General features: G+C 32.6%; 2 protein-coding genes and 1 long non-coding RNA gene across 4 annotated transcripts; all 3 read left to right on the top strand.

The window, feature by feature from the left end:
- The first annotated feature begins 33,991 nt into the window (after window positions 1-33,991).
- On the top strand, window positions 33,992-39,820 carry LOC150037389 (binding partner of ACD11 1-like). 2 transcript variants are annotated; one of them, XM_090311599.1, is made up of 8 exons: window positions 33,992-34,129; window positions 34,237-34,346; window positions 35,149-35,224; window positions 36,177-36,248; window positions 36,327-36,392; window positions 37,154-37,494; window positions 38,417-38,540; window positions 39,546-39,820. In XM_090311599.1, exons 1-8 carry the CDS (start codon window positions 34,124-34,126, stop codon window positions 39,564-39,566), a joined length of 816 nt encoding a protein of 271 aa, XP_090167725.1. In that variant the 5' UTR covers window positions 33,992-34,123; the 3' UTR covers window positions 39,567-39,820. The 2 variants fall into 2 exon arrangements, with proteins under 2 accessions (XP_090167725.1, XP_090167724.1); XM_090311598.1 differs by having other exon boundaries at window positions 35,149-35,275.
- A 5,235-nt stretch (window positions 39,821-45,055) lies between these two features.
- LOC150037388 (uncharacterized) lies at window positions 45,056-45,706 on the top strand. The gene is made up of 2 exons (XR_016528707.1): window positions 45,056-45,186; window positions 45,269-45,706. It is a non-coding gene; the product is annotated as an uncharacterized LOC150037388 (long non-coding RNA).
- Window positions 45,707-50,649: 4,943 nt separating this feature from the next.
- Window positions 50,650-56,893, top strand: LOC150037387 (multiple C2 domain and transmembrane region protein 16-like). The gene is made up of 3 exons (XM_090311535.1): window positions 50,650-51,319; window positions 52,818-54,346; window positions 55,672-56,893. Exons 1-3 carry the CDS (start codon window positions 50,779-50,781, stop codon window positions 56,746-56,748), a joined length of 3,147 nt encoding a protein of 1,048 aa, XP_090167661.1. The 5' UTR covers window positions 50,650-50,778; the 3' UTR covers window positions 56,749-56,893.
- The last annotated feature ends 15,196 nt before the right edge of the window (window positions 56,894-72,089 follow it).

Here is a 72,089-nt window from a genome sequence, read left to right as displayed (position 1 = left end):
AACCCATTCATCTTTGTCAACATTCTCCATTGCTTTCTTAAAAGACAACGGATCCTCGACCCCATCATTCGTAATGACATTTTGGGCTTCAGTCAAACCCATGTAGCGATCCGGTGGATTCATAACCCTCCTACTACGTCGAGGCAGTTTTAACTCTTGAGCTGGTTGACTAGACGTTCCGACCTCAACGACTCTTGTTGATCTGTCGACCTGTTCAACAACTCTTTTTGAACCCTCAGCAGTCTCAGTCTCACTAGAGATCTCACGTAAAATGAGCTTACTTCATGGCTTATGATCCCTTATGTTTGTGGAAGCAAACACTTTGTTCTCACTCGGATCATTGAAGTATCTTTCTCTCGTTTCCTAGGGGTAGCCTACAAAGAGACAAACTTTCGAACGCGGTTCCAACTTCTTTGGGTTAGTTGCTAGCACATGTTCCGGACAACCATAAATCCTGAAGTGGCGTAAACTACCTTTACGGCCTCTCCATAACTCAAAAGGTGTTTCAAAAACACTTTTCGAAGGAACGTTGTTCAGGATATAACATGCAGTCTACACTGCATAACCCCAAAACAAGTTTGGAAGATGAGCATAACTCATCATAGATCGAACCATGTCCAACAAGGTTCTGTTTCTCCTTTCTGATACACCATTCTACTGAGGTGTACCAGGGGTCGAGAGTTGGGGCGCAATCCCATGTTCTATCATATAGTTCTGGAATTAGAGGTCCATATACTCTCCACCACGATTAGATCGTAGTGTTTTTATATTCTTACCTAACAAGTTTTCAACTTCCGCCTTATACTCCTTGAACTTGTCAACGGCTTCAGACTTACATTGCATTAGGAAGAGATACCCAAACCTTGAATAATCATCTATGAAAGAGATGAAATATTTAAACCCACCTCAAGCTCTAACATTCATCAGACCACAAAGGTCTGAATGTACAAGCTTCAAGGCTTCCTTGGCTCTGTGACCTTTTCCAGTAAAAGATCATTTGGTCATCTTGCCTTTGAGGCATGATTCACATACCGACAAGGGATTTTCTTCTAAACTTTTTAGAAGTCCACTTTGCACCAACTTCTCAATCCTATTGAGGTTGATGTGACCTAACCTTAGATGCCAAAGATGGGCATTTTTCTTTGGAAAAACCTTTGGTCTTTTAGTTGTTGTTGCCATACTGAACATTTTAGTGTTAAACAAGGCTTTTATGACTAATGACCTTAGTACGTATAAGTTATTTTCCATTGAACCATAACCAATCTCTATTCCATTCTTGAAAATAAATATTTTATTCTTAGAAAAGGAGGCGGTGTAGCCTTGTTCAATGGGACAAGAAACCGAGATTAAGTTCCTCTTAATATGAGGAACTACAAAAACATTATGCAGTAATAGATAATGTTTCTTGTCAACAAATAACTTTAGCCTACCTACAGCAACAACTAAAACAACCTCACCAGTACCGACTTAAAGGGTTACCTCTCCCTGTGGCAATGTTTGCCAAGAACTGAATCCTTGGTAAGAGGAACTGACATGATTGGTAGCACCTGAATCTAGGATCTAGGCAGAATCATCATTCTCTACCAGACATATCTCCAAAACCAATAAATCATATTTACTTTCTTGTCTCCTCTTTTGGAGAGTAGTGGGATCGAGGTCGTTTGTCACGAAATTCGTTTCATACGATTCTTTCCACAGTAAATAGTCGGTCATTTTTAAAAGCTTTAAACATAAATACTAACGAGTTGCTAAAAAGAAAAACACATTGACCTACGTTAGGTTTTAAGCAAATACCTGTTGTAAAACAAAAAAAATCCAATAAGGTTTTAGCAAAACTAACATGAACCCCGTGTGACATCTAGTTTTGCAAAGACGCTTCAAAGGTTTACGACAAAAGCCGCCGAAGGGAGGTCAGTTATCCCTCCTCTGAATTGAGAATTTCTCAACCAGTCATTAATGCCAGAACAACTCTTGTTCCTATAACAACAAACGATCATTGATTTGGCCAAGAGATCATTAACTTACTTAACAATCTCCCGTAAGTGTGACCCGCCATTTTAAGCCCTAGAGGTCCGTCCCAAAAGGCCAATCCGAAGGGAAAAAATCTGATTGGGCTAAAACCTAAAACGAGCCTATCCATTTCTGGAGTTCACCTTGATATTGACCAACTGCACAAAACCCATCCGAAGGGGGACGCTCCAAAGGCAACACTAGGGCGTACAGAATGATCTCACAATGTGAACCAATGACAGAGACCATAGGACGTGTTGACACACACCCTTCACCCGCTTACTATAAAAACTCTCTCCGTTCACCTTGATGTTGACTCATGCAAATACCATCCAAAGGGGGATGCATCCTGGGCACCACGAGGCCAAACATGAATCTCACAGTGTGAACATACAGGGAGAAATGTGAGTGGAATCATTGACATATCTGGTACGCCTCTTCCTCCCACTGAGCATTTTATAACCTAGGGTTTAGCTTACTTAGAAAAAACACGGCTAAGGATATTAACTAAATGACTTTTAGGTTTTCCCAAGAGTATCTTTTACCTTGGATAGTTAAACAACTTTTGATCATCATCTATTAAATGCTTTAACGGAGTCTTTGACCAAACCGTCGCATATTTGTTGAAAATCTATCTAATTCACCTTTCCAGGTAGGTTCCAGGTAGGGGTGTTACATTTCCGTCAACTTAAGAACCTCAGCGTAGCCAGAACCCGCCTTAGACAAAAGGTCCTTTATAGATAGGTTTACAATAAATTTAATCCTTTATTCCAACCAATTTAATCCTATTAAACCGATTTTAAAAGATTAATCTAGGTTACTAAACTCTTTAGAACCACTTGAACTTAGGTCTATCTCAATCCAATTTTAAAACTCTTTTAAAAAACTTGAGTTCACCCTAAGTCCGCATGCAACTCTGAATTATTGATTTTAGGTCTAATTTCCTTTATAACATTTATAAACGGAAACAACCACCACAATACGAGGCTAACACATGCAAGGCATTCATAATGCTTATAAATAGCCTAAGTGTCATGCTCAATGCATTGTCCATTCATTGGTACTTCTTTTATATCACAACTATACAAAACCGCAATAAAACAAGCAAAACATGCTTCCATCACCATTAGACTATAACATTTATAATAAAAGGATGATGCATGATAGTGCTCATTGCATGCAAAATATAACTCTTATATTTCATGATGCATGCTCATGCTTTCAAGTAATTTCTTCATGCTAGATTATAACATTTATAATACATGATGCATGAATAATTGCACAACCTAAGGTGGGTTTTAACTATATGACAAACACTTTGACATATAAGTACCATACATCACATGTATAAGCAATAAAAGTTGATGAACCGGGTGAAATTGCCTTAAAACACAAAAAGAAAGCTAACTATTACAAAGACAAGGAGTCTCCGATTCAAACAGGCGAGCCGGGTCTTGAACCGCTCGGGCAAAGCATTGCTTCTCCAACCAACCATCATGTACTAAGCACCCCGCGATCGTCTACATGATAAAACAAACTTTTTGCTCTATCGCTTACCAACACTCCCAGAGCTAAACAATCGTTTAACATTTACTATACGATCGTCTAGAAAAATCCAAACGATCGTTTAGTTATTACTACACGATCGTGTACCTTTACTAAGCGATAAAGCCTAAAGTACATGATCGCTTAGTGCACCTTACACTATGCCCGCCTTCCGCGATCGTCTAAGTGACTATGATGCTGCGAAGCACCATTGCCTAAGCGATCGCTTAGCTAGCGCCTCCGTACCGCATACGCGCGATCGCATAGGTAGTAACTAAGCGATAAAGCTTGCTAACTACGCGATCGTCTAGCGCGCGCCTTCGACTAAACGACGAGCATTAAATGCTCCCACTACGATCGTCTACCTCCAACGCCTACGCGATCGCGTAACCAATGCCACGCAATATGGTAAATGATTTACCTCATCGCTTAGCATTAGCTAAACGATCTATTAGAAAATACTACACGATCATCTAGAAAAAAATCTAAACGATCACTTAGTTAAATCCTAACGATCATTTACCTGAGGCTACATGATCCGACCAATACTTGGTCTTCTTCTACATTGAGAACTGCATCGCCATACGCCGAAGCTTCACATGAATAACTCGACGAACTCAAATTTTTTGAATTACAGGCTCAATTGCGATGTTAATTTCGCCCAAAAACATAGGGGCCCTTACAATTAACATTTTGTAATACCGAAAGCTTAAACAAAAAGGAAATTTAAACTAGAAACGTTCATTATATTCATCCATAAATGCAGAAAATGGTTAACCACAAATGCAGAAACCCACCGCGGCTGAAAAATGTGTTCAATTCAGATATGTAATTTGGAATATCAGAGAACCTAGCTCTGATACCAATTGAAGGAAATAAAATCCGAGATTTTCATGAGCAATGGAACAAGATTATTACAAATCACAATCATGAATGAACATTACATTTATAGTCATTCCAAACAAGCGGTTATACAAATCATACAGAAATTACAGCATGAAAAATACAAATGCACAAAGAGCAAACTATATGAACAATCGAAGAATCGTTTCCACACTCCGTTGCACATTTTCGCTCGAACAACAACGACCACGAACGCTCAATCTACATAACCGTAACACCGCACGAACACTTCACACTCGTCTTCAACGATCTCCTCGGCCACAAACTCCTCCGCAACACAAACGGCCTCCACAGCACCACGAACGGCCTCTTGAAAACCTCAACGACGTCGAGTTGAGTCTGACACCACCAACAAGACGACCTTGGTATTCTCAGTGTGAAAATCCAGAGGGTGGGCTTTGTTCAGACTTGGTATGAGGTAGACAAAGGAGGAAACACCGATCGCATAAACGACTGGGCAAGTGGGAGATGGCTGAGACTTATCGCATAGATCGATGCCCAATCATTTAGATAAAGCTAAACGATCGTCTAGCAAAAGCTATGCGATCGTTTAACTCATCATTTAGCTTGGTCTGTCGCCGACAGACTCTACACGATCATTTATTTTGGGCAAGCGATCGTCTAGAAAAACTATGCGATCGTTTAGTAAATACTGCACGATCGTTTAGCTCACCACTGCACGATTGTTTAGGTCGTCCAATCGTCGTTTAGTAAATCTATATTTACTTGACGACTCTGTGAGTTTCTTTTGCACGAGAGAGAAAAGTCAAAAAACTTTTTAGCGTTTGTAAAACTCCTTTTTGAAAATAGGAAAACCATTTTCCTTTTAAACTCACGGTTACCATGAATCCAATAACCACCCACTCACTTGGTTATTTAGAAGAAAAAGAATTAATTATCCAATAATTAATATTATTATAAATATAAATGATAACCAACTTATCATACTATATTTATAACCTATAGTTTTAATATTTCATCTTATGAAACATATAAACCATAGTTCTTTTTCTATTCCATGGTACTTAATGTAAATCTCATTTACATCAATCCTTCACTAGATATATCTCATACATAAAACCGATCATATCATATATAATAAAAATACCTCTTGTCAATTTGAACATTTCAAATCAACACCATGAATTGATCCTCAATTGAATCCATTGAGTTACCAGGGGGACCTCATGGACCTGTAGCTCGAAGCTCCAACAGTACGTGAATAACTGACTAAACTTTTTAGTCACGAGATCCACCCTCCGTTAATTGCCAGACACTCTACTAAAAACCGATAGCTGAACTCTCCTTACCACAGATATATTATGTGTCCATCTTAACCAATGAGCAGTGCGACAACCCTTCACAAATTGCTCGTACGTATAGCTGGGCCAATAACCGTTATGCCCCTGTAGTTACATCTGTCTCCTTAAGTACCACTGATCTCTCTAATGAACATAAGTCATGGTCCTACTATGACTGAGTCTTCTCTTCCAAAGAGAAGTTGTGTCCACTATGTTCAAGCCCCGTAATCATCCCTTGAGGGAGCAATCTCTCTACTTATCCCTGCTTCGGGAAATGAGTGAATTCCATCTTGTGGATTGAGTTCCCAGCTCTCAGATCAGACAAGTCTCCAAAAAGGTAGGCATGTTAAGTTAGCAATCTAGCCACTCTCACCCATACTAATCAAAGAACCACCCTCAAAGGCAGGAGTTCCCAAAACACTCAGGATTGAGGTTGTGTCACCTATGGTCATTTAGGTGAGATGTAAGTCTCTAGTATCAAATGTGTTATATATAGAGTCTAGTCATCTCATGGTCCAGGTCTTATACAAACTCTTTGTATAGGACACCCCAACTCGTATGTCTCCACATGAATGGTCAGGATTTACCATCTGTAGTAGTTTACAACACTTACAAACCTCTGCCAAGCAGGCCGTATTTGTAGTGTCACCAGGATCAGGTATCCCACCTTAATCCATATACTACTGACCTATTTAGGTTATCACTTAAGGCATGTTCCACTTGTATATCACATATACATGCTTAAGTTCACATAAGATAACCAAGGAGCTTTGTTTATTGGATATGAGTAAATGCCAGAATTAAATAACACTTATTTTATTCATTGAATAATGTGTATCTTTACAAAACAACGAGACTCCGGGAGAATTAGGACACCAATCCCAACAATTTGTAACATCTACAAAGCGGGTCATACTCGTTGTGTTACCAGGATAAGGTATCCAACCTTATCCATATACTACAGACCATTTAGGTTATCACTTAAACACGATCCACCTGTATGTCTCCAAATACATGTTTAAGTTACAATGATAACCTTGGATATTAGTTTATTGATTTGTGATTAATGCAGCTAAAATATCACATATTCCATAGACAAAATGAATAAAATAACAAATATTTTTAATAACATATATGTTTGTTCATACAAAGTTTACAAACTATAGAACCTTGCGAGATTTAGGGCATCAACCCCAAAACCTTGAACTCAGCAAAAAACTTGAAGAACCTCTCCAAGAACTTCTTGAACCAAAACAAACACTACCATAGGGAGCCTTCGGTATTCTCAGGGTGAAAGTGCGGGAATGGTGGGCTCTGACTATTTTGGTTTGGAGGGATTGTTTGAGTTTGGAGGAGGAAGAAGATTGAGAACACAAAACCCTTCAGTTCTTCAATCTGTAAGAAAAGCAGTCGTGTAGTGTTGTCTCTCGAGGAAGAAAATAAAAGTATTTTCTTTTATGCCATTTGCCACAAAAAACCACTTAACCTCCCACTAAGATGGTTGGAGAGAAATTAAGAATTATTATCCAAAATAATAAATTTATATAAATAATTATGATAACTAACTTATTATATCTTATTTATATTAAACTATATATTATATCAAATATAACACATAACCTATAGTTTTAGTACTGTATCATATACAATATAAACTACAGTTCATTTTCTCTATTTTATGACACTTAATATAAATTATATTTGTATTAAATTTAACAACTATGAATCACATTCATAGAAAATATATTTGAATCTCATTCAAATATTTATTTCCTCTAAATAAACTATATTGTATCAAATACATTATAACAATTATATCATATATAATTAAATTCCCTCTTATTAATTTGAACAATTCAAATTAACCTAAAAATCGATTCTCAACTAAATCCTTTTGAGCTACCAAGGGAACCTTATGGACCTGTAGCTTGAAACTCCAACGCTATGTGGATAATTAATTAAACTCTTTAATTACATTATCCACTATCCGTTAACTATCGGGCACTCCACTAAAGATCGACAACTGCACTCTTCGCACTACAGATATATTTCTATGTCCATTGGATATAACCAATCAACAGTACGATGACCCTTCACAAATTGCTCGTAAGTACAGCTGGGCCAAATTACCATTTTGTCCTTGTAGTTACATCTAACTCTTTAAGTACCACTGATCCCTCTAATGAACAATAGATCATAATCCCACTATGACTAAACCCCTTTCGGGCTAGAAGAAGGTGTGGCGCCACATTGTTCAAGACCGGAATTGGCCCTTAAGGAGCAATTTATCTACTTACCCCTGCTTCGGTGAAGGAGTGAATTCCATCTTATGTAGCTATGTTCCCAACTCCCTAATCAAACGAATCCTAAAATGAATGATCAGGATCATATCATTTGTAGCACTTTACAACATTTGTAACACCTATAAAGCAGGCCATACTCGTAGTATCACCAGGATAAGGTACCCAACCTTATCCATATACTACAGACCATTTAGGTTATCACTTAAACATGCTCCACCTGTATGTCCCCATATACATGTTTAAGTTACAACAATAACCTTGGATGTTAGTTTATTGGTTTGTAGTTGATGCAACTAAAATATCACATATTTTATAGACAAAGTGAATAAAAATATCATATATTATTAATCACATAAGAGTTTGTTCATACAAGGTTTACAAACTATAAAATCCTACGAGATTTAAGGCATCAACCCCAACAACTTCAATCTACAGGTCCATGAGGTTCCCTCTGTAACTCAACATGGATTAATGAGAATCGATGTTGGATTAATTTGAATTGTTCAAATTAATTGAGAGAATTAATTATATGTGATATAATTAATTTCACTTGATTATATGTGATATAATTAATATAATGTATTTGATACATTATTTGAGAGGAAATAAATATTTGAATTCGATTCAGATATTAATTATGTGAATTGGATTCATATAAATAAGTTTAATATAAATAGGATTTAAATTAAATATCATGCATTGACAAGAGAATGAAAACTATAGGTTATATTGTATTTGATACAATATTAAACTATTAGTTATGTGTTATATTAGATATAACAAATAGTTTAATATATATTATATGATAAAGTAGTTATCATATATTTATATATTAAATTATTTTAATTTATTTTGAAAATGGTTTTGGAAGGAAGTTGTAACTGCCTTCCCCCCATTTCTCTCCATTTCAGTGCACGCGTGGATGTGGTGCTCAATAGACTTACACAATTCCAAAAAGAGATTGAAGTTTTCTCTGGAAAAACAGTTTTTCCTCTTAATCACTTCCTCTCTTATAAAAACCTAAGAGCCCACAACTCCTCAGTGATTCTCATCCCATTAGAGAATACAGGAGGCTCTTTTCGTGGTGGTATTTGGATTGAGTTTGTTTGTGAAAGATCCGGAGAAAGAAAATACGTGAAGAAGGGTTCTTCAAGGCTAAGTTTTCTCTCACTCTAATTCTCTCATTTCCTTTTTTGTTTACATGTTGTAAATTTATGATTATGCATAACATTTGTATCCTGTAATTTGATTTTGTGAAAATAAATTTTGGACTGATCTCCACGCTTCTGCTTAAGGACATTCGAAGGTTCTATCAATCGCACCGTTGATTGGTGACATCCAATGGACACAAAATTATATATGTAGTATGAAGAGTGCAACTATCAGTCTTTAATGGAATGACTGACAGCTAATGAAAGTCGATTAATTTAATCAAAGAGTTTGATTAATTAATCGAGTATCATTGGAGCTTCAAACTATAGGTCCATAAAGTCCCCTCGTTAGCTCAATTGGGATAAAAATGAGAATCGAATTAATTTGAATTGTTCAAATTAATAAAGAGAATTATTTATATAAAATTATATAAGATATAATTTGAGAGAAAATATCAGACTTAATATGAATTTGGTTCATATTAAATAATTGAGAGAATTTGTTTTTATAATATTAAAAGTATATATATAAATTAAATAAAAATTAGTTTTATTTAAATACATGTATATTTTTTACTTACGTGTAATAGGTTGTTAGTTAAAGTACGTATTAATTAAATGAAAATTAGTTTTATTTAATTATATGTATTTTTAATTACATAAACCTTTCATTTTTTTTTCAAATAACTTACAAACCTTTCATTTTCTTCAATAAATTCTCTCCTTATTATTTGGAAGATGAAAAGAAAGGTTTTTTCATCTTCTACTTGTACTATTACAAATACTCCAAAATGTGTTGGAGTTGTAAGGTGTTGAAAATATTGAAGTTGTTGAAGGTTTTGGAAAAATATTTTTTCTCTAAAAAAAAAAATCGTCCCCTCTCCAAATTATTCAAAGAAGCCCATAAACTCTCTATGGTTCTCTACCCGAGAATACCGAGGTCTCCACATGGTGGTGTCTGTTGGTTTTAAACACTTGTTGCTGTGTTTTTTATTGTTCGTGTTCGAAGTTTTTGGAGAGGAAATCATGAAGAGACTAGTCTTCAAAGGGTATGTTTTTCGAGTCTTTTCTTCTTCTTAATTCCTAATCCTATATATATATTATATATATATATATATATATATATATATATGCTTAATTGATCACATGTATTATGTTTTCGTCACATATATTCTTCGCTTATTATGTAAAATTAAAATTAGGACGCGATCTTTTCCGCAATGGGTACTCGTGTATCCTTTCAGTCGGAATCTGAAATTGGTCACTAGAGTTGTCATCGAGGGTGGTTTTCGGAGTCAGGAGTTGGTTCCTAGAGTTTGGAAGCAATACTCGCTGATAATGACCGATGAGTGGAGCCATTGAAAACATTGGAAGAAGGGAGAGTTGGGGTGAGTGGGTGAAATATACCAACTCAACTCCACCAATATTTAAAGTTGATGGGCCAAATATTGAGTTGGTATATTATGCCAACTCAACCCAACTCATGTTGGTGAGTCAAACACCCCATAAGGATTATTTCTTGATTATTGAAATATATTTTTAGAAGCTTTAATGTGTTGAGTTGGTTACTAGTGGGTGATTATTTAGTCGATGAGTTATAATAGCTTGCGGGTTATAGTAGTTCGTGTTTGGAGTGTATACTATTTTAGTCTGGATAATAATAGTCTAGTTATTATAGTTAGTGATTATTTAGCCGTTCGTGTTAATGTTTATGGGTCTGTTGGATTGTTATGTTTTTGTAGGCCCGAATTTGTGGATTGTTGAGAAGTTTCTATATCTATCTTTGAGTATATCTCTGTATATAATATTATTTCAACTTGGTATCAGAGCCCAAAATTAGGATCTGACATCATGGTTAGTGCCCAATAGCCATCGTGGTTCATCCAGATCCATTAGAAGCGTCGAATCCCTCAGTCTATTCGCACATCGGTCACATCTCTTCCGTCCGATTACACGTCAGTCACATCTTCTCCATTCGTTCATGCATCGATTGTATTTTCTCCGTTCTCCACCACCACCAGATCTAAAGTGTCGATCTTCGAGCATTTCCGTTCTCTAGTCGAGCGTCAGCCATGCGTGCGTATTTGGGATCGTGAGGATTCAGCTCAAGATCTAAAGCGTCTCTTCAGATTTTCTTCTGATCCATTCGTGGTTGTCAGCACCAGATCTATTCAGATCTATTTGTTCTTCTGACTGTCGAAGGTCCCTTCGAAGCACCAACTGAAGAGCCCATCGCTCGTTGAAACACCCATTCATCGAAGCATCCATCTGTAGAGATTCAAACCGAGTCGAGCCATCCATTCAACTGAACCAAACTGCACTGCATTGAGCCGAATCGTATCTCCCAGCTAAGTCTAGTCGAGTCGAGCCACATCTCCCAACCAAGCCAAGTCGGGTCATATATTCCAATCGAATCGAGTTGTATTGAGTCAAGTCATATCTTCTAGCTGAGCCGTCTCTATTTAAACGAGCCATATCTCCTAGCCGTGTTGTCTGTTTATCTTTCTTTATCATGGGAAAAATGATATTTTTCATCCTATTAGCACTATGCTTGATGGCACCAACTACATAATTTGGGCTTATCAAATGAAGAGTTTCTTGATTGGCCGCATGTTATGACAGATTGTTATAGGGGATATTGTTCAACCTGTCAAAAGTGCCAGTGAAGAAGATAGCAAATTTATTAAAAGATTGGAGGAGTGGGATAGCAAAAATCACCAGATCATCACCTGACTAGTAACACTTCCATCCCAACTATTCATACCCTATTTGATGCGTTAAGTACTGTTAAAGAAGTGTGATATTTTCTGCCTACACGGTTCCAAACTATTGGTCTAGCTACTACTATCAATTGCACAAAACTCTGGTAAACATCAACCAGGAGGCTAGGCAATCTGTGAATGAGTATATGGTCATTCTTCAGCTCATTTGAACTCAGTTAGACCAGGATAAAATTAGTTTGGATCATCTGTGACCCATCAAGGTTCTAATGGGGCTCCAATCAGAATATGAATATGCTTGTGTTGCCTTGTTACATCGCAGTCCTTTACCATCTCTTGATGCTGCAATCCAAGAAATTCTCTTTGAGGAAAGAAGACTTGGGTTGGTCTCCTCGATATCATCTGATGTTGCTCTCGCCACTGCTCACTCCTGCTCTTCCGTTGAGTCATTTTTCTGTAAAAATTGTAAATCACTCGACCATAAGTTTGCTAATTGGCCTACCATTTAGTGTAGGTATTGCCACAAGCATGGGCATATTTTAGATAGTTGTCCTACCAGGCCACCTTGTCCTCCAAGTTATAACACCAAGTCGAAGAATTCTTCTAAGCCTGGCTTTCCATCTGTTGTAAATGCTGCAATGTCTTTTGATGTGACATCTTCCACCCCTCCGAGTCTCTAAATCAGTGATCTTAAGGATTTTCTCAAATATGTGTTATCCTTCAATTCTCTTGCTCTTGTTGTCAAGCCAGGACATTCTGGCTCTTTGATTCGGCTTGTTGCAGTCATATGACTTCAAATATTATTCTGTTGTCTTCCTTCACTCCTATCAAATCTCTTCCTCCTGTTCATTTCGTTGATGGTAATCATATGGTAATTTCTCGTATTGGTATTGTTAATACACTAACCATAACTCTTTCTGATATTTACCATGTCCCTAACCTAACGTTTAATTTGGCTTCTATTGGTCAATTGTGACCTAGAACTCACTATATTCTTTTCCCTCATGGTTGTAAGGTTCAGGATCTGTGGATGAGTTAGGCGGTTGGTACGGGTCGCAAGGTGAGACGATTATTTGAGCTCATATTCTTTCATCCACTCATTCTCCCACCTCCATCTGCTGTTGTCGCCAATACCAGTACTGTTGGGGTTGATGCCCTAAATCTCATAGGTTCTGTAGTTTGTAATTCTAATATACAAATATTTTATTAATTTAATAAAATATGAGATGTTTTATTTGACATTTAGTAGCATTAATCCACAAACCAATAAACTAACATCCAAGGTTATCTTCTATAGTTTAAACATGTATGTAGAGACATACAGGTGGATCACGTTTGAGTGATAACCTAAATGATCTGTAGTAGATGGATAAGGTTAGGTACCTTATCCTAGTGACACTACGAATACGACTCGTTTTGTAGATATTATAATTGTTGTAAAGTGCTACAAATGATCTGATCCTGATCATTCATGTGGAGACATGTGAGCAGGGGTATTCTATACAAAGGGTTTCGTATAAGACCGGACCACGAAGTGACTAATCTCATTATATAACATCGTTTATAATAGAGACTTACATTTTACCAGGATGAACACAGGTGACATGACTTGAATTCCGAGTGAGTTGTGAACCCCTACCTATGAAGGCGGTTCTTTGATTTGTAAGAGTGAGAGTGGTCAGATCGCCGACTCAATAAACCTATCATTTTGAGAATTCGTTTGATTAGGGAGCTGGGAACACGGCTACACATGATGAAATTCACTCATTCCCTAACGTCTGGGTAAGTAGATAAATTTCTCCTTTAAGGGCTGATTCTGGGATTTGAACAATGTGGCGCCACACCCTCTCTTGGCTTGCGAGGGGTTTGGTTATAGTTGGACTATGACTTATTGTTCATTAGAGGGATGAGTGGTACTTAAAGAGTTAGATGTAACTATAGGGGCAAAACGATAATTTTGGCCTAATTGTACTTACGAGCAATTAGTGAAGGGTCGTCGCACTGTTGACTGGTTATATCCAATGGACATAGAAATATATCTGTAGTGCAAAGAGTGCAGCATCGGTCTTTAGTTGAGTGACCGACAATCAATGGATGTTGAATAATTTAATTAAAAGAGTTTAATTAATTATTCAAGTACCATTGGAGCTTTAATCTTCAGATCTATTAGATCCTCTCAGTAGCTCAACAGGGATTAATGAGAATCAATTTTGAATTAATTTGAATTGTTCAAATTAATTGAGGGAATTAATTATATGTGATCTAATTAAATTATTAATATGTGTGATATAATTAATATAATGTATTTGATGCATTATAATATAGAGTTTATTTAAGAGGAAATAAATATTTGAATATGATTCAGATATCAATTATGTGGATGAGATTCATAAAATTAAATTTAGTATAAACGTGATTTATATTAAATATTATGCATGTATGAGAGAAATAAAAACTATAGGTTATATTGTATTTGATACAATATAAAAGCTATAGGTTATGTTTTATATACGATATAACATATGGTTAATATATATATTATATGATAAGTTAGTTACGATATATATATATATATATTATTAATTAAAAAATAAATTTTGAATTTAATTTGAGGGAACTCTCTCCCCTCTTTTTCTCTCGTTGAAAAATCATGTGATGATGGGAGAATCTTTTGGACGTCTTCTTCTTCATAGAGAAGATAGTAGGTGCATTAGGTTTTTCCCTGAGAAATTTCTCTCTAAAAAACTTCTTCAATCCCTCTTCCCAAAATCACAGAGCCTACACCTTCTGTGATTCTCAACCCCTACAGAGAATTCAGAGTTCTCACTTATGGTGGTGGCCATTTTGGATCGTGACTGTTTGTAATCGAAGATAAGGCTCTCGTGATGAAGTTTTTGGTTTCTTCAAGGGTATGTTATTCCTAACCCTTCTTCTTCCTCTAATTTATTGCATGCTGTAAATTCTTCATTAACACATAATTGTATGTACTGTAATTTATTTTTCTATGAAAATAAAAACTGGAACGATCCCCACTTCACTACGGAACTTCACAGTTTCTTCAATTGGTATTAGGATCTATTGGCGGGTTACATTTTGTATTTTTTCATATGATGAAAGGATGTGAATGGTTTCAATTTTTGGATGTTTCGGGATTGAACACTCTTAGATTTATTGCTTTAATTTTACAAATTAGTTTGTAAGGGCCTTTTGTTTTTGGGCATTAATTACGATAGAGTCTTTAATTCTTTAGTCTTTAGTCGTTTGTGGGTTTTTCGGTGGATTTCTGGAGAAAATGAGGCCAAATTTAGAGAAGGATCGACAAATTTCGCAACTGTACAGTAGTGTTGCAACGCTACGCTGTGAACGGCTAGCGAAAGAATTTTCTAGAGCGTTGCAATGCTAAGTCATAGCGTTGCAACACTCCGAGACGAAATTTTTTTCCTAGTTCGTGTGCGGTTTGGTTCGAGTTGTAGTTGGTTGGCCTCAGGTTTGCTTGATTCGAGCGGTTCGTGGCCGATTCGGGTGTTGGACGGTCCAGTTCGTGTGGTTCAAGATCCAGTTTGCTTGTTTTGAACTGGTTAAGCTATTATTATGTAATAGTTAGTTTTTTTTAATTAATTAAATTAATATAAGTGTTATATTAATTTAATTAATTTTTTTGGAGTCCAATCTCAATCCAATAATTGTTTCCAATTATGCATTTGGTCTATGATTTAATTTTATTTATATATGTCATAATGTATGTCATATAGTAAAATCCCACAATAGATTATGCATTATTCATGCATCATTTATATTATAAATGTTATAATATATAGTTGCATGATTTATTTTATAGTATGTTCATGCATCATATAATATAAGTATTATAATATATGTTTACATGCATTAATAACATAGCCATGCATCATTATATTATAAGTGTTGTAATATATAGTTTGAATGTATGAATGAATATATGTTATTAATTATTTCATTACTTTAGTATATAAGTGTTATGTATATTAAATAATGAAATGGAGCATGCTCATACAATTATATACTTTAGCATATAAGTGTTATGTATATTAAATAATGAAATGAAATTACATGAAGCATATCACTACTTTACGTTATTTTATAATTGTTATAATTTACCTAAATATACTTTAATTGTAGGAGTATATCAGCATGCAGCAGAAGCAACAAGAATCAATAAGCATTCTGATTCATTAATTTTGGATATAAATGAAGCATGCTCATACAATAATAAGAGGGTTTCAAGTAATACCTTTGTAGAACCTTTTAAATCACGAATTCAATTGCAAATCTTCTCCAATTCTTGTTGTGAACCACCTTAAGTTCTTTTCTACTATTCTCTTGGAGCTTTAGATTGAGTTGTGGGACTCAAAATAAACTTGAATAAAGGGAATTTGGATAAGAACTCACTGCTGCATCCACTTGAAGAATACTTTCTTCAACTCAAATTTTTCTATAAAAATTCAACTGATGCATGCCTCAATTCCACTTCTATCTTCTCTATTTATTGCAGCACATTCATGCAAAGAAGCATATTCATGCAAAGAAGAAGGCTGCATGAAGTGCAGCTCATGCTTGGAAGATTAAATCAAGAAATGGTGGGAAAATGAGTGAGCTACTTGTTTGTTAGTGGAGAAATCCCATATTTCAATTTTGTGTTTTTCCAATTTTAATTTTGTTTTATAAATTAATTTCCAAAATCAATTTAGCTTTCAAAACTAGAACTTTATTAATTTTACAAAATTAATTTTCTAATAAAATTAATAATAAATAAATAATTTAATAATTTAATAAATTCTAATTAATTTAATATCAAATATTAAATTAATTTTACACAAATTCCACCTTCATGAATTTAATATTTAAATCATAATTAAATATTAATTAAATTCTCCAATTCCATTTAATTCTAAAATTAAATGTGTAATTACATCTTATATAATTACTAATTCCTCTAATTCTAATTTGAACGTTTCAAATTAACTTATCACGCTACTCTAAAGCTAATCCATTTACAAGCTAGTAGAGAGACCTTGTAAACCTACAGATCATGGGCTCCAACAATCCGAGATTAATTGGCTAAACTCTTTACACCGAATTAACCCTCATTCGTTAACTAATGGGTCACTCCACTAAAACCTATAATTCCACTCCCCTCACCGTAGATATATTATGCCCACTCAATATAACCATGATTAGTAAGTTAACCCTTCACAGGTTATTCGTAATAACAGTTGGGTTAAATGACTATTTTATCCCCGAGATTACCTCTTGTTCTTTAAGTCCCACTGATCCTCTAATTAACAATTGGTTTGTAATCCAATCAACAAAACGAGTCCTTCTCGGGCCCATGAGAGAGTGGGGCTCCTTGTTCAAGACCCGAAGTTAGCACTTAAGGGAATAACCTCTCTACTATCCCTGAAAGCAGGTAGGAGTGAATTCCATCATACACCCTATGTTCCCAGCTATCTACCCAGTCTTCTCTGACATGGTGGTTTATTGAGTCGGCGCTGTTGAGTCAACCCTCACCTATGTAAATCTAAGGATAATCCCGAATAAATAGGAGTTCATAGTTAGCTCAGGATTAAGGTCAAGTTACCTAGGTCATCGGTTTGAAATAGTTAGTCTTAAACAGTAAATAGCGTTATAAAGTAAGAGTGACAAATTTCGTGGTCTAATCTTGTACAAACTCATTGCATAGGACGCCCCAACTTCTCATGTCATAACATGTACGAATTAGGATCACATCGTTTGTAGCACTTTACAACTCTTTGTAACAACTACAGAGTGGGCTGCATCTAATAGTGTTACCAGAATAAGGCACCCAACCTCATTCATATACTATAGATCATTTTGACTATTTACTCGAACCCGATCCACTTTTATGTCTCCACATAAAGTTCAAGTACTCATGTAATAGTCATGGATCTTTTTAGTTTATTGGATTTCTTTCTAAAACGAAATAAGCAATACATATATTCAATAACAACTTATTGAATTTTTAGAATAAGTTTTATTATTTATAAACCATGAGTTTTATGACATAAAACCCAACAAACTCTCACTTGGACTAAAACTCTAGTGGTAGCTTATATATTTGAATATATAAAACTGAGTTTTTGAGTTTTATAGATAAATACAATAAACTAAGACATCTTATTAAACTATATGGGGAATGCATCTTATTCTTAATAAGACTAGGAAGACATACTTTCCTCCCACTACATCGAGGTACTCTCAACTCTTTGAGTAAGATGCATCTGGCCTGTTTAAACAACTCTTGTTTAGAGTGTTAATTCCATAACTCTTTATTAATTTATGCAAGTTTTATGGAAATTAACATGATTGGAAATTGCTATGAGATAGAACAAATATAATTTTCAAAAATGAACATTTCATTTACAACAAAAATATATACAACTTGTTCTTTACATGATAACAAAAGCAGATAAGATTATCATTAGACAGTAACATCTCCCACTGGTCGTGTTGAGCAAGCAATCTTCAGGAACTAGTTTGTCTATTTTGCTTTCTCTGCTCTCTTATCAACAAGGTACTGAAGGCAGTTTCTTTTCCAGTGCCCTTCCTCGTTACAGTGGAAACACTTTCCTTTGTCTACAACGTTAGCCTTGCCTTTTTTCTAGCGGTTTTCTTCTTCCCTTTCCCTTTGCTCTTCTTAACAGGAATACTCTTACTCTGTGAAGATGAAGTAACATCAGGCTTTTTGGAGGATGTTCCTCTCTTCTAAGCGGTAGTAATGTGTACTTCCGATTCCAGACCTTTAGCTCTCATCATTGTCCAGTAGGCCTGTAGCTCATTCAGAAGAGTAGTCAAAGTGTATTCAATTTTATTCATTAACGCGTTCGTGCATGATTGTAGAAAACTCTTCGGAAGAGATTCTAAAATAAAACCAACTTGACTTCTATCGTCAACGACAACGCCATTTTCTTCTGCCATATTGAAGTAGACCATCATGTCCAAGACATGTTCACGAACAAAGGCCCTATCTTTCATGCGACGGTGTAAACGTACTTAATAGCATCATGCCTTAGGGAGAAGGACGGTTGCTCGAACATCCCTCATAGAGATTCCATAATCTCTTTGGTAGTACCTATATCCTCATGTTTCTTTGCCAAAATATCAGATATGCTGGCGAGGATATAGGCATAGGTTTTATCATTTTCCTTGATCCATCTATTGTACGCATCCCGAATAGTTCAGTTTGCATTAGAGCTTGGAATGTGAGGACAATCCTCTATTAAGACGAACCGTAAATTGTCTATCACCAGTATAGTATTCATATTCGATTTTCAAGTTGTATAATTATCCCCTATTAATTTATCAGATGGCAACAATTGTACTAGTGAACTTGTCATTATGAAAATATAAACAAATTTTATAAGTGAATTTCTTTTAAACCCATTCAAGTTTTAGCAAAGTAATAATATACCCAAGATTATTTTTGCAATGATACTGTAGCAAGACATTCTTGACAAAACACTACCTCTAGAATAACTCATATTCTGATAGTCATTTAGATACCGTTTTTTGGTAAAAAAATTACTAACTCTTTAGTAATTCTGTAAATGTAACCCTATGTTTTTAGACCTCAGAAGTTCGATCCCAATGATGCTCCTGAAGTTGGAAAGTCAAAGTTGAAACCGACTTTAGAAATCCTATCCATTTCTAGAGTTTAAGTTGTTTTGAATCCTATGTTAAAACCCTCGGAGAGGATAGCCATTGTTAAACGACTAGCAAGGCCGACTTAAAGATGACAGGCAGGTGCGACATAGGAATCTCACGGTTCAAACCAACAAAAGAGACCGTAGGATATGTTGACATATGTCCTTCACCCACTTACTATGAACTAACTCCCCTACTCACTTTGGTCTTGATCTATGACGAACACTTTCCGAATGGAGGTCACTTCCAGGGTGACACGAAATGCTGCACGGATCTCATGGTGGGAATTATATAGGGATGTGAGAATTGAAATCAATATATCATATATTTTATTTTCCAGTGAACAACTTTCCCTCATTCACCATGATTAATTCACACAAACACTTTCTGAATGGAGGTCACTTCTAGGGTGACACGAAGTGCTGCATGAACCTTTCGGTGTGAACATCTTGAGAACGTGAAAATTTTAAAATTAAAAATTACATTTGATGTTCACTTCCCTCGTTCACAAAAATCTCGATTCATATAAACACTTTCCGAATGGAGGTCACTTCCAGGGTGACACGAAGTGCCACATAAATTTCAATCGTGAACTTTTGGGGACATGAGAACAAGAAATAATCATATCATATATGTTTATTAATCTCCCACTGAAGCGTTCTAACAGATCATATACATTATTTGATTTTCACTAAAGTGTTCTAATAGCATATCATATATGTTATTAAACTCTCAGTGAAGTGTTTAATACTTAAACTAGGTATACGTTTCTTTAGGCTTGTTCCGACTAATTAAACAATCTAAGTCTAGGTGTTTATCCAAGTATAACGTTTATATTTGGATTTAACCTATGATGCTAGGTGATAAACCAATTTTAAAACCTCACATCACTCATATATTGCTCATAAAACCGGTTAACAATGCTCAATTATTCGGCCATAATCCCCAGGTAGGAGGTGTTCCATAGACGGACAACTTAAATACCTCCAACCTTCGACAGGATTATATACCAGTTGAGTTTGTAACCCGAGTTTTACAAGTTTAACGACCTATTTTAACTATTAAAACGAGTGGTTAACCTATGTGAGCATGCAACTGTTCTTTGTTATGGATTTTAAATGGCTAACCCAATTTTATAAAGATTTACAAAATTTTAGACATGCTAAACATCCACAACATACATCAAAGGCATTCAATATTTAAATAATATTTATATTAAATAAAAGAAATCCTAAACATGCATACTATATATTATAACATTTTATAACATACTTTTAATACATGTAACATGCTTCCTATGGTGGGATTTTAAATCTACATGGCATACTTTATGCACATACAAGATTTATTTAGTTATAACATACATCACATGCATAAATAATTAAACACATACTGGTTTTGGCATAAACAAGCAAACAAAGGCCTAAGAGTTATAAAAACAGTAAGAAACAGCTCCAAACCACTTCCAGACCACTCGAATCGCCCCAAGTTGAACCCAAAAAGCTTGAATTGAACTAGAAATGCCTAGACCGGGCCAGCCAAAAACCATTTGAGGTTGAACCGGATAGGAAATAAAGAAAAACCGATCAAACCGGCTGATCTCACTTGCTGAACCGGTTCAATCTCGTAACTGGCTGCTCGTTGCATGCTTCTCGCTCGTCCGGTTGGTTCAATCTCTCTGCTCTATTGAAATCTCGCTCCAACTCGATCTCTCACTGAAAATCGGTTCAAGAATCTCGTTCAAACTCGATCTCTCGCTCAAAATTCCATTAGAATCTCGCTTGAACTAGAAATCTCACTCAAACTCGATTGAAAATCTCGCTTGAACTCAAAATCTTGCTCGAAATGAAATCTTGTTTGATCACCAAATCTCGTTGGAATGAATATCTCGCTCTCGTTAGAATTATGGACAGAAGCTCATGATCTGGAAATCTGCAGCTTGGCCTTCTTCACTTCTTTCTTTGATTACAACTTAATTTCAACTCTAATGACTCCAAATAAATTATAGATTCTTGAGCACACATATAAGCTTATCAAACAAGAGCCAATTAAAAATTTAATAAATGAATCAAAGAGAATTTAATGTTAAAACTCAAAAAACCATATCAGTGCACCATTTTCATATATCTCATGTAAAAAACACACACCACACCAAAATTAAACCAAATTGAATGCTTAAATGATGATCTGATATTGGGAGTATATCAGCATGCAGTGGAAGCAACAAGGATCAATGAGCATTCTAATTCATTAATTTTGGCTATAAATGAAACATGCTCATATAATAATAAGAGGGTTTCAAGTAATACCTTTGTAGAACCTTTTGAATCACAAATTCAGCTGCAAATCTTCTCGAAATCTCGTTGTGAACCACCACAAGATCTTCCTTATTCTCTTGGAGCTTTAGATTGAGTTGTGGGACTCAAAATAAGCTTAAATGAAGGAAATTTAGAGAAGAACTCACTGCTGCATCCACTTGAAGAACACTTTCTTCAACTTAAATTTTTTTGTAAAAATTCAACTGATGCATGCCTCAATTCCACTTCCATCTTCTCTATTTATTGCAGGATGTTCATGCAAAGAAGAAGGTTGCATGAGGTGAAGCTCATGCTTGGAAGATTGAATCAAGAAATGGTAGGAAAATGAGTGAGTTACTTGTTTGTTAGTGGAGAAATCCCGTGTTTCAAATTTGTGTTTTTCTAATTTTAATTTTGTTTTGTAAATTAATTCCCAAAATAAATTTAGTTTTCAAAATTAAAACTTTATTAATTTTACAAAATTAATTTCATAAATTAATTTTCTAATAAAATTAATTAAACAATTTAATTAATTAATTAATTAAACAATTTAATTAATTCTAAATAATTTAATATCAAATATTAAATTAATTTTACACAAATTCCATCTTCATGAATTTAATATTTAAATCATATTTAAATATTAATTAAATTTTCCAATTCTGTTTAATTCTAAAATTAAACGCGTAATTATATCTTATATAATTACTAATTCTCATAATTTTAAAGCTAATCCATTTACGAGCTAGTAGGGGGACCTTGTGGACCTATAGATCATGGGCTCCAACGATCCGAGATTAATTGGCTAAACTCTTTACACTGAATTAACCCCCATTCATTAACTAATGGGTCACTCCACTAAAGCTCATATTTGCATTTCCCTCACTATAGATATATTATATCCACTCAATATAACTATGATTAGTAAGTTAACCCTTCACAAGTTGTTTGTAATAACAACTAGGTCAAATGTCTGTTTTACCCCCGAGATTACCTCTTGTTTCTTAAGTCCCACTGATCCTCTAATAAACAATTGATTTGTGATCCAATCAACAAAACAAGTCCATCTCGAGCCCATGAGAAAGTGGGGCTCCTTGTTCAAGACCTGGAGTCAGCACTTAAGGGAACAATCTCTCAACTCTCCCTGAAAGCGGGTAGGAGTGAATTCTATCTTACACTCTATGTCCCTAACTATCTATCCGATCTTTATTGGGATTGGTATCCTAATTCTCCCGATGGTCTCATAGTTTGTAAACATTTTGTACACATTGTTATTAATAAAATAAATGTTATTTTATTTGCATTTACTCATATATAATAAACTAAGATCCGCGGTTATTTTATGTAATTTAAGCATGTATGTGAGACATACAAGTGGATCATGCCTTAAGTAATAACCTAAATCGTCTGTATTATAAGGATAAAGGAGGGATACCTTATCCTGATGACACTACGGATACGACCCGCTTTATAGATGTTACAAGTGTTGTAAAGTGCTACAAATGGTCTGATCCTGACCATCATGTGGAGACATGCGAGCGAGGGTGTCCTATACAAAGAGTTTGTATAAGATCAGACCATAATATGATTAGTTTGTTTATATAACGCCATTGATAACTGAGACTTACATTTCACTAAAATGACCATAGGTGACATGACCTTAATCCTGAGTGAGTTGGGAACTTCTGCCTATAAGGGCGGTCCTTTGATTAGAACGGGTGAGAGTGGTCGGAATGCCAACTTAACAAGCCTACTTTTTTGGGGATTCGTCTAATTGGGGAGCTGGGAACTCAGCTACACAAGATGGAATTCACTCCTTCCCTGAAGTAGAGATAAGTAGATAAATTACTCCCTTAAGGGTTGATTCCAGGTCTTGAACATAGTAGCCACACCTTCTCTTTGGAAGAGAGGACTCAGTCATAGTAAGACTATAACTTATTTTTCATTAGGGGAATCGGTGGTACTTAAGGAGTTAGATATAACTATAGGGGCAAAACAGTAAATTGGCCCAGTTGTACTTAGAGCGATTTGTGAAGGGTCATCGTACTATTGATTGGTCATATGGACACATAAATATATCTGTAGTATGAAAAGCGCAATTGTCGGTCTTTATTGGAGTGACCAACAGTTAACAGATGGTGGATCTCGTGACTAAAGAGTTTAGTAAGTTATTCACGTACTGTTGGTGCTTCAAGCTACAAGTCCATGAGGTCCCCTTGGTGGCTCAATGGGTTCAAGTTTAGAATCAGATTTTGGGTTAGTTTAAAGTGTTCAAATTAAAAAGAGAAAATTCAATTATATGTGATATGATTGATATGATGTATTAGTTACATTAATTGGAAGAATTAATATAAATATGATTTATATTAAGTACCATAAAATAGAAAAGAACTATGGTTTATATGTTTCATATGATGAAATATTAAAACTATAGGTTATAAATATAATATGATAAGTTGGTTATCATATTTATTTATAATATATTAATTATATGATAATTAATTCTTTTTCTCTAATAATCGTTTTGAGTGGGAAGTCATTGGAAGTTTTATGGTAACTGTGAGATAAAAGGAAATTTGTTTTCCAAAATTAGTAGTTGATTTACTTGGAAGAATCTCACGAAAAAGGCTATCTAGTAAAAAGAGTTTTTACTAAGCGAAATCGTTGACAGCATACACGATTGAGCTAAGAGTTGACTACACGATAGTTACTTGTTGATCGTTGCTACACGATCGAGTAGCAAAGTCTATACGATAGGCTTCATCTTCTAAACGATCGAGTATATCGTCTATATGATAGACAGTCTTCATATCTCCCATTTACTCGATTGTATATCTCCTGTCTTCCTCAAGCCAATATTATATAGAGCCCACAACTTCTGGATTCTCACACTGAGAATACCAAGGCAACACTTGTGGTGGTGTTCTAACTCGGTTCAAGGATCGAGTTGGACTCGATTAGGGTTTGAGGTGCATTCAGACGTTCGAGGAGGTCGTGTTTTGTTCGTTGTATTCAAGTGCTGTTTGGACGCATTGGACACTCATCGAGAGATACTTGAAGAATAGTTCCTCCAAGGTACGCATACTCTATCCCTTGTATCTTCTTGTAACATGATGTAATTTCAGTTTATGCATAATCTACTCGTTTTCGTTTAATACTGTAATTGTTGTATTCATTCTGAATGGGATTTGGAACTATCCACTTCCGCTGCTCATGGAGATCTCTGTTTAGATTTCCTTTAGTCTTACCCGTAAAATGGAGGTTTATTGAACCGACACTGTTGAGCCAACCCTCACCTATGCAAGTCTAAGGATAATCCCGAATAAACAGGAGTTCATATTTAGCTCAGGATTAAGGTCAAGTTACCTAGGTCATCGCTTTGAAATAGTCAATCTTAAACAGTAAACAACATTATAAAGTAAGAGTGACTAATTCCATGGTTCGATCTTGTACAAATTCATTGCATAACACGTCCCCATTCCTCATATCATAACATGTACGAATTAGGATCACATCATCTGTAGCACTTTGCAACTCTTTGTAACAAGTACAGAGTAGGCCACATCCAATAGTGTTACCAGAATAAGACACTCAACCTCATTTATATACTATAGATCATTTTGACTATTTACTCGAACCTAATCTACTTTTATGTCTCCACATAAAGTTCAAGTACTCATGTAATAGTCATGGATCTGTTTAGTTTATTGGATTTCTTTCTAAAACGAAATAAGCAATACATATATTCAATAACAACTTATTGAATTTTTAGAATAAGTTTTATTGTTTATAAACCACGAGTTTTATGACATAAAACCCAACAAACTCTCACTTGGACTAAAACTCTAGTGGTAGCTTATATATTTGAATATATAAAACTGAGTTTCTGAGTTTTATAGATAAATACAATAAACTAAGACATCACAAACCCATGGTTTATCATACGGTATCCCATACCCGATTTTCTCCCACTTGCCTTAGATTATTAATCTGATATTCCTAGTCTTACTAGGTGATTCTCAAACACTTTAGCCGAGAGAATCTTTGTGAACATGTTAGTGTACAATAGACTTCTTATTAAACTATATGGGGAATGCATCTTATTCTCAATAATGACTAGGAAGGCATACTTTCCTCCCACTACATCGAGGTACTCTCAACTCTTTGAGTAAGATGCATCTGGCCTGTCTAAACAACTATTGTTTAGAGTGTTCATTCCATAACTCTTTATTAATTTATGCAAGTTTTATGGAAATTAACATGATTGGAAATTGCTATGAGATAGAACAAATATAATTTTCGAAAATGAACATTTCATTTACAACAAAAATATATACAACTTGTTCTTTACATGATAACAAAAGCAGATAAGATTATCATTAGACAGCAACATCTCCCACTGGTCGTGTTGAGCAAGCAATCTTTAGGAACTAGTTTGTCTATTTTGCTTTCTCTGCTCTCTTATCAGCAAGGTACTGAGGGCAGTTCCTTTTCTAGTGTCCTTCCTCGTTACAGTGGAAACACTTTCATTTGTCTACAACGTTAGCCTTTCCTTTTTTCCAGCGGTTTTCTTCTTCCCTTTCTCTTTCCCTTTGCTCTTCTTAACAGGAATACTCTTACTCTGTGAAGAGGAAGCAACATCAGGCTTTTTGGAGGATGTTCCTCTCTTCTAAGCAGTAGTAACGTGTACTTTCGGTTCCAGACCTTTAGCTCTCATCATTGTCCAGTAGGCCTGTAGCTCATTCAGAAGAGTAGTCAAACTATATTCAATTTTATTCATTAACGCGTTCGTGCAGAACTGTAGAAAACTCTTCAAAAGAGATTCTAGAATAAAATCGACTTGACTTCTCTCGTCAACAACAACACCATTTACTTTCGCTACATTGTAGTGGACCATCATGTCTAGGACATGTTCACAAATAGAGGTCCCCTCTTTCATGCGGCAGTTGTTCTATATGGATGCGACAAAGGAAGTGGGAAATAAGGTGGAGGATGTTTTGATAAAATTGTTCCATAAATATAATTTGTCAATTGTTAATCATAGTTCATCTTCATGTCCAAGTATGAATCAATCTTCAATTTCTGCTTCAGAGGTTTTTCATTTTGATTTTGAAGACATGGAAGAAGATGATATCCAAAGTGTGGATATATCAGTTGATATTTAATTATTGGAGCCTCGTATTAAACGTGTAGAGAACGTTGATATCTTAGATCGGTGGAAATGAAATTCTTCTAAATATATGATTCTTAGAAAAATTGCACGAGATCTTTTAATAATTATGATATCCACAATTGTTTCTAAGTCCGCATTTAGTACTAGTTGGAGAGTAATTGATCCTTTTCACTCCACGTTAGCTCCAACCACAGTCGAAGCACTTGTATGTGCACAAAATTGGTTATGTTCAAAAGCAATTACCATTGATCTTCAAAGATATTTGGAGGATAATGTACTTGTCGAAGAAGGTTCGTATCTTTAAACATTCTTTCTAGACTTCAAATATATTATTTATATAACATTTATATCATATAAATATATTATTTATGTTAACTAGTTTATCATTTCCTTTAGACTTCAAAGCAGGTTTAGAGGCGAAAAACAAGAAGAAGAACAATAATAAGAAGAATGAGAAGGAGAAGAATGGAAAGAAGGTGGCTTGAGCAAGTTTGCTTTTATGTGACTTAAAACTTCAAAGTTTGTTTTTGTTGAAAAACTTTTATGTAATAGTTGAAGAACTTTTATGTTATTGTTCGTAGAGCAAGAAGTTTTATGTTTGTATTACTTATATTTGGACCTTGAAATGTCTAAGTTCATTGTTGTTGTTGAACTAGTAGCGTAACTTAAAACTTCGAAAGTTTTCGTTTGGACTTTGGAACTTTGATGTTATTGTTTATAGAACAAGAAGTTTTTGTTTGTAGTACTTATATTTGGACTTTGAATTATTAAGTTTATTGTTGTTGAACTAGTAGTGTAACTTAAAATTTCGAAGGTTCCTGTTTGGACTTTGAAACTTTTATGTTATTATTTGTAGAACAGGAAATTTTATGTTTGCAGTATTTGGACTATGGAATTTTTAGCTTTGCTGTTGTTGTTATGTTGAATTAGTAGTATTCTATTGGTAGAAGTCTAATAGACTAGCATTACCTAATATTTGTTAATTGTAATTGTTATTATTTAACTTTAAACTTATTAATTTTTGTCGTGTCTTGGAATTTCAAAATTGGTTTTCAAAACATAAAAAATATATTTTGAATACAAGAAATAATATAAATTTATTGTTTGATTGGATTTAAAATTTAAAATTATATTTAGAAAAGGTTGTAAGCAAAAAGAGAAAAATTAGCAGGAAATTACAAACTATATAAATTTATAAAATAGGGGAAAAAAGAGAAAGAACACCAAAATCGCAAAACCGAATCAAACCGCACCGCATATATGCGGTTCGATTAGGTTTTAAATAATAAATTTATAAAATTTGCTATTCAGTTTGGCTTGATCTCCAAACCAAATCGAATCGAACCATGAACACCCCTACAACCAATACTATGATATTAAAATTTTGTATACACGCCCATCTATATTTTCATAAATTTAAGGAAAATTATTTTAAATGATAAAACTGCTTAAAATATTTACAAATAAAAATAAAATATCACAGTTTATGCGTTAGGTCACAATAGATCGCGATAGACTACTATCTTCGTCTATCTGTGTCATGATAGACACAGATAGTAGTTTATCACAGTCTATAGCAGATTGACTGTGGTTCACTTTCCTATATTTGAAAACAGCCTTAAATCTAATATCAACATGAGTGGTACATCAACATTTCCATCCTATCATCTCATAAACTTAAAAATAAGTAAAAGAAATGTCACGAAGTTAACCTTTTTAGATTAAAATATTATTTTGGTCTCTATATTTTGATGTTTGTTTAATTTTAGTCCTTACATTTTCAATAAATTTTAAATTTAGCCCTTACTACTTGTTTATTGTTAATTTTTCAAAAAGTTTTTTTTTTTTAATTATTATTATCTGCTAGCTTTCTTCACTATAAATTTTGATAACACATTTACGCATGAAAATTAGTATTATTATTATTTACTCAATTTTGATTAAAATAACTTTTTGAAGACTAAATTAAAGATTTGTTGGAACTACAATATTTTAAAACTAGAAGTTTGAAAGTATAAGAATTAAATTTGGACAAACTTAAAAGGGCGTTTGGCACCAGGTTTGGAATCTTAAACCTAAGGGATTAGGCTGGGAGGTTTCCTGAGTGTAAGAAAACTGTGTTTGGTGTACAAGTTTTGGAAGTTTAGGTTTAAGAAACTTGTGTTTGAAGTGCATACTTAAGTAGTCTAGGAATGAAATGCAGATTTATAAATCTCTAGTTGAAATTTTTTCTTGTATTTAATCAATAGTTAGATTTTAGATTAGTTTAAATTTGTCATCTTAATTATTCTAACATAGTTAAGTTTAAAATAAACAAAAAAAATTTAGAAGAATATTTTTAAAAAAAATTTGAAATAGATATTTTTACTAAAATTATAATTTTATTTAATCTATTGTTTTAATAATTTCATATTTTAATTTTATTAGATTTTGAAATAAAATTTCATAGATTTTTGTCACTTAACTAATTTGAAAATGGTCAATTTTTTTTAACCACAATACGCTAACTTAAAATTGAATTAAACTAGTATTTTAAAATTCAATTATTGAAAAACTATATATACATATATTTTATCAAATTACATTTGAGAAATAAAAAATCATAAATTTTGAATTTTAGTTTTTATTTAATAACTAAGTTGTTTTAAACATTTTAAACTTTTACGTCTAAAAAATGATTTTAAATCTTAGAGCTACTTAAATTGACCAACGAAAAAAATGAAAATGTTATTAAATTAAATTAGGACTTTCTGCACATACAGTCTAAATAAATATACTCATACAATTGAAGTCTAACAATGTGTTTGGAATGACTTAGAAAAAAATATCTTCAAAAAATCATTTTTATTTAAACACTTTTGGTAAAAAATCGTTAAAATAAAAAACACACATGTGTTGCAATTCTTTCTTAAAAGTATTTTTATATTAAAAAATTGTCTAGTTTGTTATATACCAAGAGTGTTTTTATTAATGTTTTCATGGTTGGTGGCGGTCGTCGAAGGTGGCAATCGGAGGTTGGTTGACGAAGTTGGTGGTCGAAATTTTGCTAGTGTGGAGGAAGGGAGTTGCTAGAGATTGGTCGATGGTGGTCGGAGTTGGCCAATAGCAGTCAGAGGTTGGCCAACGATGGTCGTCGAGGTGGCAGCTGGAGGTTGGCCCGCCATCGGAGTTAGTTAACGGCGGTCACGCGAGGTGGCGGTGATTGTCGGAGGTGGCGGCCAGAGTTGGCCGGAGGGTGACAATCGGAGTTAGCCAATGGTGGTAATCGAATATGGTGTCTGGAGGTTGGTGACGTACGTCCTAGATTAAATTAGAAAAAAAAAAAAAAAAAGATAACTCAAGAGTTTGAATAGTGTCATGGGAAAAGGACCTAGGAAACCAAATAAACCCTATCGGTTTATTTTTGAAGGGCCAACCCAACTCAACCCAATATTTTCGGGTTGGGTTGGGTCACCGTTTTTTTTTTATTATTATTTTTTGAAAATTTTTTCTTACTTCCTTTTTCTATAGAAGAATTTGATTTTTGCGGATCAATAAACTTTAATGTTTACATAAATGAACTAATATATTACATCAATTATTAAAAATTTAATAATCAAATAACATGTATTCTATACAAAAATTTTAGCATTTACCTTAAAATACAACCACCATAAATCTAATATAACTTTAAAAGAAACTAACTCAAATCTTTCAAATCTTCAAGTTCAAAGTCCATACTCAAAATATTCAAAGTCTACATTCAAATTTATTAAAATAAAAACAAAAAGTCCAAGTGTAATAATAACTATTAGCTTATTATATAAAAGTCCAAGTTCAATAATAACTATTAGCATAAAAAAAAAAAAAAAAAAAAAAAAAAAAAAAAAAAAACATGATAAATGAGTGAGTTTTCTTCTTCATTTTTGGTCTTTCACTTCTTAATGCCTGCAAAATTTACATATACATTAAACCAAGAGGATTGTTTATAACACAAGTAATAATAATATATTATATTATGGTAGTAAAACTCACAATTAAAATCAATAATATGCTCCAAATCCAATTCCTTATTTCAAAACAAGAGAATGATGTGCTCCCTATAAAACAAATCATACAAAATTAAATATATTGATTATTTGAACATAATAATGTTAAATATATACAATAAAAAATTCATTTAATTACCTGACTCAATATTTTCACAAGTCTCTAACTCTTCAAGTTGTGGAGGGAGTCAAAAACTTCGAAAGGAATCAAGAATCCTCCCTCCTATACTAAACACAAATTCAAAAGCTACTGTAGATATCGAAATTGCCAAAACATAAAAATTTTTTATAAAATGGGATATTTGTAGCCATTTATTTTCCACCCGTACAAAATCTAAAATCGTCTTTATCTTCTATATCCTTGTCAGACAAATAAGAACTCAAATCATTCTCCACTTTCAATGAACTTTCTCATTCTCCCAATCTCTTAAAAGTTATCCATGGATCATCAATTTCATCATCCACATCATGATCATCTTCATCTATAGTGACAGTATTTGATTGTTGAGAATCATTGGTACTATGACTACATCGAGTAGATGTGTTATGTGATTTGTAAAAGTCATATAAACGATACAAATATACCTTCACACTCTCAAACACATCCTTAACAACATCACTCTCATAAACATTGAAAAGACAATAATTCAAGTACTTTAATCTATACTGAGGATCAATCACCATAGCTACAAACATCAATTTATTCACTTTTTCAAATGAACCACAATACTTATTAAACTTTGTCTTCATATTCATAGCTATCATACATAGAATAGAGTTGGTATTGTTACTCCATTTGTTTAAAACGAACTGAATTTTATTAATTTCCTTATAATCAATATTAGAAGTCACATATGAAAATCTACTTATCTTTGTAGTGGTTTCATAAAACTTTTTTAAAAACTTAATATATACACATATAGTCAACCAATCAGATACACTTTGGGGCCCTAATCTTTTGTTTTCACGGTCGTCTTCCTCAAAGTAATCAACAAAATATAAGTCCTCTTTCTTTTCCTCTAAAATTCTAAAAGCTTCAAATAAGTAAAATTCCATCTAGTTGGCACATCTAAACAAACAAAAGCCTTACACTGATTTTTTTTCTTGTTTCCCACAAGTTTTAAATTTTTCCATTCTCCTAGGTGATGATCGAACATATCTCACAACATTACGAACACTAGTAATAGAATCATGCATATATTTCAGTCTATCATTTATAATAAGATTAATAATGTGGGAATAACACCTCATTTGTAATAGTTATCTATTTAAAACAACAGATTTTCAACTTTTGAGTGTTCTTTAACATAAGAAATAGTCACATCGTTAGAACTTGCATTATCAACGGTGACGGAATTTTTTTTGTCAATCCCCCATTCCAACAAACAACTCTCAATCACCTTCCTAATAGTCTCCCCCTTATGATTAACAACTTGACAAAAACTCAAAATCTTCTTATGCAAAACCCATTTACAATCAATAAAATGTGCAGTGATGACCATATAGTTTACATTTTGTAGCGAAGTCCATGTGTCAGTAGTAAGACAAACTCTTTGAGAGCTTTTAACTATAAATGATTTCAACTTTTTTTTTCTCCTCAAGATAAGTTGATATACATTTCTAGCGATTGTTACTCTCGATGAAACATCAAGCTTAGGATACAAAACACTACAAAAATGTCTAAAACCCTCCATCTTAACAAATTTGAACGACAACTCATTTATATTTATCATTTTAGCGCATGCTAGTCTACACGCTTGTTGGCTAAACAATGTCGTCACAAAATTACTAACATTGACTCATTTTCCATCATTTGAAGGTACAAAAGTTAGGGTGACTTGTCTTTTTTCTTCATCTCTATATGGGTACTTCTTACATTGATTTCTTAAGTGCTTCCATAAAGTGCTAGTTCCACAAGTATTATTATCACATGCATAATCTTTACCACAATAGTTACACTTGCACCTAGCTCCATCATTAGCACTCGTTTCCATTTTTGTGAAATGATCCTACACAGAAGAAGTTGGTTTATTAGGTCTCTTTCGATTGGACTTAGGAGGTAGGGTGGTATATCTTTAGGAGTTTGACTAACATTAGGAGGGGGAGGAGGAAAAGAAGGCGACGTTTCATTATTATCGGTTCTACTTACATTACCATTACTGTTGTCCATCTATAAAATAAATGAAACTAGTAAACAACTAATTTACACCTACTTGTACAATTAAAAAAAAACATTAACTACGCAATTAACTCAAAACAACCCAGGTATAAAGATTAATCGCACATAAACAGCTCATGTATATAATAAAAATTAAAATATTTTACTCATAATAAAGTTAGAAAATGGTGAATCTACCGTGTTTGATTCCGTGTCCGTCGTGACGGCTTTGGGGAATCTAACTATTCTCAAGACTGCGAGATTGAACAAAAATTAATTCAATTAATTACATACTTTATAGGAGGGTAAGCATGTCATTTCAAACTACGACCCCAGAAAAAGGCAATGGTTTTGTCAAAATTAAGTAAGGAATAATTTAGGGATTAACCACTCATAATTTTCTGGATTTTTCATCTTTAAAGATCTAAAGACGAAAGTTGAATAATATTTCACGCTAGAAGTATTGAAAATGAAAATTTAATTCAAATTATGAGGGTGATATGCTTTCACGTCATAGAATTCATCTTAATATTGACTTAATTAATTTTTGTGAATTTTTTTTTTATAATTTTTAAGAAATTTAAATTGATATCAACATTTTCGTAAAACGAAGACTTCAACGTTTTTCTCGACATCGACAAAAAAGAAAAAAGAAAAAGAAAATGAAAATGAAAATAAAAGGGGCAAATTTGGAAAGTGAAGTTTCTTAGCATACTAATTTCTTTGTCCGGTGATACTTCTATACTTCTTTAAAATTGCCTCCAAGCTCCAACCTGTACAGCTTCCTCTCTCTCTTTCTTCAAGAAATTCGCCAAATTCTTCGATCGTTAGCTATGCAGGTAGCAAATCCCTCAATTTCCACTACTTTATTTCAACTTGTGCTCTCTGATTTTCGCAATCAACTTCAGTTTTTCCCTTGTTTTTTATCTTGATTTCTTCTGCTCAGTCTCAGACTCGGACGGTTCAAGTCAAGCACGTTTCGGATCTTGCTACTGAGAGGGAGATTCACGAATTCTTCTCCTTCTCTGGAGAAATTGAGCACATAGAGATACAATGGTAGGTGATTAACTCTGTGTTACTCTGAAGTCTGAACATAATTTGCAAAATGTGGTAAAGAGAACATGTGTATGATTGATTGATTATTATTCCCTTTTCTATGCGGCTGATTTAGTTTTAGGTTTCCTACTGTTTGGCTTCTGAGAAAAAGTAGTTAGCAATTGAGCATGAGGGTTGTAATTGTTAGAGCTGACAAGCAATTAAGGAATCCTTTGATGAGTTTTGGCAAAATATTAGAAATGCAGTTGTTCATGTTGGAAAAGTTTAAAAAAGTGATGAATTCTAGGTACTATAAAAGGATCATATGCCTTTGGTTTGAAATCCTCTGACTAGAAATACTTTAAGCTTAAGTGTGCTAACTCTACTTAAATTCCCTTTTGTATTCTCTAGTTTGAGATTCAACTTAAAGGTTGTGAGTAGAATAAAAGTTTTTTTTTTTAGAGAATGCTCTTGTAATTAGGATCGGGAAGAAAATTATCTTGTGTGATTGTAATATGTAACAAATTTTTACATAGTAGATTTCTTTCTGGTGGGTTGTGATTTTTCTTTGGTTCAAAGCTTTCCAAGTTAATTCTTATGTTCCAATTTTATTATTCTTATTATTATTTCTTATAAAAAATTTCTCTGATATTTTTCTGCTTATTAAAGTGATAGTAGAGGGAGGTTTTTCCCAACATCCCTCCTGAGAAGATAAGAAGGGTCCGATGGTTGCAACTTATTATTATCTTTACTTTACCATTATTGTGCTGTGTAGAATGAGCAACTGCTGGATTGTTATTCTAATTTATTCTTGTTGGTGCAGTGAACAGGGGCAATCCAAGACTGCGTTCGTGACATTTAGAGATCCCAAAGCTCTTGAAATTGCCTTGTTGTTATCGGTATTCCATTATCTCGATTCTCTTTCATATCCACGGAGTCAGTTATCGTCGGTATTCCATTATCTCGATTCTCTTTCATATCCACGGAGTCAGTTATCGTGATGTGTTTGTTGAACTTGTGGTTTTACAATGAATGTCAAGGAGCATCATGTTGAAGTTTGGTTCATGTGGGTCTACATTTGGCTATAAACATCTTATTTAAGCTATGCTAGTTCTTAGTGTCCAGTTAGTTCTATATCCTCTTTAATTTTATTCCCTTAATTTTCTTGCCATTAATTTTGATTGAATTGAAAACTGATGGACGAGTAGAATCTCGGTTATTTTTTTTTTTTTCTTTTCTTTTTCTCAATGAAAATGCATTTTTTCAGATGAAGATTTTCTACTCATAACCTCAAACATAACAGAAGAAACTTCTTTATAGCTGTAATATACGATCTTTTAGTAGAAGCTACCCTGTTTTTGCGTTTTGTCTTTCTGTTCACCACACTACTCTTTCTAATAATAATTATAAACCAGAGATAAGTTATCAAACTAATGTTAAAAGCGGCATTTTTTTTTGGGACTAACTTTGTCCTTAATTTTGGAGCGAAAAACAACTCAAAGAAGCAAGGATGGAAAGAGAAAAAAAGGAAAAAATAAGAAAAAGAGATGAGAGTAATGGTTGAACTTGAAAGTGAGACTATTTAACTGAACTTTACGAGAAAACATCTGCCTTGCTTTTACTTTTGTTACGAATAAAAGCATTAGTGAGAAGTAGTACTAAATGGATATGTTTCTAGAAAAAGAAGGAAGCTAATACCTTTTCTTAGCATGATCATTTCTTCACGCAATAATGGAATCATTTGATATTTTCATCACGCAATACTGGAAATGTACTTTTTCTTCTTCATATCTCTGCCGATGCCATAAGCTACTATGAACAATTTCTATCATTTATTTATTTTCCATTTAGGGAGCAACAATCGTAGATCAGATTGTCAGCATATCTCTTGCTGAAAATCATGTACCAAGAAGAGAAATGCAGGTAGTGTTTTTATGTTTGAATATGTTTCGAGGTCATCTAGCTGTTTATTCTATAATTTTAAATTTACTATGTTTGCAGGAAGTACGGGTTGTGGACAATGCTGCATGTCTCACTCCTACAGAAAATAATTTTCCTAGCACTGAGGTAAATGTGTTGACCCCACTCTATGAACATCGAGTACTATTTGAGTAGCATTTTCTTTCACATGATATACTGTTACGGAAAACCAAGGCTGGGGATTTTCATCAAATGGAAAAGTTTAGGACAATGTTTATTGTTTTCTCTCATTAGATTTTTTTAAATTGATGTAGATGGATGGAAAGTATTAGATGATATAATATTAAATCAACCTTCACCAACTTAAGCTTTTGAATCAATTAGTGATTTAATAAAAAGTAAAACCTCCAGTTAACGCATGTCCGTTGAGAAAAACTTTCCATTACTACCGAATAAAATTGGGAACACAAAATTAACATGGAAAAACTTTAAATCGAAGAAAAAACCTTGGACTAGAAAAGTCTACTATGCGAAAAATTATTACAATTACACCGAATAATTTTCCTGAACCCCAATTACAAGAGCACTCTCTCAATATATTATACCACTCACACGACTGAACTAGTATACCGAGTTTAAAGTGCTTCCAATTAGGATGATTAGCAGCCAAATGTATAGACTCTTTTTATAGTATTTGGAATACATCACTTTCTTAAACCTTTTAGATGTGGGACAACTATAGTTCTACTATTTTGCCAAAATCCAACCCTCGCTACACTTACTGGTGAAATAAGAGTTTCACACTTTTAGTTTTCAGGTGGATCTTGATTTCCTTGCTTTATTTAAATACAAGTGGATGGTGAGGCACCTTATCTTTATTCCCACCTTAAACCTTTTTGTGTTTACAGGATTCTGCGAGCCAGCCTAGCAGTGGGAAAATGTATGTTAATAGAGCACAAGTAGTAGTTGCAACTGTGCTTGCTAAAGGTTCAGCAATTGGACAAGATGCCATGAACAAGGCAAAAGCATTCGACGAAAAACATCAGTTAACAGCTAGTGCATCTGCAAAGGTATTATCCTTTGACCGAAGGGTTGGGCTCACCGAGAAATTGACAGTTGGGATATCAGTGGTTAACGAGAAAGTCAAGTCTGTAGATCAAAATCTTCACGTTTCAGATAAAACAATGGCTGCAATCTTCGCAGCTGAGAGGAAACTCAATGATACAGGATCTGCTGTCAAAACAAGCAAGTATGAATCATCATTCTTAGGAAACAATTTGCACTGCTCTATTTTGTTAGCTTATCCCCTAATTAAGCAATTTTTACTTCCCTTCCTCCTTGCTATTTTCAAATTTTAGAAACTTATGTTCTCCACTCCTAGCAAGAAAGCTGAAAATTAGGAGGCGTTTGAGACACTACGTTAGTTGTTAAATCTATTGGTTATAATAGTTTGTATTTGAAGTGTAGTCTATTTTAGTCTAGGTAAAAGTAGTAAAAACTGTTAGTCGATAACAGAGAGGGAGAGAGAGAATGAGTAGAAAATAGTAAACATTGTAAGAAAGAGGGATTTGAAATAGTAATATTATAGTTAATTGTAGGTTACTATTGTAATTTAAGTTGGGGGCCCAAACAACCTAGGGTATTTGGCCTCCCAACTTAAAGTTGGTGGGGCTATAAATTATAATAGTCCACTTTATGTTTGGGACTCCAAATATAATAGTGGTGTTTACAACTATTTATAACCTATAATTATCTACAATATTACTATTCCAAATCTCTCTTTATTACAATGTTTACTATTTCATTCCCAGATTAAATAGTCAACATCTCAAACAAAGACTATTATAATTCATACTAAAATAGTCTGCACCCAAATACGGACTATCATAATCTACAAATTATTATAACCATAAATTATAATAACCACTAATTATAATGACCAACTCAAGTCCCCAAACACTCTCAGCTCCCAAACAACTTTCTTGTGTTTCAACTTCTTGAGAACTTTAGATTGATATTTCTACTTTTCAAATAAATAAGAATGGTTCTACTATTCATTTTGAATAAAGCTCAAATAAATAAGAATGGTTCTACTATTCATTTTGAATAAAGCTGTTATGACAATAGACGGAAGTGAATTAATTGTTTCACTCTATCTTGGCGTTGAACAGGTATGTGACAGCAGGTGCTGCTTGGTTAAATGGTGCTTTTGGCAAGGTCGCAAAAGCAGGCCAGGCAGCAGGTACAAAGACAAGAGAGAAGTTCCATTTGGCTATGTCAAACTTAACATCAAAGGTGCGTTTATGAAACCCTTTTCTCAGAGCTCATGTGTTCAAACTTCTACGATTAATATTGATTTTCCCTTGTTGAATCTTCTACATATTTCAAACCCATAAGTAAGTGAGAGTGTTAGCTGATATAATACGGAATTTACCTTCACCCAACAACTTGCTTTTGGGTTAATTGGTGATTTAAGAATTTTATAGATTAAGCCAAAACCATGCCCAAATGGGAAAATTTCCCAAAAGAAGAGAGCTCTCTATAACTTAATTTTGTTTGTCTCCTTCAAAGAACCTAGGCTGGTTTGGAGAGGCTTAAAGAAAAACACAAGTATTATTTAAAATCAACTTTTGACGACATCTTAAGCCAAATCCATGGCGCCGAAAAGTCCCTAAAAGAGAGAAAACTCTCTACAACCTCGTTTGTTTCCTGTTTAAAAGCCTCTTCCAAACAACTAAAGTTTGGCTACCTGTTTGGATTGATTTTTTAAGTGTTTAAGATAGTATTTGTAAGTGGAAAAATAGTGTTTTTAAGCACTTTGAAAGTCAATTCAAATCTTCAAAGGCTTACAAGATTTAGAAAAAAAGAAAAAGAAAAAGCGAATGAAAAAAGTAATTTACCAAGATCTCGTTTGGTAACAATTTGTTTTTAGTTTTTGAAATTTATGTTTGTTTCCACACCATTTTTCTATTATTATTTTCATCTATCTTAAAGAAACACTTGTCAAATTCTAAAAATAAAAACTACCTTTCGAAAACTATTTTTTAGTTTTCAGAATTAGTTTGGTTTTCTAAAACATGATCAGAAAGTGTTAACAAAGGATAGAAACTTCATTTTTAAAAACAAAAAAATGTTATCAAACTGGCATAAAACTAACAATTAAACGGAATTAATCTATTTAATCATGGAGTTTACCCTCTACACCAGTTTTTCCTGTGAAATTCTCTCTAGTTGAAATTGTAGAAGGTCCATTATTGGTCGCACCCTGTTGTAACTGGCCTTGATTTTTCAAACATGCAGGAATCCTCAGTTGTTGCCTAAGCTTAAAACTAAGTCACTTGGCTTGGCTGCTTGTATTTTCAGTGGGGGATTGAAATGAGTTTCTTCAACTCTATTTCTTCCGTGTTTTTTTTCTTGAGCACTGTGCTCTATTATTATTATTATTATTCTTGTCATTAATTTTAGTATCATTTTTTATATTATTCATATTCTTTAATTATAAGGGTGTTTGGCTGATGACAATTTTGTATTTGTAAGATTGGTTATGGAAGTGTAAAGAAAATCCCATTATTGTATGTCTTTGTACTCTTATTATTTGTTTAGGAGTATCAAGTCTGTGGCTCAGCTTGCTTGCTGACATTTTGTCTCTTCTTACTGATTTTTTTTTTTAATTATTATTATTATTTTTTTTTATCCATCTTTAGCATGTGAGGCCAAGTCCTATTGGTTACCTTGCTTGAGTGGGTCAGGTCTAATTTTTAAATCGGTTAAAAAATACTTTTGGTCCCGATGACTTGTTTGATGATGTTTTTGTTTTTTTATTTTCTATTTCTGTTTCTCTTTTTTCAGAAAACGGACTTGTTAACTTTCATGAAAGTAACAATTTAGTTTCTGAATTTTGATTTATAACGATTTAGTCTCATTACTTTTAATTTTGTAACAATTTAGTCCATAAAATATGTAACACTTTAGTCCCTAATGTAAATAAATTTATCAAATTTAGATGTTAATTTTTATTATTTTATGATGTGGACTTTGTATTTTATAAAAATACCAAGTCTTTAATTAGTTTGTTGGTTTATTTATGTAATAAATCTAATTAAATCTTAACTCTAATTTCAACAGTAAGGACTAAATTGTTACAAATTTTAAAATAAGGACAAAACTGTTACATAGTAAAGTTTAGGAGTTAAATTGTTACAAAATCTAAAGTTCATGGACTATATCGTTATAAACTAAAGTTTAGAGACTAAATTGTTACTTTTATGAAATTTTAAGGCCTAGAAATGATTTTTAACCTTTTAAATTTTAATTTCATTCAATTGAATTTTAAATTTCAATAAGCTGTACGATCTATGCAGACTACAAATACAGAATCCAACCCCAAAATGTTCAAATTGAACTTAGAAAGAAAAAAATGAGACTCCACAAATTTTCACAGAAACGTTCATATCTAATAAAAATGAGGAAAATAAATCTAAAAGAATTCTTTAAAATATATAATCTATGTCTTGTTTGGTAATTATTTGATTTCTTGTTTTTGTTTATGAAATTAAGTCTAAGGGTGTATATAAAAGCACAAAAACCAACCGAATTAAGGTTGGTTGGTTGGTTTTCGGGTTTTCTAAAAAAAATTTGAAAACCAACCGATTGACATATATATATTTGTTTTTTTAAAAATAAGTATAAAATTAAGCCCATTACCACCAACTTAAGCTTAAACCTACTATTTTAGTATTGATTTATTATTATTTTTTATGTTGTCTAATTTTCAAACTATTACATGATTTATTTAAATTTTTTCATTAAAAAATATGATTGATTTAAAATTAAAAAAGTTGCTAATTTTATTAACCTAACAATAACATATTATCCATTCATATTTCATTTTCATTCACCTTGGCTCCTCTTAAAAAAAAAAAAAGAAAAAAAAAAAAGAAAAAAGAAAAAAAGACCGACACGATCGATGTATGGGTGAATTTCACTCTTTTTTCGGTCGATTTTCGGTGAAAACCGACACCGACGGACCGATGTACACCCCTAATTAAATCTATTTCATCCACATTTTTCTCAATGGTATGCATTTTTTTAGTACAATAGTTGAATTCTTAGTCAAATTTAAAAACAAAAGCTACTTTTTGAAAAAGCTACTTTTTTTAGTTCTCAAAATTTGGCATGGTTTTTTAAACAATCGGTAAAAGGTAAATAATAAATGAAGAAATTTGGAGGTGGGAGTAGTATTTGTAGGCTTAATTTTTTAAAACAAAAATAAAAAATAAAATGGTTACCAAACGAGACCCTAATTAATAAATTTGTGTTGAGATCTACATCGAAAAGGTGAAGATAATTTTTATAAAATATATGAATTACTCTTCTATAAACAAGTATTCAGTGACAAAAATATACAACTCAAGAATGGTAAATTTGAAGAGACATCAAAGCAAGTGTTATGCTCTGCATACATCCACATCCATCTATATTAATTATATGGTTAAATTCTAATTTTAGTCTCTAAACTTTGAGGTTTGTGTCTATTGGTCCACATCCACATCCATATTTCTTGAATTTTAAAAATATCTTCTACATCTCTAAACTTTCAATTTTGTATTTAATAGGTTCATGATATATTTATGTAAAAGATGTCAAATCGGTATTTTAAAATTCATTGGTCTATTAGATGTAAATTTAAATTTTATGTCAAATAGAATATTAAGGCTCTGTTCGATAACCATTTAATTTTCTACAATGAGCCTATAAACACTACTTTTATCTTTGGTTTTTCTGTTTTATTATCTACTTTTAAGTTTTGTTTTCAAAAATCAAGCAAAAATTGAAAACTAAATTAATTTTTTTTTTAAAAAAAAAAACCTTATTTTTGTCTTTGAAAATTGGTTATGGATTCAAATGTTTAAATTCATGTACTTTTTTGGACACAAATTTAAATGTTTAAATGTTCTATTAGACAAAGAATTAATTTTTTTTTTTGTCTATTAAATGAATTAATTTTCAAATGTTGAATATGTAGAAAATAAAATAGTGAAAATTTAGATAACTTTTTAAAGTTAAAAGATAACTTTTATATATTTTTTGAAATTCAAGGACTTATTAGAAAAAAAAATATGAATGTTCAAGTATTAAACTAGTGACTTAACATATTTTTTTTCATATATTAAATATAACATTAAAGAAAAAAGAATCAAAATAGAAACAAGTAAAAAGATCCATTAGTTGAAATAGGTTAAACAAATTTATTCTGTCAACTTCAATTTTTATATATATCAGATCCCATAACTTTAAATTTTGTGTCTAATAGATTTATGAAATTATAAAGTATCTAATAGGATCCTTAAACTTCTAATATTTTGTCAAATTGGTCATTGCGGCAAAATTACTTTTACATTGCAAATCTTGCAACAAAACTTTTCATCACAATTTTACTAAGATTAGTTAATTTTTCGTTGCTAGACTCATTGTATATCTATCTATATATGTATATATAATTTTGTAGGTGTATAATTGTGTAAGCATGAAAATACTTTTCATAAAGTAGACAATGACAATTACTCTCTTGTTGTCTCTCAATCACTCTTTATTATCATGAAATCACATGAAATCTAAGCCCCCCATATATATATATATATATTAGAAAAAAAGTCTCATATTTATAGAAGTTTGCCAAAGTTACATGGGGTGGTGGTATGTCTGACATCTTTTGTCAAACAATATTAAAATAGTTTGGTGTGTGACACAAAAGCAAAAGCTGTTTATGGACAAAAGGCAACTCCTTTTTGACTCATTCTCTTTACCTATCTACTCATCTTTCACAAATATATAATTCTTCTTCAAATTCCTTTCAAACCCATTTGTATTCTTTTTTCTTCTTTGAACCATAAATTTCCCTTTTAAGCTTCTCTATGATCTTACCATTGATGTATGCCTTAGCCAAACTTGAAATGAAAGGTAATATATAGATATAAGTAATTTTTTCTTTAAACTTATTATGATGATGTAATTTGAATAAGTATTTGTTTTGTTTGCTTTAACCAGGACTTTCCTATCAAAGCCCATTTGCTATTGTGTGTAAAAAGTAACATGTTCGTCAAGTACTCGAGTACTCCTGTCATGCTTTGGATGACTTACTCACAAATAAATATGATAAATTTTTTTTAATTAAAAAAAACAAGCAACAAAGCTACCAAAACTAAACACATTAAAAAACCTCTAACCAAAGAGGGGAAGAGCACTATCTACAAAAATATATGTCTAGCTTCCTTGAGAGAAGACCAACGTTGCAATGACACAAACAGATTTATTCCCCTTTCGAAGGATATGACATTGAACAATATTAACAGTATTCCCAACAAAAAGAATATCCTCAATAAGGACTCAATCAACAAAAGAAAAATCTTCCCTATTCAAAAGGTTGTGTCACTACAAGAATTTTGAGCTTCAATGTCGGTTGAAAAAAGTGAAATCGGATGTATAATATCGGTTTTATTTTTTTTTAAAAAAAAAAAGCGGATTTTTAATGTCGGTTTTAAACCGACATTAAAGACCCGCTTAATTTATCCTCTCACTTTCTATTTTCCCCCCATTGTTTTCATTTCCCTCTTCACACTCCCCCTATTTTCTTTTTCCTCTCATTCTCATACTTCCCTCTTCAGACCTTATTCTTTCTCACTCCTCTCTTCTAAACCTCTTGCCATTCGTCCGTCGATCGTGGGCGAAGAGTTTGACTTGGTGTAGATCTGACCTCCGTACAAGTTTGTTTGTCGTGCAACCCCCGTTGCCGCATCCAATCGCTCGGATCTGTTGGTCGTTTCGCCGGATCTGCTGCTCGTTCCGTCGTCATTCGCGTGTCTCCGTCGGATCTGCTGCTTATTCCGCCTCATCGCGTATCTCCACTAGGTCTGCTAGTTCCGTTGTCGTTTGTGTGTCTTCTCCGAATCTGCCACTCGTTCTATCGTCGTTCGCGTGTCTCCGCCAAATCTGTTGCTTGTTCTGTCATCGTTTGTGTGTCTCCGTCGAAGCGCCACAACCACGCGTCGTCGTTCGCATGTCTCCACCACACTGTCACCAGGTTCATTCTTGGCCAAATATCCCCTTAATTTTCACTACTCTACTTATCAGTTTTTAAATTTGACCGAAAATGAATCCCTCAGAAAGAAAAAAAGTTAATGAATACCTTTTAACTTTTGAAAATAGAGCTCTAACAAATGAGATCAAAGATTTTTGTGACAGTTGCAAGCCAACAAATTGGGACTTCTACCAAGCCTTCGACGCTCACACCATCAACAACAAACAAGGCCCTCTCTTCCCCTGCTCCGACAAATGTATTTCCATTTTTTCCCTTTAAAATTTCAAGTATTACACGCAATCTTCAAACTCCCATTCCTAATTCGACTTAAACATTAATTGATGGGTTGTAAAGAAGTTAATAAATACCTTTTAACTTAAGTTTGTTTTTCTTTATCAACTTAAGAATTAAACATGACATGTTTTAAGCCTCAGTCATTTTGGTAATATAAACAAGTCAAAGAGCATTATTTAATTTGAAAGGTTGGATAAAAGACGAGGTATGAGTTTCTACCCCATGTTTATACAATGTAACATTTATAGTTATGCTACTAGTGTGAGTGTAGTTTTTCTATCATGTGAGTGCAGGTTTTTCTATGCTTCTAGTTCTTGCATCTACCATGAATTTAAGCAATTGGAAACTAATGTTCATATTTACTTATGTGTTAATGATTTGGAAATGAAACAACTATTAGACACGTGCTTATTAAAACTGTGTTAATGTTTGTCTTGTAGCCCCAAGATGCTTATGGTTTGGAGAAGCTTGCTACAGAGGAGTTGTGCAAACATTATACTAAGGATTTCGGTATTGAGTGCCAAACTTGGAGGTTCCACAACATTTATGATCCATTTGGAACATGGAAAGGTAGATCCAAATGCAAGAAATGATTATGTTATCTCTGGACAATCATAATGTAAGATCTGATGCTATCGATTCATTCATACAGGTGGAAGGGAAAAGGCTTCTGCTGCATTCTGTAGGAAGGTTCTCACTTCTATAGACAAGTTTGAGATGTGGGGAAATGGTCTTCAAACAAGATCTTTCACTTTCATTGATGAATGTGTAGAAGGTGTCCTGAGGTAAGAAAGCTCAATTGCTGTAAATTCCATGTTTAAAATTTGTTCTTTCTTGGATTTGGTATAATCTTCATCACCTCAAGAGTGTTCAAAGGTAGAAAGAGTTTGAGACATTTGGAGATACCCTTCGAGGACTTTGGGATTAGTTGGGGTGGGCTATGAACATAATGTAAAGGAAAAATAACCTTAGTTTAAGTAGTTTTTTGCTTATTGGTTTCAGTTCAACTCTAGCTAAGGAAAAATAATTAGTGTATATTTTGTATTATGAGCAACTTCTATTATATAAACTTTGAAAGGTTGGAATTGTATATTAAGTTTGTGAAGATGTGCAATATTGAAGAACAGATGACATATTTTCCTGATGTGCAACATTCTATAATATGTTTTTATAAGTTATTATTATATGTTGTTTGCCCATTTTTGTCTGCTTGCAAGAAGTCATGCTTTCGATTTGGATCAAATCTGTGGTGGATGGTGGAGAGACCATAATGAAGGAGCAATTTAAAGACTATTTGGAAAACACTATATAATGACAACAAGTGTGTGTACTTTTATTTATTTATTTTGGGGGTGGGGGGGGGGAAGTATATTTACAAGTTTTAGTTTGTATTTTATAGTTTAAAAGTAAGTTCTCGCTGGATCAGAATTTTAATTTTGCTATGTAGCACTTATGAGTTTTGGTAATTTGTTGATTACCTTGCTTTTAGAGTTAAATTATCATCTCAAATTGCAACTTATTATTATGGATTTGTGAAAGCAAACAATTAAGAATTTATTTTGTGCATGAACAGGTTGATTACCTTGGTTTTAGGGACATGTCGTTTTTAACTTTGTGATCGACATTAAAAATGGATTGGACGATAATTATATTGAATACACGGACAATAATTGAAAAAATGGACATGGTATTTACAAAAAAAAAAAAACGAACAATAATTGAAAAAAAAAAACGAACAATAATTGAAAAAAAATGGACAAGGATTCTAGGTTTTAATGTCGGTTGACAACCGACATTAAAGCTAGTGTTATTAAAGCCCTTTAATAACACTATCTCAACCGACATTAAACCCTTTAATGTTGATTGTCAACCGATATTAAAGTCCAGAATTCTTGTAGTGTGTTATCCTAATATACTAGTAAGTTAGAATGACAAGATACATTATAATTTTAGGGGCCGTTTTTTTTTTGGAATATAGATTCCCGAAATCTTTAGATGTCTGTAATTATAGATAGCCGGGATTGTAGATGCCCGAGATCTTTAGAAAGTCATGTTTGTTTCGTAGGGAATATGTTTTATGGATGCTGTGTTTGTTTTCAAGGATTTTGTGCATGAGAATATCTTAAATTTATGTAGTCTTCCAATAATGCCCATACGACTATTCATGTAATTTTCTCATTAAATTAATATAATTCGAATTTGTGTAACATATTTGTTTTCTTATTAATTTAAATTTATTTTTCTATGTTATTTTTTTTTCAAAAAATTAGTCTTTATTAATTTAATATTTTATTCTATATCACCAATAAACATTGTCACAATATTATCTATCAATCCCAAAGTACGCTGATCCATATTTACAAATAATATAAATATATTTTTCATAAATAAGCTTCGGAATATTAACAACATGAATATTAAATTTACCTGGTAAATGTCTCAAAGAATAAGAAAAATTTAGTTAAAAACTATCCTATCAATACTTTTTCAATAATAAATATAAATATAAAAATACATAAATTAGTTTACAACAAATTTATGTACTTTACAAAAACAAAATAATAATAAAAATAGATAATCTAATTGGTATATATATATATATATATATAATTACATAATCTAATTAGTAGGAAATAGAAAATAAAAAATTAATTTTCAAAAATTAAAATTTAAAATATAATTTGAAGAAAATGAAAATATACGATCTAATTTGAAGAAATTAAAAAAAAAAAAAAAAACCTAATCTAGTTTGAAAAAAACTTGAATACAAAATCTAATATTTTAACAAGAAAAAAAATAAAAATTTTCTATCTTCATTCTATTGTTGGACTTTATGTAAAAAAAAATGTTGATTTTTATATATTATGAAACAAACTTGAATAAAAAATTTGCTCTTTTAACAAAACTAAAAAATCAAATCTTTTTTCTTCATTTTATTGTTGGAATTTCTGTCAAAACAATTGTAGATTTTTTATACTTTGAAACAAACTTGAACACAAAATATAATCATTTAATGAAAAAAAGAAAAAGAAGAAAAAAAATTCAAATCTTTTATCTTCATTCAATCATTGGATTTTTTGTCAAACCAGTTATAGATTTTTTTTTTTTTTTTTTTTTGTGTCTTTTAGCGTAGAACTAGGTTTGGCTTAATTTTTATTAGAGCTTAAGAATTTATTAGAAATTTTTTAAAAGTTCAAAAAAAGAAAATTAAAAGTTTAAGAGAATTGATAGACTTCTAAAATTAAAGTTTCATAAAATGAAAGTCATATAGTAATAATAAGGTCTAGACTCAAGTCTCAACAAGAAGAACAAAAGTTCTTCCACAATCAAGATTTTTTTTTTCCAAAAAACATATACATACACAAATTAATCCTAATTATGGTCTAGTCTTAACAAAAAAAATGCAATAAAAAGAAAATATATAAACCTAATCTAAAGCACGTTCTATAGAAAATGAGAGACATTGAGACCTCCCATTTCACAGTAAGATCTCAACATAAATCTCATATAAAAAAAACAAAAGGATCAAAATCAAATAGACAACACCAATAACAAAAATGTGAAAGGTAGAAAAAATTAAGAAGGAAGTAAGAAAAGGGAATGCAAAATGGAGAAAAAGTAAGAAAAGGAATGTGAAAATACCTTGCACAAGTGTGAGAGAGGTTTAAAAGTGGCTAGAGAAAAAAAACATTGTGATGGTTAATTATATACTAATTAGGGATAAGGGTAAAGATTGTAATTTTACACGATATATGATAGTAGAGAATTTTGAAAACCCATCATTTTAAGGGGAATGGAGAAGCCTAAAATGGAGAGATTTTAGGAAGTCGGGTATTTTTGGATACCTCACTATTTTAAAATTACCGCAATACAAACAAAAAAAATCTAGATGTCCATATAAGAATAATTTAAGATTACTACGAAACAAACCATCTCTTAATATAATTGCATCATTTGTTTCAAAACTACTTTGAGAAAAGGGTTTTTCTCTTTAGTTTCTTTCATATTAACCATACTTAAATCTATTAGGTTGTTTATTCAATTGTCTCAAATTAAATAAAATCTTAGATAATATATCTTACTCTTTCATGAGATCGAAGAATCCAAAATCATAAACTCCTAATTTGTTGTAAAACAAGAAAAAAAAAAAAACTCTTTCGTCAAGCCTTATTCTCTTTTTTACTTTATGTTAGATGCCAGATTTTGGATAGAGAAAATGCACATGATCTTTATGTGACATCAACATTGAATTTGTTCGAAGGCGAGAAAAATATGGCTTGGAAAGAGAAAATCAGCACACGCTGAAAGTGAAAGAGTAGGGAAGCTAAAGAGTTTCCGAATATGATTCAAGTTATCTCATATGAAATTATAACGATGTACAGGATAATTATATAATCTACTGGACCAAGGGGTGTGTACGATTTTATGTTAGGCTAGGGTAGGCCTCGACCTTGACCGAGGACAAGCATCTTCCTTAGGCCATATTTCAGGCCTAAAATGATCACTTGGGTTAGGACATGCATAAGACATATCTCGTTACACATTTGATAAGGTTTGACCACAGTCGAGGCCGAACACACTGGCTTGGGTCAGTCCCTTTTCCTAGGCCCATTTTAGTTCTAAGTTGCCACTATTGACTCGTATCATGTTTTCTTTTTAACTTTGTCATTCCTATTTACACTAGACATCAATTATATCCTTCGATCCAAAATCACCCATAACACTTAATGTGAATGATACTTTTGACTATAACACATTGATATAACATATTTCAATTTCCTTTGCGTCTTATATATATAATTTTCGAACAATCACATTGAAAATACAACTTCTCTCCTTCTTAGGAACAAATTGTTAATTTCCAAAATACTTGTTTATTTGAGTACTAAACTTTTTAGAGTCAATTTTAGAATAATCATCCTGATAGAAAACAAATTAAACATATACAAAATCTCACATATTTTTGTGTACAAGCAAAAGTGATACTACATTTTATTTTAGTGAACAAATCAAATTATTAATTTCTTTATTTTTGACAATGTCGAGAACAAATCAATTCTTTTTTTTTTTTAACAATATATGTGAGGTGGGATATCAAAGCTCCGTTCTTGAAGTCAATAGTACATATTTGATGCCCGTTGAATTATAATCATTTTAACAAAGGAAATGTAATTTGAAATTGTAATTTCAGCCATAAAGAAATTATAAAACAATATGAAGTTCATAATATCAATGAGTTATAAGTTTGGGTTTGTTTAAATTAAAGTGAATGAAATCTCAATGGAATTGAAAAAGTTGCGTACCAGAATATATATATATATATATATTAATATTATAGGTCAAATATTCCTTTGGTTATTTCAATTATTCATATAACTTTACTAAGTATAAAAATTAATTAATATTTATTTTATAATTTTTTTCATAACCATATTGAATATCATGTATAATTCCATTGATTTAGCCAGACACGTGTTTATCAAAAGGTCAAATGAATCCCTCCAATTCCATCTAGATTCTTCGAATTTTATGACAATTTTTCGTGTCACAGATTTATGACTGTAAATAACAGTCATTAAATATAGAAAAATTAAAAATGTACATTTTTGACGAGAAAAGACGAAAATTTTGAAAATTTTGATTATTATGATAGTTTTTACGTATCACCAATTTATGATCCTCTAACTCAATTATATATTTCACTTTAACACAAGTTAATATATCATGATCACTTTGATTTGTCACACGAGACATTTTAAAGTGGTCATCTCGATTATAAATCGTACAATTAGTATATTAAGTACATAACTAGATATATCAAACCCAAGATGGATGATGTGTATATATATATATATTTTATTTATCAAGACAAAAAAGTATTTACAAATTAAAACTTTAGAAAATTCCTCATCACATATATTAATCAATTCTCCTTCACATTAAGGAAAGCAAAAAAGACCAAAGAAGATTTAAAGAAAAAAGTGTCTCAATAAAGCTGCTTGCCCACTAAGTTAAGCACCACACAACTTTAAAAGAAACAAAATCATAACATAATCATCATCTCCATACTTGCTCTCTTTACCCTTTTTCTTCAATTTTTATTCTTCTTCTACTCTCCTTTGAAACTCTTCACTGTTATTCTTGAGCTCTCTCTTGTGCAACATGGCCACTGGCCAATTGAGGAAGCTGATAGTTGAAGTTGTGGATGCTCGTAACCTCTTGCCCAAAGACGGACATGGAACCTCGAGTCCTTACGTCGTGGTCGACTACTACGGCCAACGAAAACGGACACGAACTGTAGTTCAAGATCTAAACCCGACGTGGAACGAGGTTCTCGAGTTCAATGTCGGGCCACCGTCGAGCGTGTTTGGAGATGTTTTGGAACTTGATGTGAACCATGATCGAAACTACGGGCCGACACGACGGAACAACTTTCTTGGGCGGATCAGGTTGAGTTCTACACAGTTTGTGAAGACGGGGGAGGAGGCTTTGATTTATTTTCATTTGGAGAAGAAGAGTCTCTTTAGTTGGATTCAAGGAGAGATTGGCTTGAGAATTTATTACTCTGATTGCGTTGCACCGTCGATTTCACCGCCATCAACGATTGAGGATGGCAATATAGTTAATACAATTGAGGAACCAACGATCGTAGAGCCAGAGCCAGAGCGAGAACCAAAGCAATCACCTTTGTTGGAACAACAAGGTGCTTTCACTTAACTTGAAAATTGATATTATTATATACTCTATTAACTTATTCATAATTGTCATTAAAATTTAAACCTAAAATGCTTTTGTTTTGGTATCATGTGTTTCTATCATCTAAGAAGTAATAAAACTTAGGGTAAAGTATAACAAATACCTTTAGATTTTATCATTTATTTTAAAAATACCATTTATACTTTAAAAAGTTACAATATTACTCTTTTAACTTTCATAAATGTTTCTAAAATACTCTTAGTATAAAAAGCATTTTAAAATTTTAAACAGAAATCAAGACTTATAACTATATGGTAATACCCTAGAATAATGTGATGATCCAAATTTTCACTCTAGATCACTACTATATCATTTCGAATATCAATTTTTGTTCAAAATTTTAAAGAATTTGTGTTCCAAAGATATTTTTAAAACGTTTATGAAAGGTCAAATGTAATATTATAACTCTTAAAAGTATTGAAGTATTTTTTTTATAAAATGACAAAATTCGAAGATATTTCTTATAATCTAATCTAAAAATTAATAGGATACAAACACATAAAAGCCCCAAAACCTTTCCCTGGAGTGAACCCTTGAAGGATGGAAAGGAAAAACTTTGAAATAATAACATTACAAGTTCTGATTACATAATTTTTTTAAATATCTTTCCATAAGTACTTTTTTCTTGTTAAAAAACACTTTTTTTTTTCTAATTATCCAAAATCATTGAAGAACCTATACTAAGTACACTCCAAATTACTAGTTCTCCTCATATATATTTATACAAAATAAAATTTTAGGAAAAATACCTTTTTCATCCCTAAATTTTGGTCTAATTTCTATTTAGTGTCCATATTTCAAAATGTCACACATTTAGTCAAGTTTTGAATTTGGTTTAAATTTAGTTTTTAAGTTTCTAGATGTTACAATTTTATCATTCACATTTGAGTTTTACTTCAATTTAGTTCTTATGTTTCAAGATTTACTTTTTTATCCTCAATTATTTATTAAATACTCATTTTCTGTCTTTAGTATTAATTTAGGTTAATAAATTAAAAAACATTAAAAGAATTATAATTAATTAAGTTTCACTGTTTTTTTTTTATCATTTTAAAAATTAAATTTAAAATTTTATTTTATAATTATTTTAATTAATTAATAGAAATTGACATTAATTTATTGATAGTGAGTATTTAATGAAAAATTGAGGTTAAAAATGTAAAATCTTAAAACTTAGGAACCAAATTAAAACAAACTCAAATCTTAAAGATAAAATTATAACATATTGAAATTTATGAACTAAATTGAAATAATATTCAAAATTTAATGACTAAATATGTAACATTTGAAAATCTAAGGATCAAATAAAAACTACCTAAATATCGAAAATTATTTTTCTCTATATTTTATTTGAAAGTACTTTTTTCCAAATCATTTAAATACTATGTTACACGTTACATCATTTACCTACGGTAAATTAAACTCTTTATTGATATATTTATCAGAGGTCACCCAACAAAGTGATGAAACATCCACAATCGAAGGCACAACGGCTCCGAAAACAGAAACTTTGGCCGATAAGGCCACTGCATCTCCGACAACAGAAACTCCGATTATCGACATTAGTACTCCGACAGAAATTCCAACTCCCGTTGTCGAAATGCCGTCGTCCGAAAACCATCCACCACCAGAAGTGGTGGAGCAGAGGGAGGCGCCGGCAGAAACATCACCGGAAGATAACCAACCTCAAGTGATCCCACCAACGGAGTCAAAACAAAATACAGAAGTCAACTTTGCGCCACAACCAATTAGAAGACCAACGTCGATATCAAGCTACACATTGGAGTCAACTGAAAGTCAAACAATCGAACGGTCCGCATTCGATCTTGTGGAAAAGATGCACTACCTCTTCGTGCGAGTAGTAAAAGCACGGTCACTCGCCACTAATAGCCATCCGATCGTGCAGATCGAAGCATTTGGAAAACGGATCACATCAAATCCAGCCAGAAAGAGCCACGTGTTTGAGTGGGACCAAACGTTTGCATTCAGCCGCGATGCAGCAGATTCTGCCTCAATAATGGAGATTTCAGTTTGGGATGGCAAAGGAAACGACGCCGTATCACCATCCGACGTGGACCGACGTAATTTTTTAGGTGGCTTGTGTTTTGAGGTATCAGATATTCTACTGCGGGACCCACCAGACAGTCCATTGGCCCCACAATGGTACAGATTAGAAAGAGAAACAAACGACGTCGCTTTTGGTGGGTATTTAATGTTAGCCACGTGGATTGGTACTCAAGCTGACGACGCGTTTGTTGACGCGTGGAAGACAGACGCCGGCGGGAATTTCAACTCTAGGGCAAAAATTTATCAATCGCCAAAAATGTGGTATCTACGCGCCACCGTGATCGAAGCCCAGGACGTGGTTCCGATCACCGCCGTGAAAGAAGCTTCATTTCAAGTCAAAGCCCAACTTGGCTTCCAAGTATCCATGACGAAACCCGTCGTAACCCGTAACGGCGCTCCGTCGTGGAATGAGGATTTGTTGTTCGTTGCCGCCGAGCCGATGACCGACCACTTGATCTTCACCGTCGAGAGCCGCCGTAGCTCGAAATCTCCGACCGTCATAGGGGTTGTGAAAATCCCACTCACTGACATCGAGCGGCGAGTGGATGACCGGAAAGTGACAGCACGGTGGTGCACACTCGCTGGACTTGTGGATGAAAAGGGATCATCCTACAAAGGAAGAATTCAGGTGAGGCTGTGTTTTGACGGAGGGTATCACGTGATGGATGAAGCGGCGCACGTGAGTAGCGATTACCGGCCGACGGCGAGGCAGCTGTGGAAGCCGCCGGTAGGTGTGATTGAGATTGGTGTGATTGGGTGCAAGAATTTGGTTCCGATGAAGACCACGGCGGCCGGGAAAGGCTCCACCGATGCGTATTGTGTTGCAAAATACGGGTCGAAGTGGGTCCGAACTCGGACGGTCAGCAACAATTTTGACCCGAAATGGAATGAACAATATACATGGCAGGTAATATTATATTTAATAAATATTTGTAGCCCAAAATATTTCTTCTTTTTACATTCTTTTCCCCTAAATATATAAAACTTCATTCGATGAATTTAATTTTTCTTCTCATAAATTTAATTTTTTCTTTGCAACCATGAATTTAAAGTTTGTCCGGAAAGATTTTTTTTAGTACTATTTTAAAAACTAAAATCCGTTTGGCATTCATTTTGTTTTTAAAAATTAAGTGTGTGAATTTTACTTTTACTTTCAATTTTTTTTTTTTTTTTTATCTACTTTTGATCAAATGTTTGAAAAACTGAACCAAATTTTGATAATTAAAAAAGTAGTTTTCAAAAATTTATTTTTAATTTTTGAATTTGGTTAAGAATTTAATCATTATACTCTAAAAAAATATAAATTATTGTAAGAAATATTGATGAAATAGATTTAATTTCTAAAAACAAAAACAAACCAAATGGTTACCAAATGGGGCCTTAATTATTTAGGCCCCGTTTGCTAACCATTTTGTCTTTTGTTTTTTTTCTCGTCATTTTTTACATTGATTTGTATTTTTATTGAGTACAATTTTTTAATTCTTAGCCAAATTCAAAAAATAAAAATAACTTTTGAAAAACTATTTTTTTTAGTTTTTAAAATTTGATTTGGTTTTTTAAGTTATTGATAAAAAAAATAAATAACAAAGCAAGAAATTTGAAGCTAAAAATAGTGTCTATATGTTTAATTTTAAAAAAGAAAAATAAAAAATAAAAGGTTTACTAACCTTAATTTTTGGCTAACATTTATCATTTCGTGGTTTTTATTATAAATTCTTCTATAAATGGGATTCTTCTAAAATTAGATTAAGGGCTTGTTTAGAATAATTAGAGAAAAATATATTTTTCATAAAAAAAAATTGAAAAACTATTTTGAGTGATTGTCAAATTTCTCAATTTTTTTTTCTTTTCAAAATGACTTATTTTTAAAATTAAACACATGAAAAGTTAAACCAAACATATCTTAAATTACAAATTTAGTCGTTGAACTTTCAAACTTCTATCTATTTGATCTCCAAATTTTAAATTTTAAGATTTAAATAAATACAATTATGAAAGTCTAAGATTTAAATTGATATATTTATACAAGTGGTTTTAGTTGATACAATTATTAGTTTGGAGTTTAAATTGATACAACTCTAAAATACAGGATCTAACTTAATATAACTATTAATTTAGGATTTAAATTGATACAATCTCCAAAATTTAAGGATATAAATTGGTATTTATCCAAAAAATTATTTCACATAAAAATTAGTGATTTTATCTAACATAAAATTCATTTTCCGCCAGGTTTACGACCCGTGCACGGTTTTGACAATTGGAGTTTTTGACAGCACAGAAGAATCCAAAAATGGCGGTTCAACCGAACCGGACCTACCCGATTCACGAATCGGCAAAGTACGGATACGAATCTCCACATTAAAAACCGGAAAGGTATACCGAAATTTTTACCCTCTCCTCGTTTTATCCGCCGCCGGAACCAAAAAAATGGGTGAACTCGAAATCGCCGTCCGATTTGTCCGTACATCGCCGCCGTTGGACTTCTTACACGTGTACTCCCAGCCATTGCTGCCGTTGATGCACCACGTGAAGCCTCTCGGAGTCCGGCAACAGGATTTGCTCCGAAGCGCGGCGGTGGAGACGGTGGTTGGTCATTTTTCAAGATCGGAGCCGCCGCTTCGACGGGAGGTCGTTCTGTTTATGCTCGACGCCGAATCGCATAGCTTCAGCATGCGAAAAGTCCGTGCGAATTGGTACAGAGTCATCAGCGTGGCCGCCACCGTGATCGCCGCCGTGAAATGGATTGACGATACTCGTTCGTGGCGGAATCCGACGGCTACAATTCTCGTCCACATCCTGCTGGTGATTCTGATTTGGTTCCCTGATCTGATCATTCCCACTGTTTCGTTCTACGTGTTCGTCACCGGCGCGTGGAACTACAAATTCCGATCGCCGGAGCTTCTTTCGAGTTTCGATTTGAAGCTTTCAATGACGGACGTTGTCGAACGAGATGAATTGGATGAGGAATTCGATGACATACCGAGCACGAGATCGCCAGAAGTTGTACGGATGAGATACGATAAGTTGAGGGTGATTGGGACACGTGTACAAAGCTTATTGGGGGATCTAGCAACTCAAGGAGAGCGCGTGCAAGCATTGGTGACGTGGCGTGACCCACGCGCCACCGGTATTTTCACTGGAATATGCTTTGCGGTGGCGATGGCGCTCTACGTGGTGCCGTTGAGGATGGTGACGGTGGCGTTCGGGTTTTATTACCTCCGCCATCCAATTTTTCGAGACCGGTTGCCGTCGCCGGCTCTCAATTTCTTGAGAAGGCTACCGTCTTTGTCGGATAGACTAATGTAGGTTGTGTAAGAGAGTGAAGAAGCTTGAGGAAAGAATAGATAGGGGAGGAAAGATTTTTTAGAAATTATTCAATGTGATTGTGTTAAATAATGTTGATGATAATTTAACCAAATATTAAATTAGATTAAATCACAAAATTGGTAGATATGGTACTATTGGTTTTGAGAAAAATTTAAATTGAGTCCTTATAATTTGAGAATTTATAATTTAGTCCTTACGATTAGAACAATTTCATAAAATAATCTTTATGATTTGATAAAATCTCATAAATAATCTATACAGTTTGATAAAATTCTCATAAATAATTCATATGATAGAATATTGAATTGGAAAGAAAAAAAAATTGAACTCCACATATTTTAGAAGTCAAAAGCTACAATTTAAATTTCAAAAGAACTCAAGATTTATGTTTCTAAAATTCGTTGAAAGTTAAACACGTTTTAATTTAAGGTAAGTTATACTTGAATTAAGAATGATGATTAATTACATTTGAGTTTTATTTAGAACGAGAGTTAAATATATTAATGTATGGAGGTTTAATATGAGTTTCATGTCTTTAATATGAGAGTTATAGTTTTAGGGTTCGTTTAGATGGACTTAAGAATAAAAGTGTTTTTTAGAAAACTCATTTATATTTAAACATTTTTTATAAAAACTGATTAAAATACACTTAAAAATAGTTATCGAACACTTTAATTTCTTAAAAAAATGATTTATTTTTTAAATTATATACTTGAAAATGTACACCACACCCCTTAGAATTGTTCATGAAAATCTCTATAAATAGGATCGATCATTGTATTGTTTACTGTGGAGAAGTAAAAAACAAAAAGAATTCAAACAAGTAGTGGATAAAGTATTTTTCAAATAGAAGTGATTCCGTTTCTTCTGAAATATTCTTTGTTGATTATTTTATATTTTATTTATAAGCTTCATCACACACTCCCAACAAAATTGCAATTACCTCACAATATGTGAGAGCATATTTTAATTGGTTTCAAATTAGCAGTACTGCTAGGCTCCTTTTTTTAGGTAATTTTTCTTTATTTGATTTAATAGGAAATTATAAATTATATAAATAATGTATGAAAAGAAAGAGAAAAAAAAGATAAAAAAGAAGAAGAAAGTCATGTGTAAATTCATTGTTTTAATTGGAAGTTAATATATATAGAAAGTGTGTGTGAATAATCTAAATATTTCATATTTCTAAGTTAAGAAAAAATATATATGAACATGAAATCTGTTTTACGCAGTGGAACATTATTTTATAAGGTAAATTTGAATTTTGAATATATATATTTGAATTTAAATAGTAAACGTTTCACATAAAATTATAGAAAAATAATTAAATAGATAAAAATGATTAAAAAAAAAAAAACACAAAGATGATCCTTAAAACTAAAATTACATTAAAATAAAGTTGTAAATATTATTTGGTGTTCTTGAAAAGATTTATAGAGACAACTAAATTATAAAAAAAAATATTTAATAAATTGGGCCTTAATTATTGGAGATTCTCTTTGAAAACAACATTGTAGCCACAAATTTGCTGTAAATTGTGATGGCTTTACTGTAGGGAAGCGGAAGAGAACATAGGACCATACTCAAAGTTAATTTAGGAATTCGTAAAATACACATAAAAAATTTAAAATATCACAGAGATCGTATAAAAACACAGCCTACTGCAAATTAAATCCTAAGTTAAGCATACATTAGAAATAACAATTCTATAGAGAAAGAAACATAAATTCTTATCTCGTTTGAAGACTGGAATGAAATTACCAATTCTCCAATTGGGATTGAAATCAACTCCACCAAAATAAATATGGGAAGAAGGAGGAGAATTTGAGAGAGCTTTTCTATGTACGGAACACTTATGTGCAAAATCACTTACAACAACCACTACCTTGCATATGTTTTGCAGATATTTGATCAAAGGAGAGAGAGAGAAACGTGGGAATCATTCCACATTTTTGTTAATCCACTACGTGGGAGTTAACTTTTTAATTTAAAAATAAATAAATTAATTTAATTAATTAATTAAATCTCATCTAATTAATGATTTCATTTAGATCATATTTAAATGAAACATATCTCACATAACCTATAGTTTTAAGTCAATGAATTTAATTAAATCAAAATTAAATTAAAATAAAGTAAACTATTAATTAATTACCAAATTGAGTATCAAATATTTAGTTTAACCTACAAATGAATCATATTCAATTGTATTTCTCTCATAGCCTATAATTTTATTGTGCATCAAATACACATTAATTTTAACCTATAGTTTTAATATAAATCTAATTCATATTAAATTAATATTTAAACTCCTTCAAATATTTAATTCTCCCATAAATTAATTTTGAATCATATTCAAAATTTAATTTATATTATAAAGTTTAATTAAAATATAAACTTTATCTTATAATGTATTATATTGTTTTCTAAGTGAATTTAAACATTTCAAATTTTATTCAAGACATAGTTACATCAATTTCCTTTACGAACTAGGAAGGAAACCTTATGGACCTACAGATCAGAAGCTCCAACAATATGAGATTAATTGGCTAAACTCATTAACTACATTAATTAATATTCGTTAACTGTGGGTACACTCCACTAAAGACTCACAGTTGCACTCTTCTCTAATTTTCTCACTGCAGATATACTTATGTGTTCACAGATATAGATCAATAATAACAACTTAGTCCTTCACGAGTGTTCGTAATACCACCTGGGTCAAATTACCATTTTACCCCTAAGTTACCTTTGTATCCTTAAGTACCAGTGTTTTTCTAATGAACAACTTGCTTATGATTCAACTATTGAACAGAAAGCCCTATTGGGCCAGTGAGAGGGTAGGGCCCTTTGTTCAAGTCTTGGAGACAACACTTAAGGGAACACTCATCTACTTACTCTAAAGTCGGGAAGGAGTAAAATCCATCTTGTATTATTATGTTCCCAGCTCCCCACTCGGTCTTATCCCCAAAATAGTAGGATTATTGAGTCGGAGAACTGGTCATTCTCACTCATACAAATCAAAAGACAATCTCTCATGAACAAGAGTTCATAATACACTCAAGATTTAAACTAAGTAACTTAGATCATCCTATTGAAATAGAAACCTAACTAGTCAACGGAGTTGCATCTAGCAGTTACTATTTCGTGGTCCGGTCTTATGTAAACTTATTGCATAGGATACCTCCACCGCATATCACCTACACGAACATGTTGGATCATTGAATTTATATCAAATACAAAGTGGGTTGTATCCATTGTATCACTAAGATAAGGTACCCAGTCTATACCTATACTATAGAACTTTTAGGCTGTATCTTGAACATTGATCCCTGTATGTCTCCACATATAGTTCAAGACTCATAAGACATCATAGGATATTAGTTTACTGAATTTAGGGTTATTAAGACAAAACGCATACAACACAATCAATAACACTTATTGGAATAACATCGATAACTCTTTATTGACGGCAGTCAATTATTTACATTTATTATCTACGAGTTTTAGGATATAAAACCTAACAAACTCCTACTTGAACTAAAACTCTAGTTAGTGGGATGTACATAATATCAATAACCCAAAACGGTGGGAATGTTAAATAAATACAATAAACTAAGGTATCTATATACCCATTACACATCTCCCATTTACCCTAGATTATAAAATGTACATACCTCGTAAACCTAGACTCTCTAGATGATTCTTGAGCACTTTAGTCGAGAGAGCCTTCATAAATGGATAAAAAATGTTGTGCTCCAAAGTGATCTTTGTGACGATCAAATCTCTTCATTACATAATCTCCCGTATCAAGTGATACTTCCTCTCAATATGTTATCCCCATTTGTGGCTGCGAGACTCTTTAGAGTTGGCTATTGCCCCATTGTTGTCACAGAATTAGGTGATAGACAAGTCTATATTTGGAACTGTTGGGTTGTATGTCCTAAAACTCGCAGTTTGTAAAACATATTCTATTATTAATAAAGATGTTATTTATGTTTATTCAATAAAACTGTTATTGAATATGTGAATTGCACTTGTAAAGTCTAAATCCAATAAACTAAAGATCCATGGCTATTATTTGAATACATGAACTTTATGTGGAGACATAAGAGTGGATCAAGTTAAGTATATAGCCAAAACGGTCTATAATATATGAATAAAACTAGGTACCTTATTCTGGTAACACTATTGGATGCGGCCCACTCTGTAGTTGTTACAATTTGTTGTAAAGTGCTATAAACAAAGTGATCCTAATTCATTCATATATTGACATGAGGAGTGAGGGCATCCTATGCAATGAGTTTGCATAAGATCAAACTAAAAATTAAGTCACTCTTACTTTATAACATTGTTTACTGTTTAAAACTGACTATTTCAAATCGATGACTTAGGTAACTTGACCTTAATCCTGAGCTAACTATGAACTCCTGTTTATTCGAGATTATCCTCAGATTTGCATGGGTGAGGGTTGGCTCAACAGTGCCGACTCAATAAGCCTAAAATTATATCAAATGACACCTCTAGGGTTAGAGAGTTTATATAGCGCACTACTCTAAACCCTAGGGTCATAAGAACTACTCACTAGGCTTAGTAGCTCAAGTTTTCCAAATGTTTTCTTCGTTTGTTTTTTGGGAATGCAAATAACTGGAATCTTAGATGCCCAAAATTATATATATTAGGAATTATAGGAAGCTTGTATCTTGTACCATCTTAGCTTAGGTTTAATGCACTTTATTTTATTATCGCATTTTATTGCTTTCTTTTACTTTAAAGCAATTTTATTGTGTTCCTAGCTGGGGACATAGGGTGCAAGACAAAATTAACTCCTACCCATTTTTAGGGATAGTAGAGAGGTTGTTCCCTTAAGTGTTGACTCTAGGTCTTGAACAAGGGACCCCACTCTCTCATTGGCTCGAAAGGGACTCGGTTTAGTGATTGGATCACAAACCAATTATTCATTAAAGGATCAGTGGAACTTAAGGAGCAAGATATAATCTTGGGGGTAAAACAACTTTTGACTCAGCCGTTATTATGAACAACCTGTGAAGGGTTGACTTACTAATCATGGTTATATCAAGTGGACATAATATATCTTTAGTGATGGGAGTGCAACTATTGGGCTTTAGTGGAGTGACCCAGTAGTCAACGAATGATGGTTAATTAGGTTAAAGAGTTTAACCGGTTAATTGCGGATTGTTGGAACCCATGATCTGTAGGTCCATGAAGTCCCCCTACTAGCTCATATCGGACTAAACCTTAGAATAGTGTGACAAACGAATTTGAAGTGTTCAAATTCGATTTTTGAAGCAAAGCGTTAAATATATACGATATATTTAACCTAATGTTTAATTGTGAATTAAGCATAAAGAGAGAGAAAATGAGATATATTTAAATCAGATTTAAATATCAATATTATGAATAGTGATTCATATAAATTGGGATAAGTGTCGAATTTAATATTAATTTAAATTAATTAAATTGTTTAATTAATCATTTAATAATAATTTAATTTTAAAATTGATTATTAGAATTAATTTTTTAAATTAAATGGATTTGGTCAAAATTATATTATAAGTCAATTTATTGACTATTGATGTTTGAAAGTCAAAAAGTCAAATTTTTTTACTTTAGACTTTGAGAGTCAAACTTTGATCAAGTTAATGGAAAGATCCAACATTTGTGAGTGGGAAATGTCAACTTTTGCATGGCTAAGTGTTGTCTTTATTTGAAGACACTTATCCCACTAAATCTCACATTTTGAGTTAGTGAAATTTTGAGTGTCAAATTCTCATCAAACTCAAAGTTGCATGTTTGCATGTAATGGTCTTTAAAATGAGTGTTTAATGCTTTTGAAGTCTTCTTGGTCATAGTGGGTTTAGATGAGATGATGTGATAATCTCATCATTTTTTCTCTCAAAGCTTTAGTTTTTTTCTCTCCAAATTAGTCATTCACCAAATCCCACCATCCCGTTCTAAGGCCAGAGAATAGTCGGAAAGACTCTCGTGGTGGTTTACAAACCGTTCGTGAGGAGATTGAAGCTGATTTGGAGAAGATTTTCAAAGACTACAAAGGTTGTATTCTTTTCTCCTTTTACTTGTTTAATTGTATGCGTGCTTATCTTTATAATTAATCTAATTAGAGTACTTTAGATCCGTTTTTTCATCCGCTGCGCATGTGTCTGTTCCATCAATTGGTATCAGAGCATGCTTAAAGTGCTCAATTTTTGGTTAATTCATGCATATGGTGTGTATTGATTCATGTGATGAATGTTGTGCGTGCTAAAATGGATAATTTTGGTTTTGGCATCCATTTTTCTCTCTCTGGTTGTAATTATTATTGTAATTTCTCGGAATTTTATAGGCTTTATTGTGTGGCAAAGGGTCTGTAAATTTTCTAGAGTTATTAGAGTTAAAATTAGGCTGTAATTACTCGGTTCCGGCAAAGAGGACAATTCCAATTTGGTGAAAAAGGCTCACAGACCCAGAAAGCACTCCCATCTCAGTTCACGACCCGACGACCCGACCCGAAAGACGTCTGACTCGCGAGGTGGTTGGCTGATGAAGGTATTGTGTCCTGTAGTTTGTAAACAGTTTGTACGAACGCTTGTGATGTATAATATATGATATTTACTTCACTTCTTGATTTTGCTCATCTGAATATTTTATTTGCTTTACCACAAACCAATAAACTAAAATCCCTGGTTACCTTTATATAACTTAAGCATGTATGTGGTGACATACAAGTGGATCATGTCTTAAGTGATAACCGAAATGGTCTGTAGTATAGGGATATAGGTGGGAAACCTTATCCTGGTAACGTTATGGATGCAACCCGCTTTGTGGAATAGTTACAAGTGTTGTGGTTTGTCACAGATGATCTGATCCTGATCATTCGTATAGGGGACATGCGAGCGAGGCGTCCTATACAAAAAGTTTGTATAAGACCTGACCAAGAAGTGTTAACGTCTCGTTATATAACATCGTTCATGACAAAGACTTCACTTCACTAAGATGACCATAGATAACATGACCTCAATCCTGAGTGAGTTGAGAACTTCTACCATTGAGAATGACCCTTTAATTTGCATGGGTGTGAGTGGCTAGGCCGCCGACTCAAACCTACCACTATGAGGATTCATCTAATTTGGGAGCTAGGAACTCAGCTACACAAGATGGAATTCACTCCTTCCCCGAAGAAGAGGCAAGTAGATAGATAGCTCCCTTAAGGGCTGATTCTAGGGCTTGAACGATGTGACGCCACACACCTTCTCATGACCCGAGAGGTGTTCACACATAGTTGGACTATGTTGCATTGTTCATTAGAGGGATCAATGGTACTTAAGGAGTGAGATGTAACTATAGGGGCAAAATGATAAATTGGACCAGTTATACCTACGAGCATCTGTGAAGGGTTATCGTACTCATGATTGGTTATATCCGATGGACACAGAAATATATTTGTAGTAAGAAGAGTTCAGTTGTCGGTCTTTAGTGGAATGTCTGGCAGTTAACAGATGGTAAATCTCGTGGCTAAAGAGTTTAGTCAGCTATTCATGTACCGTTGGAGCTTTGAGCCATAAGTCCATAAGGTCCTTTTGATAGCTTGGATACAAGTTGAGAATCAGTTTTTGGGTCAGTTTGAAATGTTCAAATTGACAAGAGGGAGTTTGATTATATATGATATAATTGAACTGGTTAATTATATATGATATGGTTGACTAAATGTATGAGATACATTATTTTGGAGGAAATTGGATATAAATATGATTTATATCAAGTAGGGGAGAAAACACTATACATATATCATATCAAACTATAGGTTAAGAATAAAATATAATTATATTCATTATTTTATTAATTAGGCGGTTATGAGATAATTGGCCAAAGTTTTCTTCGGATTTGTGTGATAGTGGGAAGTTCAATTCATATCTTGTAACTGAAGAATAAAATGAAAATAGTTTTCATTTTGCTAGATATACGAAAAATCGCTCACTGTGTGAAAGCCTTGTATCGCTTAGATTTGAGAGCCTATACGATAGTGTCCGCCTTTCTAAACGATCGCACACCCGCGTTTCTAAATGATTGCTTACCTTTTGATAGACGATCGCTTAGATTTTCTACACGATCGTGTACCCTGACCTAAATGATCAAGCACCCTACTGTACGATAGTCTTCTCCTTTCTTCCACTTACTTGTTCATAGTACATGATTGTTTTTCCTCCTCCCCTCTACCATTTCCATCTTGGATTCTCATTTCGAGAATACTGAAGGCTTCGAGTGGTGGTGTCGTCCCCATTCGTTGTTGTTCGTGTGTTGCTGATCGTGTAGACGATCATGGTGCTGCTAGGTGATTGTTTGCCGGACGAGTAGGAACGAAAGGAGTTCATTCACGGTTAGACCGAGTTCTTGTGAAGAAAGTCTTCAACTGGTACGTTCTTTCAGTCTTTTGTATTTTTCTTTTAAAGCATGTCAGTAATTAGTGTTTTCAATGCATATCTATTTGTTAGAATGTATGTGTGGAAATTATGTCGCATTGAAATTAGAAAGATCCGCTTCCGCTCATAGTTATTCTTGTATAAGAGTTCCTTCAGAAGAAAATCTTAATAGACATCCTTTGAGCAGAAGCGGATCATTCCAAATCCCATTGAGAAAGAACACAAACAATTACAGTCTAAACGGAAACGACTATGCATAAACAGAAAAGTATAGCATGCTACTTATAAATGAAGATACAAGGGATATAGTATGCAAACCTTTGAAGAACTCTTCTTCAAGTATCCCTTGATCATTCAACAAATCATTTAATCAGCACGAACTCGAACACAACGATCAGAATATGATCTCAACGAATGTCTGAATGAACCTCGATCCCAATCGAGTCCAACTCGATCATCGAACGAAATTAGAACACCACCACAATGGTTACCTTGGTATTCTCGTTGTAAGAATCCAGGAGCTGTGGGCTCTATATGATTTTGGATTGAGGAAAGCAGGAGGTAGACGATCGAGTAAGTGGGAGATGAAAGTTGTCTATCGTATAGACGAAATACTCGATCGCTTAAAAGAACGAAACCTATCATATAGACTTTGCTACTCGATCGTGTATCAACGAGTAAGCGAGTAACTACCATATAGTAAACTCATAACTCGATCGTGTACGCTCTCTAAGCTATCGTTTAGTAAAACACTTTTACTTGATAACCCTTCTGTGAGATTATTCCGAATGAAACATGGAAAACTATTATCCTTTTTATCTCATAGTTACCATAAAACTTCCAATAACCTCTCACTCAATTCGGTTATTAGAGAAAAAGAATAATTAATTATCATATAATTAATATGTTATAAATAAATATAATAACCAACTTATCATATTATATTTATAACATATAGTTTTAATATTTCATCATATGAAACATATAAACTATAGTTCTTTTTTCTATTTTATGGTATTTAATATAAATCATATTTTTATATTAATTCCTCCAATTAATGTATCTAATACATCATATCAATTATATCACATATAATTGAATTTCCTCTTGTTAATTTGAACACTTTAAATCAATCTAAAATCTAATTCTCAATCTGAATTTATTGAGCTTCCAAGGGGACCTCATGGACCTGTAGCTTGAAGCTCTAATGATACATGAATAACTAATTAAACTCTTTAATCACAAGATCTACCATTCGTTAACTGTTGGTCATTCCACTAAAGATCGACAGCTACACTCTTCGCACTACAGATATATTTCTGTGTCCATATGACCAATCAATAGTGCGATGATCTTTCACAAATCGTTCGTAGGTACAACTGGGTCAATTCACCGTTTTGCCCCGTGTAGTTACATCAACTCCTTAAGTACTATTAATTCCTCTAATGAACAATAAGTCATAGTTCTACTATGATTAAGTCCTTTCGAGCCAATAAAGGGTGTGGCCACTATGTTTAGAACCCGGAATGAGCCCGTAAAGGAGAAATTTATCTACTTACCCCTACTTCAGGGAAGAAGTGAATTCCATCTTGTGTAGCTGAGTTCCCAGCTCCCCAATCAGACGAATCCCTAAAATGGTAGGCTTGTTAAGTTGGCAATCTAATCACTCTCACCCATACTAATCAAAGGACTACCATTATAGGCAGGAGTTCCCAAAACACTCGGGATTAAGGGCATGTCACCTATGGTTCTTTTGGTGAGATATAAATCTCAATTATCAATGTCTTTATATAAAGAGATGAAAGATTGGATAAAAGACGAGGTATGAGTTTCTACCCCATGTTTATACAATGTAACATTTATAGTTATGCTACTAGTGTGAGTGTAGTTTTTCTATCATGTGAGTGCAGGTTTTTCTATGCTTCTAGTTCTTGCATCTACCATGAATTTAAGCAATTGGAAACTAATGTTCATATTTACTTATGTGTTAATGATTTGGAAATGAAACAACTATTAGACACGTGCTTATTAAAACTGTGTTAATGTTTGTCTTGTAGCCCCAAGATGCTTATGGTTTGGAGAAGCTTGCTACAGAGGAGTTGTGCAAACATTATACTAAGGATTTCGGTATTGAGTGCCAAACTTGGAGGTTCCACAACATTTATGATCCATTTGGAACATGGAAAGGTAGATCCAAATGCAAGAAATGATTATGTTATCTCTGGACAATCATAATGTAAGATCTGATGCTATCGATTCATTCATACAGGTGGAAGGGAAAAGGCTTCTGCTGCATTCTGTAGGAAGGTTCTCACTTCTATAGACAAGTTTGAGATGTGGGGAAATGGTCTTCAAACAAGATCTTTCACTTTCATTGATGAATGTGTAGAAGGTGTCCTGAGGTAAGAAAGCTCAATTGCTGTAAATTCCATGTTTAAAATTTGTTCTTTCTTGGATTTGGTATAATCTTCATCACCTCAAGAGTGTTCAAAGGTAGAAAGAGTTTGAGACATTTGGAGATACCCTTCGAGGACTTTGGGATTAGTTGGGGTGGGCTATGAACATAATGTAAAGGAAAAATAACCTTAGTTTAAGTAGTTTTTTGCTTATTGGTTTCAGTTCAACTCTAGCTAAGGAAAAATAATTAGTGTATATTTTGTATTATGAGCAACTTCTATTATATAAACTTTGAAAGGTTGGAATTGTATATTAAGTTTGTGAAGATGTGCAATATTGAAGAACAGATGACATATTTTCCTGATGTGCAACATTCTATAATATGTTTTTATAAGTTATTATTATATGTTGTTTGCCCATTTTTGTCTGCTTGCAAGAAGTCATGCTTTCGATTTGGATCAAATCTGTGGTGGATGGTGGAGAGACCATAATGAAGGAGCAATTTAAAGACTATTTGGAAAACACTATATAATGACAACAAGTGTGTGTACTTTTATTTATTTATTTTGGGGGTGGGGGGGGGGAAGTATATTTACAAGTTTTAGTTTGTATTTTATAGTTTAAAAGTAAGTTCTCGCTGGATCAGAATTTTAATTTTGCTATGTAGCACTTATGAGTTTTGGTAATTTGTTGATTACCTTGCTTTTAGAGTTAAATTATCATCTCAAATTGCAACTTATTATTATGGATTTGTGAAAGCAAACAATTAAGAATTTATTTTGTGCATGAACAGGTTGATTACCTTGGTTTTAGGGACATGTCGTTTTTAACTTTGTGATCGACATTAAAAATGGATTGGACGATAATTATATTGAATACACGGACAATAATTGAAAAAATGGACATGGTATTTACAAAAAAAAAAAAACGAACAATAATTGAAAAAAAAAAACGAACAATAATTGAAAAAAAATGGACAAGGATTCTAGGTTTTAATGTCGGTTGACAACCGACATTAAAGCTAGTGTTATTAAAGCCCTTTAATAACACTATCTCAACCGACATTAAACCCTTTAATGTTGATTGTCAACCGATATTAAAGTCCAGAATTCTTGTAGTGTGTTATCCTAATATACTAGTAAGTTAGAATGACAAGATACATTATAATTTTAGGGGCCGTTTTTTTTTTGGAATATAGATTCCCGAAATCTTTAGATGTCTGTAATTATAGATAGCCGGGATTGTAGATGCCCGAGATCTTTAGAAAGTCATGTTTGTTTCGTAGGGAATATGTTTTATGGATGCTGTGTTTGTTTTCAAGGATTTTGTGCATGAGAATATCTTAAATTTATGTAGTCTTCCAATAATGCCCATACGACTATTCATGTAATTTTCTCATTAAATTAATATAATTCGAATTTGTGTAACATATTTGTTTTCTTATTAATTTAAATTTATTTTTCTATGTTATTTTTTTTTCAAAAAATTAGTCTTTATTAATTTAATATTTTATTCTATATCACCAATAAACATTGTCACAATATTATCTATCAATCCCAAAGTACGCTGATCCATATTTACAAATAATATAAATATATTTTTCATAAATAAGCTTCGGAATATTAACAACATGAATATTAAATTTACCTGGTAAATGTCTCAAAGAATAAGAAAAATTTAGTTAAAAACTATCCTATCAATACTTTTTCAATAATAAATATAAATATAAAAATACATAAATTAGTTTACAACAAATTTATGTACTTTACAAAAACAAAATAATAATAAAAATAGATAATCTAATTGGTATATATATATATATATATATAATTACATAATCTAATTAGTAGGAAATAGAAAATAAAAAATTAATTTTCAAAAATTAAAATTTAAAATATAATTTGAAGAAAATGAAAATATACGATCTAATTTGAAGAAATTAAAAAAAAAAAAAAAAACCTAATCTAGTTTGAAAAAAACTTGAATACAAAATCTAATATTTTAACAAGAAAAAAAATAAAAATTTTCTATCTTCATTCTATTGTTGGACTTTATGTAAAAAAAAATGTTGATTTTTATATATTATGAAACAAACTTGAATAAAAAATTTGCTCTTTTAACAAAACTAAAAAATCAAATCTTTTTTCTTCATTTTATTGTTGGAATTTCTGTCAAAACAATTGTAGATTTTTTATACTTTGAAACAAACTTGAACACAAAATATAATCATTTAATGAAAAAAAGAAAAAGAAGAAAAAAAATTCAAATCTTTTATCTTCATTCAATCATTGGATTTTTTGTCAAACCAGTTATAGATTTTTTTTTTTTTTTTTTTTTGTGTCTTTTAGCGTAGAACTAGGTTTGGCTTAATTTTTATTAGAGCTTAAGAATTTATTAGAAATTTTTTAAAAGTTCAAAAAAAGAAAATTAAAAGTTTAAGAGAATTGATAGACTTCTAAAATTAAAGTTTCATAAAATGAAAGTCATATAGTAATAATAAGGTCTAGACTCAAGTCTCAACAAGAAGAACAAAAGTTCTTCCACAATCAAGATTTTTTTTTTCCAAAAAACATATACATACACAAATTAATCCTAATTATGGTCTAGTCTTAACAAAAAAAATGCAATAAAAAGAAAATATATAAACCTAATCTAAAGCACGTTCTATAGAAAATGAGAGACATTGAGACCTCCCATTTCACAGTAAGATCTCAACATAAATCTCATATAAAAAAAACAAAAGGATCAAAATCAAATAGACAACACCAATAACAAAAATGTGAAAGGTAGAAAAAATTAAGAAGGAAGTAAGAAAAGGGAATGCAAAATGGAGAAAAAGTAAGAAAAGGAATGTGAAAATACCTTGCACAAGTGTGAGAGAGGTTTAAAAGTGGCTAGAGAAAAAAAACATTGTGATGGTTAATTATATACTAATTAGGGATAAGGGTAAAGATTGTAATTTTACACGATATATGATAGTAGAGAATTTTGAAAACCCATCATTTTAAGGGGAATGGAGAAGCCTAAAATGGAGAGATTTTAGGAAGTCGGGTATTTTTGGATACCTCACTATTTTAAAATTACCGCAATACAAACAAAAAAAATCTAGATGTCCATATAAGAATAATTTAAGATTACTACGAAACAAACCATCTCTTAATATAATTGCATCATTTGTTTCAAAACTACTTTGAGAAAAGGGTTTTTCTCTTTAGTTTCTTTCATATTAACCATACTTAAATCTATTAGGTTGTTTATTCAATTGTCTCAAATTAAATAAAATCTTAGATAATATATCTTACTCTTTCATGAGATCGAAGAATCCAAAATCATAAACTCCTAATTTGTTGTAAAACAAGAAAAAAAAAAAAACTCTTTCGTCAAGCCTTATTCTCTTTTTTACTTTATGTTAGATGCCAGATTTTGGATAGAGAAAATGCACATGATCTTTATGTGACATCAACATTGAATTTGTTCGAAGGCGAGAAAAATATGGCTTGGAAAGAGAAAATCAGCACACGCTGAAAGTGAAAGAGTAGGGAAGCTAAAGAGTTTCCGAATATGATTCAAGTTATCTCATATGAAATTATAACGATGTACAGGATAATTATATAATCTACTGGACCAAGGGGTGTGTACGATTTTATGTTAGGCTAGGGTAGGCCTCGACCTTGACCGAGGACAAGCATCTTCCTTAGGCCATATTTCAGGCCTAAAATGATCACTTGGGTTAGGACATGCATAAGACATATCTCGTTACACATTTGATAAGGTTTGACCACAGTCGAGGCCGAACACACTGGCTTGGGTCAGTCCCTTTTCCTAGGCCCATTTTAGTTCTAAGTTGCCACTATTGACTCGTATCATGTTTTCTTTTTAACTTTGTCATTCCTATTTACACTAGACATCAATTATATCCTTCGATCCAAAATCACCCATAACACTTAATGTGAATGATACTTTTGACTATAACACATTGATATAACATATTTCAATTTCCTTTGCGTCTTATATATATAATTTTCGAACAATCACATTGAAAATACAACTTCTCTCCTTCTTAGGAACAAATTGTTAATTTCCAAAATACTTGTTTATTTGAGTACTAAACTTTTTAGAGTCAATTTTAGAATAATCATCCTGATAGAAAACAAATTAAACATATACAAAATCTCACATATTTTTGTGTACAAGCAAAAGTGATACTACATTTTATTTTAGTGAACAAATCAAATTATTAATTTCTTTATTTTTGACAATGTCGAGAACAAATCAATTCTTTTTTTTTTTTAACAATATATGTGAGGTGGGATATCAAAGCTCCGTTCTTGAAGTCAATAGTACATATTTGATGCCCGTTGAATTATAATCATTTTAACAAAGGAAATGTAATTTGAAATTGTAATTTCAGCCATAAAGAAATTATAAAACAATATGAAGTTCATAATATCAATGAGTTATAAGTTTGGGTTTGTTTAAATTAAA

This window comes from Benincasa hispida, chromosome 3 (assembly GCF_027475165.1).
Source record: "Benincasa hispida cultivar pf3 chromosome 3, pf3_genome.v1.1, whole genome shotgun sequence".
In the NCBI taxonomy this organism is placed as follows: Eukaryota; Viridiplantae; Streptophyta; class Magnoliopsida; order Cucurbitales; family Cucurbitaceae; genus Benincasa; species Benincasa hispida.
Note: the sequence above shows the minus strand (reverse complement) of the source record. Positions and strands in the feature narration are given on the sequence as shown.

Coding starts and splice junctions, on each gene's coding strand:
- LOC150037389 (XM_090311598.1), top strand. Junction 37,495..38,416: donor TCTGCTGTCAAAACAAGCAA/GTATGAATCATC, acceptor GGCGTTGAACAG/GTATGTGACAGCAGGTGCTG. Junction 38,541..39,545: donor TGTCAAACTTAACATCAAAG/GTGCGTTTATGA, acceptor TCAAACATGCAG/GAATCCTCAGTTGTTGCCTA.
- LOC150037387 (XM_090311535.1), top strand. CDS start 50,779: ATGGCCACTGGCCAATTGAGGAAGCTGATAGTTGAAGTTGTGGATGCT. Junction 51,320..52,817: donor ACCTTTGTTGGAACAACAAG/GTGCTTTCACTT, acceptor TATATTTATCAG/AGGTCACCCAACAAAGTGAT. Junction 54,347..55,671: donor ATGAACAATATACATGGCAG/GTAATATTATAT, acceptor ATTTTCCGCCAG/GTTTACGACCCGTGCACGGT.